This window comes from Gadus macrocephalus, chromosome 8 (genome assembly GCF_031168955.1).
Source record: "Gadus macrocephalus chromosome 8, ASM3116895v1".
In the NCBI taxonomy this organism is placed as follows: domain Eukaryota; kingdom Metazoa; phylum Chordata; class Actinopteri; order Gadiformes; family Gadidae; genus Gadus; species Gadus macrocephalus.
Genome location: NC_082389.1, coordinates 7,587,349 through 7,650,163, shown reverse-complemented (window position 1 = coordinate 7,650,163; position 62,815 = coordinate 7,587,349). Strand labels below are relative to the sequence as shown.

Here is a 62,815-nt window from a genome sequence, read left to right as displayed (position 1 = left end):
CCCAGCCCTCCGACTCCTCGGACACAGAGAACTGAGAGGGCCCCGCGGGCATCCCGCCCAGGCTTGGACTCCAACCAGGAGGGGTCAGATCAGGGGTGGGCGGGGTTTGGTCAGGGGTGGGCGGGGGTTATGGCAGGGGTGGGCGGGGTTAGGTCAGGGGTGGGCGTGGTCAGGTCAGGGGTGGGCGTGGTCAGGGGAGGGCGGGGTTAGGGCCGGGGTGGGCGGGGTTAGGGCCATCGTTTTTCATCGGGGGCCACATGAAAGTTACTGTCATGTCTTCAGCATTAGTTTGGATTATAGAACATATATCGCTTTAACTTATGAAGCCTTTGTATTTAAGTCACTACAAAGGTTATGTAAATAAAATCTTTAATAAAACAGGAATGCAGATAGTTGGTTTTCTAGAAAGTTTTTTGAAACCTATAGATGTACTGAACATGTGTATTGATTAGGTTAGCTAATAAATCCAATGAAATCCAATCGTTATCGAGTAAACTCGAAAGCTTGATATATATTTTGCTATGGAAAAGCACTTTTTCTAGGATTCCTAGACATTACATTTAGTTTAGTCAGAAAACAAGGAGAGGATTCCGAGATATTACATTTAGTTTAGTCAGAGAACAAGGAGAGGATTCCTAGACATTACATAATTAGTTTAGTCAGAAAACAAGGAGAGGATTCCGAGACATTGCATTTAGTTTAGTCAGAAAACACGACACGGATTCCTAGAAGCCGGGGTTTATGGAGAACTCTGAAGTGGCCCATTTGCAAAGAGCGGGGTGGCAACACTGGCTTCCGTTGTTTAACCCTTTGGACTTTCAGCGCCAAATCCGTTTCAATGGACTCTGGTTGTACTGCCCCTTTAGGAAAATAAAGTGTGGCTTACATTAAGTTAGCTGCTGCAAACTAGAAACCAGTGTGATGAAAGAGATGGATTATTGTTTAAAGTGTTTTCTAGGGGTGACACTAAGGTTTCAAAAGCAATTGCCCATCGGGCAAGTACAGATCAGGTTACAACTTGCCCGAATGTAATGTTCACTTGCCCAAATTATAATCAGAATCGTGCTATTTTGGGGGGGCTCAGAAAAATCATCCTACCTCAGACTGAAGCTGAATGTTAGCTTCCACACATGTTGTTTTTAAAAAATAACAAACTTCTCTTTGTTTACTTATTTATCGAGCGGTCACATCGTGCCATGAAGTGATTTCAGTCCACCATTGCAACCTATTAAAGCTATCGCCAAGTTATATGTAGACCTGCATGATTTAAGCAAATGTACATAATGTTTATTTTTACTTTCAAGTTTCTTGTAGCTCTAACTGAATAATCACAATCACGTTTCTAGTAGTGTCAGTCACGATACTGGATTTTCTAACTTCGACACTAAACCTGGAAAAATATCGATGTTCTATACCATTTTCGATATCAGAGGAAAAGGTTTTTTCAGGAAAGAACATACCCAAAGTAAATAGAGTATATCTCCACAACTGCAAGGGCGATAATGTCATCTTTATGCCAAAAGAAAGATTGTTGTGCAAGTGAAATATTCAATGGGTATGATACTTAAAGTAAATAAAGCCATGGAACACAGCATAAGTGGAAGATAACATTTCCACCTGAAATAATAATCAGTTGGTCGCTATCAGTTGGGAGCGCTGTCTTACTATGAGACACAAATAAAGGTAGATATCTTACAATTTTGACACTTCTATTTAAAGTTCAGGGCAAATATAATCGAATGCACCAATACAAGCCAAACACTCGCAAATAAATATATGGCACTAGATTGAAGAAAATGTTTTCTGATTGAAGGCAATTTACTTATTCCCTAAGAATCCTTCTCTTATTCATTGATTGAAAACACCACTTTTAGCTGCAAAATTTGGCCCAGACACTGGATAATCTGTTTATGGTGGTTTTATTCGATCAGAATCAACTTTGTGGACAAACATCACAAAGGTAATACTTCATTTTTGGTTGTTAAAAGAAAAGGGGACGTTTCTTCTTAAGTTGTTATTTGCGAGTTTTAGTCACAGAATGATATGGTTTGGACTGTTGGAATAAGTGGAGGCTCAGCTTTCATGATATAGATACCGTATTTTCCGCACTATAAGGAGCACCGGAGTATAAGCCACAGCAGATAAATTGAATTATGTGTACATATATAAACCGCACTGGACTATAAACCGCAGGTGTTTTAATGTTTAATTACCATTACCCCCTATGTTTTATTCGATACATTTCGACAGTGTTACCCCTTATGTTTTTTTGCCATGATGACTGATGAAAATATTTTATTTGACAAGGACAATTATTATTTTTTTTCAAATATGCTTTTTTTAATGACCAATAAAATACGACAGTGTTACCCCTTATATTTTATTTGACAAAGACAACAGTGATACCCCTTATGTTTTTTTTCATGACGACCAATAAAAAAACAACAGTGTTACCCCTTATGTTTTTTTTCATGAAGACCAAAGAAAAACGACAGTGTCACCCCTCATGTTTCATTTGATAAAAACGAAAATGTTACCCCCTATGTTTTAATTAATAAATATCGGTTTTTTTCATGACGACCAATAAAAAACAACAGTGTTACCCCTTATGTTTTTTTTCATGACGACCAATAAAAAACAACAGTGTTACCCCTTATGTTTTTTTATCATGACGACCAATAAAAAACAACAGTGTTACCCCTTATGTTTTTTTTTATGACGACCAATAAAAAACAACAGTGTTACCCCTTATGTTTTTTTTCATGACGACCAATAAAAAACAACGGTGTTACCCCTTATGTTTTTTTTCATGACGACGAAAGAAAAACGACAGTGTCACCCCTCATGTTTCATTTGATAAAAACTACAGTGTTACCCCTTATGTTTTAATTGATAAATATCGACAGTGTTACCCCTTATGTATCTTTTGGTAAAAACGACAGTGTTACCCCTCATGTTTCATTTGATAAAGATGACAGTGTTACCCCATGTGCTTTTTTTCATGAGGACCAAAGAAAAACAACAGTGTCACCCCCTATGTTTTATTTGATAAGTATCGACAGTGTTACCCCTTATATTTATTTCATGACGGCCGATAAAAAACAACAGAGTTACCCCTTATGTTTTTTCCATGTTGACCAATAAATAACAACAGTGGCACACCTGTCAACCTTTTTGCGGGGATCCGAACATGAGCTGTTTAGAGTGCTAACCTCCGAACTTAACAATGCACCATCAAGACACCGGATAAAGACATCACAAAGGTTATACTTGACTTTATAATTCACATGAAATAGAGATAAGAGTCTTCCAACAGAAGACATCAACCGGACTTGAACCCCGGTCTCCAAGGGGTTAGCTCACGGCTCTCTCCACTTCCCACTGTGATTTCAATTTTAATTATGTCTGAGGTTATACATGACAATATATGCAATATATATGCAATAGACATGATAGCATTACATTTAAAATGAAAGATATTGTGTTTTCCACAGATATTGAGCCACGGTCTCCAGTGGGTTAGGCAGAGTGCACTCCACTGCACCACTGAGACGATGACAATACACAATAATCAATCATCAATAAAGAGGATATACATGACATTAAAATGTATGTGTGTATTTCTATTATTTCCCTTATGTTTTTTTTCATGACGAACAATAAAAAACGACAGTGTTGCCCCTTATATTTTATTTGCAAAGGCAACCGTGTTACCCCTTAAGTTTTTTTTCATGACGACCAATAAAAAACAAGTGTTAACCCTTATGTTTTTTATCATGACGACCAATAAAAAACAACAGTGTTACCCCTTATGTTTTTTTTCATGACGACGAAAGAAAAACGACAGTGTCACCCCTCATGTTTCATTTGATAAAAACGACAGTGTTACCCCTTATGTTTTTTTTAATGACGACCAATAAAAAACAAGTGTTAACCCTTTTGTTTTTTTTCATGACGACCAATAAAAAACAACAGTGTTACCCCTTATGTTTTTTTTCATGACGACCAATAAAAAACAACAGTGTTAACCCTTATGTTTTTTTTCATGACGACCAATAAAAAACAACAGTGTTACCCCTTATGTTTTTTTATCATGACGACCAATAAAAAACAACAGTGTTACCCCTTATGTTTTTTTTCATGACGACCAATAAAAAACAACAGTGTTACCCCTTATGTTTTTTTTCATGACGACCAATAAAAAACAACAGTGTTACCCCTTATGTTTTTTTTCATGACGACCAATAAAAAACAACAGTGTTACCCCTTATGTTTTTTTTCATAACGACCCATAAAAAACAGTGTTAACCCTTATGTTTTTTTTCATGACGACCAATAAAAAACAACAGTGTTACCCCTTATGTTTTTTTTCATGACCAATAAAAAACAAGTGTTACCCCTTATGTTTTTTTTCATGACCAATAAAAAACAACAGTGTTACCCCTTATGTTTTTTTTCATGACGACCCATAAAAAACAGTGTTAACCCTTATGTTTTTTTTCATGACGACCAATAAAAAACAACAGTGTTACCCCTTATGGTTTTTTTCATGACGACCAATAAAAAACGACAGTGTGAACCCTTATGTTTTTTTTCATGACGACCAATAAAAAACAACAGTGTTACCCCTTATGTTTTTTTTCATGACGACCAATAAAAAACAACAGTGTTACCCCTTTGTGGCAACCCGCCACGTTGAGCGCACCAACTCCTCCCAAACCGGACACAATTGCGTTGCGCAAAAGCCAAAATGAGGCATGTTTATTCCCGAACATAAAAGTCTCTCCAAAATACAAATAACATAAACCTTGGGAGGAATCAACGGTCCCCTCCGTCGTGGGTGGAATCCCGTCACCCACGAGGACCGGTCTCTCCGTGCTGGAGCTCCAGGGCTGGGTGAGCCCCGAATGAGTGGAGAAGCGGGCTATTTAAGCCCTGCTTCTCCACTTGTTCCTCAGGTGCTCTGAATATCCTTAATTGGCCTGGGCCGGGTTGCCACACTCCTCCACCCTTTGCTGAAGCCTCGGGTGGCCTTTCGGAGGTGGCAGCGGTCCGGCGCGCAGCATGGCTGCTTCTGCTGCCGGCGTGGCTCGTTTCGCTGCCTAGTCTCCCGCAGTCTCGTCTCAGCGGCCTCGTCTCCCGCGACCTCGTCTCCCGCGGCCTCGTCTCCCGCGGCCTCGTCTCCCGCAGCCTCGTCTCGGCTGCGTCGTCTCTGGCGGCGTCGTCTCTGGCGGCGTTTCGTCTCTGGCGGCATCGTCTCTGGCGGCGTCGTCTCTGCTGCGTCGGCTCCGGCTGCGTCGGCCCCGGCTGCGTCGGCTCCGGTTTGGGGGTGGCTTGAGGTGGGCGCTCCCACCCAAAATGGCCCGTAGCTCGGTCGAGTTGCCCGCATCCTCCACCATATGTGGCAACCCGCCACGTTGAGCGCACCAACTCCTCCCAAACCGGACACAATTGCGTTGCGCAAAAGCCAAAATGAGGCATGTTTATTCCCGAACATAAAAGTCTCTCCAAAATACAAATAACATAAACCTTGGGAGGAATCAACGGTCCCCTCCGTCGTGGGTGGAATCCCGTCACCCACGAGGACCGGTCTCTCCGTGCTGGAGCTCCAGGGCTGGGTGAGCCCCGAATGAGTGGAGAAGCGGGCTATTTAAGCCCTGCTTCTCCACTTGTTCCTCAGGTGCTCTGAATATCCTTAATTGGCCTGGGCCGGGTTGCCACACCTTATGTTTTTTTTCATGACGACCAATAAAAAACAACAGTGTTACCCCTTATGTTTTTTTTCATGACGACCAATAAAAAACAACAGTGTTACCCCTTATGTTTTTTTTCATGACGACCAATAAAAAACAACAGTGTTACCCCTTATGTTTTTTTTCATGACGACCAATAAAAAACAACAGTGTTACCCCTTATGTTTTTTTTCATAACGACCCATAAAAAACAACAGTGTTAACCCTTATGTTTTTTTTCATGACGACCAATAAAAAACAACAGTGTTACCCCTTATGTTTTTTTTCATGACCAATAAAAAACAACAGTGTTACCCCTTATGTTTTTTTTCATGACGACCAATAAAAAACAACAGTGTTACCCCTTATGTTTTTTTTCATGACGACCAATAAAAAACAACAGTGTTACCCCTTATGTTTTTTTCATAACGACCCATAAAAAACAACAGTGTTAACCCTTATGTTTTTTTTCATGACGACCAATAAAAAACAACAGTGTTACCCCTTATGTTTTTTTTCATGACCAATAAAAAACAACAGTGTTACCCCTTATGTTTTTTTTCATGACGACCAATAAAAAACAACAGTGTTACCCCTTATGTTTTTTTTCATGACGACCAATAAAAAACAACAGTGTTACCCCTTATGTTTTTTTTCATGACGACCCATAAAAAACAACAGTGTTAACCCTTATGTTTTTTTTCATGACGACCAATAAAAAACAACAGTGTTACCCCTTATGGTTTTTTTCATGACGACCAATAAAAAACAACAGTGTTACCCCTTATGTTTTTTTATCATGACGACCAATAAAAAACAACAGTGTTACCCCTTATTTATTTTTTCATGACGACCAATAACAAACAACAGTGTTACCCCTTATGTTTTTTTTCATGACGACCAATAAAAAACGACAGTGTGAACCCTTATGTTTTTTTTCATGACGACCAATAAAAAACAACAGTGTTACCCCTTATGTTTTTTTTCATGACGACCAATAAAAAACAACAGTGTTACCCCTTATGTTTTTTTTCATGACGACCAATAAAAAACAACAGTGTTACCCCTTATGTTTTTTTTCATGACGACCAATAAAAAACAACAGTGTTACCCCTTATGTTTTTTTATCATGACGACCAATAAAAAACAACAGTGTTACCCCTTATGTTTTTTTTTCATGACGACGAAAGAAAAACAACAGTGTCACCCCTCATTTTTCATTTGATAAAAACGACAGTGTTACGCCTTATGTTTTTTATCATGACGACCAATAAAAAACAACAGTGTTACCCCTTATGTTTTTTTTCATGACGACCAATAAAAAACAACAGTGTTACCCCTTATGTTTTTTTCATGACGACCCATAAAAAAAACAGTGTTAACCCTTATGTTTTTTTTCATGACGACCAATAAAAAACAACAGTGTTACCCCTTATGGTTTTTTTCATGACGACCAATAAAAAACAACAGTGTTACCCCTTATGTTTTTTTATCATGACGACCAATAAAAAACAACAGTGTTACCCCTTATTTTTTTTTTCATGACGACCAATAAAAAACAACAGTGTTACCCCTTATGTTTTTTTATCATGACGACCAATAAAAAACAACAGTGTTACCCCTTATGTTTTTTTTTCATGACGACGAAAGAAAAACAACAGTGTCACCCCTCATTTTTCATTTGATAAAAACGACAGTGTTACGCCTTATGTTTTTTATCATGACGACCAATAAAAAACAACAGTGTTACCCCTTATGTTTTTTTTCATGACGACCAATAAAAAACAACAGTGTTACCCCTTATGTTTTTTTTCATGACGACCAATAAAAAACAACAGTGTTACCCCTTATGTTTTTTTTCATGACGACCAATAAAAAACAACAGTGTTACCCCTTATGTTTTTTTTCATAACGACCCATAAAAAAAAACAGTGTTAACCCTTATGTCTTTTTTCATGACGACCAATAAAAAACAACAGTGTTACCCCTTATGTTTTTTTTCATGACCAATAAAAAACAACAGTGTTACCCCTTATGTTTTTTTTCATGACGACCAATAAAAAACAACAGTGTTACCCCTTATGTTTTTTTTCATGACGACCAATAAAAAACAACAGTGTTACCCCTTATGTTTTTTTTCATGACGACCCATAAAAAACAACAGTGTTAACCCTTATGTTTTTTTTCATGACGACCAATAAAAAACAACAGTGTTACCCCTTATGTTTTTTTTCATGACGACCAATAAAAAACAACAGTGTTACCCCTTATGTTTTTTTTCCTGACGACCAATAAAAAACAACAGTGTTACCCCTTATGTTTTTTTTCATGACGACCAATAAAAAACAACAGTGTTACCCCTTATGTTTTTTTTTCATGACGACCAATAAAAAACAACAGTGTTACCCCTTATGTTTTTTTTCATGACGACCAATAAAAAACAACAGTGTTACCCCTTATGTTTTTTTTCATGACGAACAATAAAAAACAACAGTGTTACCCCTTATGTTTTTTTTCATGACGACCAATAAAAAACAACAGTGTTACCCCTTATGTTTTTTTATCATGACGACCAATAAAAAACAACAGTGTTACCCCTTATGTTTTTTTTTCATGACGACGAAAGAAAAACAACAGTGTCACCCCTCATTTTTCATTTGATAAAAACGACAGTGTTACGCCTTATGTTTTTTATCATGACGACCAATAAAAAACAACAGTGTTACCCCTTATGTTTTTTTTCATGACGACCAATAAAAAACAACAGTGTTACCCCCTATGTTTTTTTTCATGACGACCAATAAAAAACAACAGTGTTACCCCTTATGTTTTTTTTCATAACGACCCATAAAAAATAACAGTGTTAACCCTTATGTTTTTTTTCATGACGACCAATAAAAAACAACAGTGTTACCCCTTATGTTTTTTTTCATGACCAATAAAAAACAACAGTGTTACCCCTTATGCTTTTTTTCATGACGACCAATAAAAAACAACAGTGTTACCCCTTATGTTTTTTTTTCATGACGACGAAAGAAAAACAACAGTGTCACCCCTCATTTTTCATTTGATAAAAACGACAGTGTTACGCCTTATGTTTTTTATCATGACGACCAATAAAAAACAACTTATGTTTTTTTTCATGACGACCAATAAAAAACAACAGTGTTACCCCTTATGTTTTTTTTCATGACGACCAATAAAAAACAACAGTGTTACCCCTTATGTTTTTTTTCATGACGACCAATAAAAAACAACAGTGTTACCACTTATGTTTTTTTTCATAACGACCCATAAAAAACAACAGTGTTAACCCTTATGTTTTTTTTCATGACGACCAATAAAAAACAACAGTGTTACCCCTTATGTTTTTTTTCATGACCAATAAAAAACAACAGTGTTACCCCTTATGTTTTTTTTCATGACGACCAATAAAAAACAACAGTGTTACCCCTTATGTTTTTTTTCATGACGACCAATAAAAAACAACAGTGTTACCCCTTATGTTTTTTTTCATGACGACCCATAAAAAACAACAGTGTTAACCCTTATGTTTTTTTTCATGACGACCAATAAAAAACAACAGTGTTACCCCTTATGGTTTTTTTCATGACGACCAATAAAAAACAACAGTGTTACCCCTTATGTTTTTTTATCATGACGACCAATAAAAAACAACAGTGTTACCCCTTATTTTTTTTTTCGTGACGACCAATAAAAAACAACAGTGTTACCCCTTATGTTTTTTTTCATGACGACCAATAAAAAACGACAGTGTGAACCCTTATGTTTTTTTTCATGACGACCAATAAAAAACAACAGTGTTACCCCTTATGTTTTTTTTCATGACGACCAATAAAAAACAACAGTGTTACCCCTTATGTTTTTTTTCCTGACGACCAATAAAAAACAACAGTGTTACCCCTTATGTTTTTTTTCATGACGACCAATAAAAAACAACAGTGTTACCCCTTATGTTTTTTTTTCATGACGACCAATAAAAAACAACAGTGTTACCCCTTGTGTTTTTTTTCATGACGACCAATAAAAAACAACAGTGTTACCCCTTATGTTTTTTTTCATGACGACCAATAAAAAACAACAGTGTTACCCCTTATGTTTTTTTTCATGACGACCAATAAAAAACAACAGTGTTACCCCTTATGTTTTTTTATCATGACGACCAATAAAAAACAACAGTGTTACCCCTTATGTTTTTTTTCATGACGACCAATAAAAAACAACAGTGTTACCCCTTATGTTTTTTTTTCATGACGACGAAAGAAAAACAACAGTGTCACCCCTCATGTTTCATTTGATAAAAACAACAGTGTTACGCCTTATGTTTTTTATCATGACGACCAATAAAAAACAACAGTGTTACCCCTTATGTTTTTTTTCATGACGACCAATAAAAAACAACAGTGTTACCACTTATGTTTTTTTTCATGACGACCAATAAAAAACAACAGTGTTACCCCTTATGTTTTTTTTCATGACGACCAATAAAAAACAACAGTGTTACCCCTTTTGTTTTTTTTCATAACGACCCATAAAAAACAACAGTGTTAACCCTTATGTTTTTTTTCATGACGACCAATAAAAAACAACAGTGTTACCCCTTATGTTTTTTTTCATGACCAATAAAAAACAACAGTGTTACCCCTTATGTTTTTTTTCATGACGACCAATAAAAAACAACAGTGTTACCCCTTATGTTTTTTTTCATGACGACCAATAAAAAACAACAGTGTTACCCCTTATTTTTTTTTTCATGACGACCAATAAAAAACAACAGTGTTACCCCTTTTGTTTTTTTTTCATGACGACGAAAGAAAAACGACAGTGTCACCCCTCATGTTTCATTTGATAAAAACGACAGTGTTACGCCTTATGTTTTTTATCATGACGACCAATAAAAAACAACAGTGTTACCCCTTATGTTTTTTTTCATGACGACCAATAAAAAACAACAGTGTTTTTTTTTTCATGTTTTTTTTTCATGTTTTTTTTCATGACGACCCATAAAAAACAACAGTGTTAACCCTTATGTTTTTTTTCATGACGACCAATAAAAAACAACAGTGTTACCCCTTATGGTTTTTTTCATGACGACCAATAAAAAACAACAGTGTTACCCCTTATGTTTTTTTATCATGACGACCAATAAAAAACAACAGTGTTACCCCTTATGTTTTTTTTCATGACGACCAATAAAAAACAACAGTGTTACCCCTTATGGGTTTTTTCATGACGACCAAAGAAAAACGACAGTGTTACCCCTCATGTTTCATTTGATAAAAACGACGGTGTTACCCCCTATGTTTTAATTGATAAATATCGACAGTGTTACCCCTTTTGTTTTTTTCATGACGACCAATATAAAACAACATTGTTACCCAGGGACGCGGGAAGTGGGGGTGCTTAGGGTGCTGCAATATGGCGGCCCCTGGCTGTAACTGCAAGTGAGAAAGTTTTCTGAACAAATCAATACTTTTTTTTATTTTTTGTATAATTTTATCATACAACATGATTTTTCATTAATTTATTGACATCCAACCTTTTTATGATATTTATCATATTATCATTTCATTTTATTTAGAACATTGTCTGTGTAGGCTGACGTAGGCTATGACGCACAACGCAGAACTGTCCATAGCTGAATATGGTACTACGCTGATTTTACCTAAGCATGTTGGGGTTCAACATCTGTTGTAGTGAACATTCTAAAACTGGTGTAAAATGTTGCTGCCATATTAATAGACACGTTGAATGTTATCGTTTTGATTCTGGAATCCCGCACGTAAACTGGTTGGCAAAAAAAGAGCAAAGACGGACGGTTCACTTTCCTTTGTAAACCTTTAGAAATAACCTCCTGAATCCTTGTTATAACGCTGTGTATAATCCCGGACCGCAACAGCTTGTCGGCATGTTGTTTGTGTGAAATTCAGCACAGTATCAGCCGATCTGACTCTAATTTCCACATTGTTTTCTTGCTAACGTTTGTGAATAACAGTGGCTAGTTGGCAGAACTCTTTTTACACACCAGTAGAGTGTTTATCAGAGCGGAGCCCTGAATGTGACGTCACCCGGCATTTCGTCTCTGTAAACAATGGATGTTGCGCAGCATTTATTATGACGTCATTATATAGGCTCTCTCTCAGCACCCCCCCCCCCCCACCTCGGACTGACTTCCCGCGTCCCTGACTAGGGCTTGCCCGAATGCCATTTTTCAGGCTTCGAATACTCGTTGGTTTTTCCGAGCGAATATTCGAATACTCGTTCCAGAAAAAACCACCATCAAAAACAACATTAATAATCCATATATACTCCCTGGAACCGATTTTGACAGTATCTGCATATTTTTTTTTGAAGATTTAATAGCTTTTGAACGTTAATTAGTAGGCCTAAGTAGGTTGAAGTAGGTTGAAGTTTCTTAGTTTTCCCCCGGGAAAGCGAACAGCTGTGAGGGTCCAATTTCGTGAAAAAGATCGCTATTGCTGTGCATGTGCAACGTTATGAAACTCAAAACCGTTTTCTTGCATATGACTTTCCTTGATAATTTGCCTCAATCCAAAGTACTTCCAAACTGCACTCCTCCATCACTACTCCATTTTCCTTCTACCTAAACCGTTCGTGGAGGCGCTGCACTTGAGATGCTCGCTGTATTGGCTAACCTTTAGCTACCACCTACGAATCACTGCCAGAGAACGCACTGCGAGTGACAGAAGGCGGGGCTATATTCGCACTGAAGCGATGCGTGTCTGTTAACTCGCTTTCCGAGAGAAGAGAAGACAGCGCGCTGATATAGGCCTACTTCTATTTTGTGTGATTTTGCGGAACAAAAGGTTGTTCTGCAGTTTCTAAAAACATTTGAATAAATAGCCTTTATATTAACATCCACTCAAAATCCACTTGCCCGTTCGGGCAACCAGAAAAAATCTCAAATTGCCCAAACATTTTTTTTACTTGCCCCGGGCAAGCGGGCAACCGTTAGTGTCATTGGCTGGTTTTGTAAAATATGTTTATTTATTGGAAACATTGGGGCCACCAAACCTCATGTGGGACTTCAGAGCTACCAACACATACCAAAGACAACCTTGCATGACTTCTCATATGCACCTCAACTTAATGTTGTTTTTCACCTACAAATGTGTGCACTGTTACATCTTTGCTATTAGTTTTAAGGTTTTCAGAAATCCTGGGTAAACCTATATCCAATAATGCAAGGGATGAGTAAAAGTTTGGCTGCAGGTTCAGACAATGAATGAAATAAAAAATTACATAAAATGTATTGTCATTCTTATCTCGGGAATTGTTTAATGTCACTGGAATATATTAACGGATTAACCTGTTTTAGTCCAGGTCATGTATTTATCCATATCTCTTCAAACATTTTTGCATACGATATTTAGGATAAAGTAATTAGCGTTTGAAATGGTATGGTTTGTGTCGTTTAGGTACAAGGTTAGTTATGGCTTGATTAAGTATTGACTTGATTCACCGCAATTGAGGTGTTGAATATTACAACTTTAATTGACCAGCAACTTTCCCCAAACTAATTGGGCAGGATATGCCCTGAATGGTCAGCAATTATCGGGCAGCAGTCTGAAAAAACTGGGACCACAACTTTGATGTGTGGGCGTGTCTAACACCTCAGCTTTACAATTAATCAATTATCAGTTAATTGGTGATGGTAAAAACAGTGATAATCTAAATCAACAACTCAACATATCTCCGTCCATCACTCCCAACAGTCAATGATCAGAAGACACTGCTGCTTTCTAGATTTTTATTGCAATGATAAGATATAGATATATTTCAAGACATCCAATTAAATTACTCATAATATTGCATGAGACAGTCTTGGGTGGGAAATTACGTCGATCCAAAACCACTAAGTGGGTGAGAAACTGTTGTTTTCCCGACCAGAGATCCAACAGGAAGGGTCTGTACATGTTCAGAAAGCGACACGATGCGAAGCAGCAGCAGCAGCAGCAGAATAGAGTAATACAACACACAACAGACCGACACTCAGGGACAGATTAGCTTGTGTGTCTATGGAACGCTCCGACACCATCAGAGTGCTGCTACTACTGGCACGGTTCTTCCAGAAGACCGCGACACAGAAAGAAGAGAGACATGAAAACTAAAACGAGAACGAAAAAAAACAAACAAAACAAAGATATAAGAATAAGTGAAGAGCGGAGTGGCTTGAAAAAAGAGGTTCCCGAGCGTTTTGAGAGAAATTTAGGCTGTGGAGGTCCTACAGAGTGTTCCAATGTTCGTTCAAAGTGAGGGAGGAAACAAAGAAAAAAAATGACAAGTCAAGCAAATAAGGGGGTTGATATCACTTCTGGACATTCAAATGATCACAAGTCTGGAGTTTCTACGCTAAGAGTCTAGACACGCACGCGCACATTTTTCATAAGCACTCGCCACGTTATGCAATATTGTCATGGGGGGGAGCTGCAGATGTTGGTCAACATAATGCAAGCGACTGGTTGCCCAATCTGCCCATTAATGATTCACTAGTTCTGCGAGGGAGGCACGCGTAGCATTGCTGTACAGTATCGAACGACGCGACGACTCTGATACCACTGACATTAATGTTTAGTGACATTCAACGTTACAGCATCAGAATAACAGTGACGACAATTCGACAATTAAGCCCCTCGTGAGGATCCCTTCATTGGCCAATTAGCTTGCTACCGGGGAGGAACTCAAACATCAGAAGCAAGTAAACTAAACCAAACCAATTCCTTTTACTGACTATATTACACTGTTCAAAATGAACAAGCTGTTTCACCATGTCTCGGACTGAATGCAGGTATATATATATATATATATACATATATATATATATGATATCAATAAAATCCATTTATAAATGATACAATTCTTTTATATATATATATATATATAATTAAATATTATCCTCGCTGTGAGTAGAAACTAAAACAAATGCAGAAGATCCTCGCCAGAAGATGGCGTCAGCACAGGAAGTGGTGGCAGACCCTGGATCCACAGGTGTAGCCCCGCCTCCTAAACACCACTGGGCGCCTCATTGGTTCTCAAATGGATGACGTGGTCATTTCAGGTGGTTGGTGGCAAGTGGAGACTACAGCCAGGGGGAGGGGCTGAAGAGAAAGCCACGCCTCCTCAGGCCCCGCCCCTCTCCACACCTGAGCTAGAAAGAGGACACTGGACTCATGGATCGGTTGGCGTGGGATAACTCGTGAAATCAGTCCAGACACGTTTGACTTGTGTCTTTCAGATCAAACTGAATATATTAGGACCCTTTGCTGGGCTTAAAAAGAAAAACAAAAAGGTTTAGGATGTGGCATTTTTTAAGTGTTACCAAACGAAAAAGTTTTTCCGAAATGCATCCTTTGAGCTTAAAATGCATAGTAACATTAAACCAAGGTGTACTATGTTCATTTGGCACTAGATTTTGACGGCATAATTCTTGTATTTTCCCCCCGGTTGTAAATCGGAATATTGACAATTATGTAGGACAACAATTAACTGACAACAGAAATCAAAGGAAATCGCGTCTAATCTGCACAGTTTCCAAAAAAAGAAAAAGGGATGGAGCTGCATCAAAAGGTGGACGCCATGTTGGACTGAGTCCCTTACAGAGAGGGCCCGCCGAGTCTCCTCATTCATCTCAGCACCTTCAGAGAGACAAAGGGCCTCCCCCACTCGGTTGGGGGATCGGGTCCTGGTATAGGGGTGGGGGGGGGGTTGGGACCTAGTCCCGGTACGGGGTAGGGAAGCGGTTCAGGTCCTGGTACGTGGGTGGGCGATCGGGTCCCGGTATTGGGCAGGAGATCGGGTGGAGAGGAAAGCAGGCTGATTTGGTCCGGTTCAGATTAGTTTAAACAGACGTTTCTATTGGTCCGCTCTCGGCTCAAGTGTTGCCTGAGGAACACTGGGACTGACCGACAGGAAGGAGGGAGCAGGGAGCAGGCAGCGCGTCTCCGTAGATCAGGAACCGGACGACATGGTTCAAACACACCAGAGGGCACGCCGCTCAAGGCAGCGCCAATCAAAGCGAGGCGGGAACATTAACCGTTTAAAGTGATGTAGGAGGCAGGAAGTGGCCTTTGGGCGGTGGGCGGGGGAGGGGGAGGGGAAGTGATCAGGGAGACAGGTTCATTCCTCAGGCAACAAAAACATGGCAGTTTCCCCCCCCCCCCCCCTCCTCCCTTCCAGAGGCAGAAGACGGTGAAGATTTGGGTTTCTACCAAGAGGCTCCCGTTGTGTGGGCCTTATTCGACTCGTTTTCTTTCATCTTTCATCCCCCCCCCCCCCCCCCCCCCCCCCCCCCCCCATTGTCATCGTCGCTCCACCTTAACACCGTTGTGGTCCTCGCCCCCCCCCCCCCCCCCCCCCCCCGACACCAACCTCGCTCACACCTGGTCTGTATGGTCGCATGTCTAGTGGAAGAAGGTGGTCTTAGAAGGTACCGAGAGACAGAAAGAGAGATACGGAGAGACCGGTAGTGTTCAGCAGGGGGGGGGGCAGGACGGTCCTGGGGATACCGCCCCGAAGGAAGGGACAGAGACAGAGGGACAGAGACAGAGGGACACAGAGAGGTAAAGAGAGAGAGGTCTGGCGATGAAGAGAATAGAGTTTATAGTTTTAACAGCCGAGAGGCTTCGTCTCCGCGCCTCCTCGCTCCTCTGCCTCTTTCTTCTTCTCCTCCTCCTCCTCCTCCTGCTCCTCTTCGTCCTCCTCCTCCTCCTCCTCCTCCGTGTGCTGCTCCAGCTCCTCCCTGGTGATCATCTCAAAGTCGTTCCCGTTGCTGTGCTGCGAGCCGTCCTCCTCGCGCCTCTCGCTCTCCGTGTCCGAGTGGCGCTCCGCCGCCGCCGCTCCCGATACGCCTGCCTCCTTCTTCTCGGGATCATCTTCCTCCCCCTCCCCCGACTCTTCCGGACACTCTGGCTTCACCATCTCATCCTCCTCCTCCTCTTCTTCTTCCTCCTCCTCCTCCTCTTCCTCCTCCTCGCCGTCCTTCTCATCGCTGTCTGACTTGTGTGTCTTGGCGGGGGCGTGGCTGGAGGTGCTGCTGCTGGTGGCGGCGGTGGAGGTCACCGGGGCGCTGGCGTCCGCGACTGCGGCGTCCGCATCGGCATCGCCGTCCCCGTCTCCGTCCCCATCGCCGTCCCCGTCTCCGTCCCCGTCTGCGTCCCCGTCTGCGTCCGTCTTGTCGGAGGCCTTCTTGGAGCGGGGGCCCTTGTACTCGTGTGTGTAGAGCGGCCGGAAGGAGTCGATGAAGCCCACGTCGGCGGTCAGGTTGGGCAGGAACCAGAAGTGGTGGCGGCCGCCCGTCACCAGCCAGATGAGCAGGAAGAGGATACAGCGGGCTGCGGACACACAGAATACGTCAGAGGCCGTCGCCATTCAGAATAAAAATCACCATGCATCGGAATAAGAATCACAATCATCAATTAGCGCATTTCCTCATCCAAAAAAATCATTATGAAAATAATAATCATAAATGATCATCATCCGATTAATTATACATAATATTAAGAAGAAGAATAAATCATAACACAAATAAATCATACATAATAATACAAATTAACATAAATGAGCAGTCTACATTGCTGCTATCCTCTGCATATAAATCACCAAATTTGCATTTTATAATGCAAAAACAAGCTCTTTCTGTATAATCTTTTTACAAACACGCTTGAAGAACGTTTATTCAAAGTAGGAGATTATACAAGAAGGAAGCCTTTTCTGAGTGTTTCTCATTTGCAGACTCATATTCCAAAAAGAATAAAAAAGGAGAAGAAGTGCGTTATGACTGAGCATCATTTTAAAATGTGCATTCATTCAAATAGATATATACAAACACAAACATGTATACTTTATAACATACCTTGGCTTTAACCCCCCCGTTAGATATATACAAACACACAAACATGTATACTGTATAACATAGCTTAGCTTTAACACCCTGTTAGATATACACGAACACAAACATGTACACAGTATACCATAGTTTAGCTTTTACACCCTGTTGTTTCAACAGTTCTCCATTTCTGGGTCTTCCCTGTTCTTGATAGTCGTTCTTCAGTTAGTTTATCAAAGTGCTTTATGCCTGCTCATAACGCGACTCTTCTTAATGCTGTCGACTGCTCTGTTCACTTGAATGGGCCTTCCCAATGTTCGGCGGTCAATTATTTTTGTTGTCAAGCATAATTGACCGAAAAGTGAATTCCTTGCCTCCGATTCACCTCTCTCGTACCACTCCACAAGCAGTCCGGTAACTTATCAACCCCGGCGCATTCGGTTGCCAAGCGACCTCGGCTTATCTGAAGGCCTACCTTCGGGGTGGTCCGCCCTGCCTGGGCATGTTTTCCCCGATCACGCCCCGGCGTTCTATACATCGTCCCGTACGTACGTGTGGCCCAGCGCTACTCACCGACGGCCAGCAGCAGGATGCTAGCCACGAAGCAGCCCGCCGCCACGCTCAGGTAGTACACGCCCACGCGCATCTCAGCCGGCCACAGGGGGAAGAGCGTGGCCGCGATCACCGCGATGACTAGAGAGGGACACACACACACACACACACACACACACACACACACACACACACACACACACACACACACACACACACACGTTGAGGACCCAGCGGTGGGTGGGGGGGGGGCACAGAGACTTTAAAGACCCCACTCCTCTGCACACAGACTCACCGAGGATGAGCCCCATAGCAAAGGTCTTGAAGTGGACCGGGTCGTAAATCCACACAAACACCTGTGGACAGCGGGGAAGAGCGTTACCGAGGCGGGCTGGAGATGAATCATCCACGGCTGCTCCGATGGGCTTTCGGTATTCTCATGCCTTTGTGGTCTTCTCTACAGCGACTGAATGTCCATTCTTAAGCGGTCAACGCGCTGATGGCCTTCAAAAGCGAGGTTTGGCTGGCTGTACAGGGCAACTGACTCACTCATACATATACGTTCAGGGAGGAAATACTCACGCATTGATGCTTAGCGAGGCAGACCACCGTTTATGAAGTCAAAGATAACTCATCTCAAAGAGGTCGGCTTTCCCCGGGTTCAGAGTTCATCTAGAACATTCAGCGCTGAGTCAATGTCGAATGTCGCTTCGACTCTCTACGAGAACGCATTCAGTGCCAACGCTGAAGGTTCACCATGCAATTGAACACTTGAGGTGTGCATTAAATGCACGCGCGCTCTCTCCCTCTATCTCTCTCCCCCTCTCCCTCTCACCCCCTCTCTCCCTCTCACCCCCTCACCCCCTCTCAGTGTCTCTCAGTGTCTCTCAGTGTCTCTCTACCTCGTTTCCGTCCAGGAAGAGTTGGTCCTCGTGGGGCTCCAGTTTAAACTTCTTCTTCGCGTCCTTCTTCTTCTTGGGGGAGCCGGGGCTGTCGTCCTGCAGAGAAAACACAACCCCTGCGCCGTTACACATCATATACACATCATATACACACACATGCATTCAGTGGTGAACCTTCAAAGGCCCGTCAGCAATGGCCCAAGCCAACGGATGACAAAATGGAAACTTCATAAGGCCCATCGCTAGGGGTCATGGTGACAGATGATCTGGATCTGGATCATTTGTCTACTTGACGATGAGATGACAGATACAAGGTAAGATAAGATGACAGACAAAACAATACAGGTATGACTATTTGGCATGCAAGTGTATTTCTTTTAGCATTCCTTTGCCATGTGCGGTGTGCGTTATAGTACGAGAAGCAGCAAGTCGACGATATAGCGTAAAGAGTCTAGAATCAAAATGGCAGCGATGTGTGTACGTACGCCCTTCTCCTTCTTAGCCTCATCAGAGTCCTTCTTCTTCTCTTTGTCTTTTTTCCCCTTTTTCTCCTCCTCCTTGCTGCTGTCCCCCTTGCTCTTCTCCTTCTCCTTCTCTTTCTCCTTCTCCTTCTCTTTTTCCTTCTCTTTCTCTTTCTCTTTCTTGATCTCCTTCTCCGGCTTCTTCTTCATCACTTTGAGAGCGCGGTGGAAGAACTGCTTCTTCAGGAGTCTACCAACAACAACATAAACCACTGATTAAACACGTGTTTTTGAGGCACTTACTATTAAGCAAAAACAAGCATTTCGTAACTAATCACACCACAGAGGACTGAAGGGGCTTTGAGTGCTGGCAGTGTTTTGCATGCAGGCGAATGCGATCACTGATGTACACTAGTTAGGACACGCTCATTAAACCTGTTGGCAGAAACTACAATGACAACCACGGGTTGTTTTGACTGGAAGAGTTGGCAACAGTGCGCAACATCAATTATTGCCAGCATAGTGCCGACATGACGATTGATTGAAAATAAAATAATAATGCTACTGCTTAAGTGTTTTGAAACTGAGAAATACTAGAGAGTGGTTCTAGCCAGGGGTGTGTGGCTAATACAACCACCCCCTCCCCCTCCCCCACCTCTGATAACTCTGGTGGCTCAAGGTCATGTGTTCCCCCACACAGGTGATCAAACAACAACAGACGGCATGCTTCCCGCTATAAATCGAATGTGTGCCAGTTAGATGGCCTTTTGTTTGCTTTGGCCCGTTTTGGCACAGAGGCACCAGACGTACAGCTGGCCTAAGACAACACACTTTGAAAATGTTTACTACGAATCAAACATTAACCTAATTCATTCTAAAAACACATCTCTTTAAGACAGTGGAACTGCCTTAAACTACATGTCTAGGACAGTGTAACCGTCTAAAACAGATCTTAAACTAAATCTCTGTAAAACACATCCAAACACAAAGAAAACCATTCATGCTGGGCACATCCCCAATGTGACATTTCTCCAGTTATTGGGTCTGAAATGAGAGCAAACAGGCCGTACAGAGAGCGGCTGTGTGTCGGCGAGGTCTGTCCACGGCCTACCGGTTGCAGTAGTCGACCACCGACTCTCGGGTGGTGAACAGGGCCTCCTCCCCCTTCTTGGCCTTGGCCCACTTGGAGTCCAGCAGACAGTCCACAGCCTTGGAGGCTGCAGGGCAGATGGAGCGGAGCAGCACATTGTTTTGAGGTTAGACACAGGATCAGGGAAGAAAGGACGCATTCAGACATGCGTATCTAGGGATTCACCGATCATGCACAACCAAAGGTACTAAGAAAGGTAGGACAAAGTTGCCGTGTGCCGTAACCATGGCGATAACACGCCCCCCTCTTTCCTAGACCTCTCAGCCCAAAACGCATTATTTAATGTAAGCACTTGTGCTTGGTCTGAGAAAAAGGGGAATCGGTGCATCCCTATGCATAACGGCGGTTCGGGCTGCTCGATTATGGGAAAAATCATAATCACGATTATTTTGGTCAATATTGAAATCACGATCAAACGATTATTTTTAAGTTTGAAAACATGTTGTATTTATTCAGCGTTTCTCTCCTAAAAAAAACTTTGGAACTGAGAACTATACAACAAAAAATACACAAAATGGTCTAAAAGAAAATGTTCCAATCTAAAATAATATAAAGATATGTATCCAGCTGTTTTGCCCTTTCTATAAAACATAAAATAAAAATAAAATAAAAAATCTCTTCTTTTATTATTGAAAAACTGGATTATGTTAATTTTGTGATTGTTCGACGCTAAAATAGAAATCACGATCAAAATTCGATCAATCGCCCAGCCCTAACGACACTAAAAATAAATATCAGGCACTTTCAGAGTACATTGCACTGAAAAATTGCCATTTGTGTCAACAGCTTTCGGCTCGGGATTTTAGAAATATTTTGCTAGTATTACTTTCAAGTAAAGGTAGTCTGCACTTGAAATGGAAATCAATGCCTCAATCACTACAAACACTGAATTTGGAGCCACAACTTTGTTCTTTAGCATGTTGCCCTCATGTACGTTTTACATAGCTCACCACAATGTAACTGTCCCTTCATGATACAGGTGACCATATAGAGTCTGCTATGCTTATTAAAGGATAGCATTTCCAGACACATGTCCGGATCTGTCACCTGCTATTACTTGGATAGGACTAAAACAAACAGCGGATCCAGAAGCTGTTGATATGATGCGTCACAGCCATGGAGAAGCGATAAAAGAAAGAATCTATAACAATCTACATAAAATGGACACTGACCCCCCAAAACAGAAGGTTTGCCCTAAAGACCAAAATAAAGCAGCGCAGCACATTAAAGACAGTCATCCTCCACTTCAGCTGTTCAACTTAGGTTTTGTCCTACTTAGATTTGTGGCAGTTCATCTGACTCAATTCATCTAACACTTCTTCTGCTCTTCAACCACTAGGATTAAACTGTGGCAGTCAAGTGGGGCCTGTAACACCAGATTATACGTTTGAAACATAATTTTGTGGTAACTCCTGATTGCACAGACTACGGCCATTATCACAGCATGTATATGGTCTGGTGTTAAATATTTATATAGTGGGGCTCCCCCCCCCCCATACACTGATGTAGTATGGTATCAGACTGCAATACCAGGCTCGGTGAGGCCTGTCACGATAACAATTTTTTCTGGGCGATTGATTACCCTAAAATTATTGCGATAATATTGCAGTTTTTCAACTAATATAATGATAATGGCATAATAATGCAAGTACACCCTCTCCAAGATCAATAAACTTTTATTTTTAACAAAAAATGCTTGAGGGGGTTTACTTGTTGTGCCCTGTTATTATGAGCCCGAGCCCGATTTCAACCCGACATTTGGCCTACTCTGCTAAATTAATATAATATCATAAATATAATGCATAGAACGCCGGTCATTATCGGGAAAATAAGCCCCGACAGGACCTCCGCTGCGCGTCGGTGTCCTGTTCGCCCTGAAGAGGCTTATTTTCGAAAGTGACCGGCGACGTTCTATACATTATCCCGCTTATTACACGGCTACGTGCCAAAACAAAAAAATAACGCCTAACATTCGTAGTGTTGATCAGCAGAGAAAAAGTCGTGCGTGCGTGCGCGACAAAGAGAGAGATGAAGAGGTGACGAGAGGACTGACCGACAAAGTAGTCCACCCGGTGGCCGATCATGCTGGTGGACTTGGTGGGGCAGTTGAACCGGACATACTTGGCCACCGCCTTCTCCTCCTTGGTGGGCTCACTCGCCTCCTGCAGGAGCACATGTGTACACACACACACACACACAACAATGTATCCGTGTCCGTTCACATACCCACTGACGACTCAGTGTTTCCCCCTATAGGCATTCAGCGGCGGCGCACTGCCTCTGCACATTCTTTTTTTTTTTTGCAAATAACTAAATATGTTTCTGTCAAGTTTGAGGCACATTTGCACAGTGATCCGGTCTCATCAGATACCGCGACTCTGTTGGTTGTTGTGTCATAACTGGAAGCTCAATCTGTCCATTTTTCTCAAAAGTTCTCACCAGAAGTTACCATTTAAAGGGTTATTTTTCAATAGATTTGCATGCCCCCAGACCCCCCCTAGCGTTGCTAGGTTACCAACTCACAGCACCACTGCTACAAAAGGAATCTAGGGGAAACACTGAATATGATTAGATGTACAATTGCCCTCTTTAATCCTTCATGCTAGGTTGGGGCGGTATCAAGGAATTTAGAAGTACAGAAGGTATGAAATTTAATACAGTCAAAAATACAAACGCACCTCTTTCTGTTAAACTTTTTCCCGACATCTTATGAATAAATGTTTTATCATGTTGATATGTATTTTGGCAATGTTTTGAAGCAGGATATATAATTCAATAGTTCAAAGTACAGTCTTCACATTTGCATCAGTGTTTCCCACACATTGACGAGACTATGGCGCCCCGCCATAGTCTAATTTCGGCCGCCATAGTCTCTGCGTGCACATGAATTATTATTATTATTATTATTTATTTTTTTTATATATATTTTTTTTTGCTCAGACGAAGTTCGTGTCGCTCTCATTGGGATTGCATGAGAGCAGAGGCGCTGCATCCCATTAGGCATACCAGGCAATTGCCTGGGGCCCCGCAATTGCTTGGGGCCCCGGGCCTCTACTAGGGGGCCCCCTAGAGCCAAAAAAAATAAATAAAAAAAAATCGCTACATACAGCCCCCCCCCCCCCCCCCCCCAACAATCGCTACATACACCCCCCCCCCCCCCCTCAACAATCGCTACATACCCCCCCCCACCATAGTCTCCAAAATTTCTGTGGGAAACACTGTTGCATGATTGTTTTTCAGACTGAGATGCCTGGGAAACTGAAAGTGACAGTTATAGCAGCACACTGCCTTGTGGTGGTGTATCAAAATAATCACATCTCATGTTTGAAAGTATATAATTGTTTAAGTTCTAACGATATTGGATATTCAACCGATATAGACGCTACGAAATACAGCGTTTTGACGCAGGGAACTGAAGACGCCATCACTGGTAGGAGGCCAAGGTGTCTAGAGAACTATATCAGGCATGGAGACGGTCAGCTAGCAGCACTGGTCATCGTTCGGTTAATGTTTCTAGTATACACAAGAGGCTAATGACAAAGTACACTGCCCTAAACAGTAGCCTAACTCAAACACCATTAATGTGGATACATCTCATGTTACAAAAAATCCCCAATGGATTAAATTGCTCTTTAGAAGTGCATCCTACTAGCTCTACAACAGTAAAAAGATGGTGAAAAACAGCGTTGCCAGTGGAGCTCCGCTCTGGTTGTAACGTATAGGCTGCTGTATATAATACAGGTTAAACAAACTTTCCATGTGTACATTAGTGGAACTTGCTGACTCCAAAAAAAAGACGATTGCACAAGTAGGTCCGGCTTATTGCGATTTGGGCCAAATCTATGGAAGAAGGGCGCTTATGTCCTATTCATAATTCTATAGGCCAGATGTATTTAAAAGCAAGCAAGACTTGTCGATGTTGGTGTATTGCATATTAGAGTCAATGTCATACATAAGACTTTTTTCACTAGTAGCTCAGAATTGTTTACACAAATACCGTCATAAACCCCGGTGAAAAAAGATACCACCCAAGCCTACAATCTGCTATACTATTCGACCTACAAGCACCTAAGAAATGTTAGGGAGGGACTCAGAATAGTGGCATCACTGTACGGTTTCATACTATTACTAGGGTTTCCAACCCTCTCTTCTTTCAAATCTGCCCTCAAAACATACCTTTTCACACTAGCCTTCCCCACCTAACTCCCACCTTATTCTTCATGTTTAACCTCTGTTTTTCCTTTATTCCTAGTCTGTCTTACATAGTTTGTTAGGGCAATATGTAAAGCGTCTTAGAGTACCATATTAAGCGCTATATAAATTTCATTTATTATTATTATTACTATACCAACCACTTCTATCAAAGATCACTTCTATCCTCTTGGAAATAAACTAGAATCTCGTGGGTTTATATTTAAGTGAGGACATTTAACTGACAGGCCACTTTACAGCAGAAACCCTATGGCCATTAAAGACACAGTAATCTATACAATTTGGGACATGTCACATCTTAATTTTGCTCACATGGGAAAAACAAGCGGGCGCTAACAGACAGCTGCTGATCAGGGCAAATGCAGGGATGTGGGGTTCTCTCTGTGGATGTACCAAGACCAGCATCCGCCTGCCAACCTGAAGTGGTGCTCTGCATGTCAACACACAGGCATCAGAGAGAGAGCGGGAGAGCGAGACAGAGAGAGAGAGCGAGAGCGACAGGGGGAGAGGGAGCGAGACAGAAGCCGTTAGGGCCCCTGTGACTACGGCTATATATTCTACCTGGAAAGAACGCACAGATATCATCTTGAATCTACTCCCTTATGTCAAAGACCAGTCACACACCAACACACACAGCCCTCTCAGGGGGCCCACAAAGCAAGCTCAGCTTGCCAGCACTTGGCCATTTCCCCAGAATGCAAAGCTAGTTGGCTAGTATTACACAGGAGAAACTATGTACAACAGTTGATTGAAACTGCTGCACCGTGCAAAAAATGTATCAGGACCAAACACAACATATCTTAATGTGGACACATTTTAGTGCAAAGCAGCACGCAAACATGTCAAAATAACACAGCAGCCACAATGTAAACAAGAAAACCAACCACCTCAAAATGTAAATTAATAGCAATGCTTCATTTCGTGAAGACCTCTTCCCCTGTATCAGACCATGCGATAGAGAGACGAGGAGAGGCTGTACTGTTGTGCAACCCAACACATGTTAACTATTGTATAATGCCGGTCACAAAAGCAGCAGCAACAAACGACATGCCGCCCTCGTTATGATGCAGGCATGTCATGCAATGGCCTCTTTCCGATATCCTGACTTAAGTATTTTACAGAGTAACACGTTTTGCGTCCTCTAATGAAGATCATTATCTGCCATGATCTGTGAGACGCAGGCCTTGTCTTTCCTTCTGTGCGGTTGGCACTGCAGCTGTAGTCAGTGTTTACTGAAGAGTTGTTTATTTGCGGTGTGATTAACGTGTGTAGCGCAGAGAGGGAAGGATCTGACGCAGATTACCGGGCTAACGTTCTCCAACCAGTTGAAATGGATGCACTTGTCTTGTGTTTGGACAGTCCGCCCGCCTGCTAGCGAGCTTGAAGCGGCGGCTGTCGCATTTTGAACCCCAGGGCGTTTTCAAGGCTCTTTGTGGGAACCTAAACGTGCTTCAACAAGTTTTCAAAAATAAAAACATTGGCACAGTTTGTCCAAACAGCTAAAGCTAGCGTAGTTAGCTATACTGTGCGCTCATCTATTCGCCTGAGAAGGTAAACACTTGGACTGGTTGTGGTCGTGATATGTCATGAGAACGTTTGTAAAGTCGTGTATGTTTCTATAAATTGTCGCTTGGTTCGCCCGCAAGAGGCTTTAGGGGAAAGATGTTACCTGGATCCGCTTCTTGTGCCTCCTGCGCTCCGCCATGATCCTCCAACTCAGCTCTTCTTCTGACGTGTACGCGCATGCGCATTGAGAGTACTATCCCGAGTTGCAGACTCAACTAATTTACATTTACATTTAGGGCATTTAGCAGACGCTTTTATCCAAAGCGACTTACAATAAGTAATAATTATTGGTATTTGTGGTCACCGAATTAGTTGGTAATTATTAACAACTAATTATTGAATATAGGTTATAAATTCCCCTCCACAAGCCACATTAACAAGGTTATTTCATGATATTGCATTTTTTTTTTTATTATTTAAAGGCATGCATTTATTCTTGGGGTATATATCAGAATATGAACAATGAGGCTGACTCAGGATGCTAAATAGAAAAAGTCTTTATTTACATGCAAACATCGGAAACCAATTGAATTGATTGATTTAATTGATTTTCACTTCCAAACAGTAAAAATCCTTTTCATCATCCTAAACAAAGACTTAAAAAATATGTAATCATTTCAAATTCTGTACAAACGCTGAGAAAAGAGCAATAGCAGCCTCAATAAAGAGTTAAACACAGAATAGTATATATGGTACAATAATTCACGGTTTTGTGAACACCAATATTACGGATATATAAAAAGCTTTTCCCATTGTATCTAAAAATAGCATACATGTCATTTTACCTCACTTTTAGTACTGTGGCAAACAAAATAGACATATGATGTTTGTTGTGAGTTATCCCTGATAGCAAGATGTGCAGTCTATTACAAGTAAAACCGATAAAAGCAGATTATAAACAGGTATGTAAAAAACATCCACCAGCCTCATGAACCAATCAGCGAACAGGCCTACCATTCAGGCCTACAACAGCATACAGAACTCATCGCAAATCGGGCTCTCCTACGCTATCTACGCGGTCTCGCTGCTCGCAGAAGGAGGGGAGTGGTTCTCCGTCTCGTTGAGGTGCTCCGGTTTGAGGAGGTCCGCTTCTCTCGGGCTTCCCATGATCTCCTCGCTGTTGCACGCGACGGGCGACCCGACCTCCGACGACCTGTCGCCGGGCTTGTCGGACGCGGCCTGGATGGCGGCGGCGGCGGTGGCGGCGGCGGCGGGAAGCGGGAGGTTCATCATGTAGAACATGCTGCCCAGGCGCCGCGACACCTGAGGGAGAGCGAGCGTTGCGTCCGTTAGAAACCGTGTTCTATCAATAATCAATGAACAACGGCGCTCTCTTTCGTGCACGTCAGCAACGTGGCAGTTCTAGGATATTTTAACTGAAGGGGGAGGGGGGGTTGTTCTAACAAAGGAGACCGTGTTAAAGGCACCCAGTGCAACTTTCGAGGCTTAAAAATAAACATTCAATTTCTAGTCTTTTTTACACGTAGTAAGTTTCAATAACTCCATACCATTACATACCGACATTTAAGCAGCAAAGATGAGACGTCGTTGTGTGGCGAGAACTGATACAAAATCGATAACAACAACAATGCCGCCATTTTCTTTATTTTTTGTAACCTACAATAAATAAAGCAGGCTTCCAGTCAATGGAAAAATGGCTTCTCCCCACCGGCGATTGTTGTTGTTTACGATTTTCTATCAGTTCTCACCACACAACGACGTCTCATCTTTGCTCCTTGAATGTCGATATGTAATGGTATGGAGTTATTGAAACTTACTACGTGTAAAAAAGACTAGAAATTGAATGTTTGTTTTTCATTGAATGTTTACATAAAGTTGCACTGGGTGCCTTTAAATACCACTCAATGTCGGTGGTTCTTTAGCCAGAGGTTTTAGACCACAACAAGGCCAACATTTTTTGCCAATGCACACCTTTTCCAAAATAATAATAAAAGGTTCCACAATACCAAATGCTCAAGCCAATAGAGAGACGGCATCAAAGGTAAGTGGACAGTTTGTTCCATCAACTTGCACCCATTTGAGCCAATCAGTGCTTCGTCATTGTAATGTAAAAGTAAAAGTGTCCTTGTGGTGCACTTCAGCGTTTGGTGACTGTTTGATCCCTAACCAGATCACAGTAAAAACGCAGTTGTCTCCTATCATGAGTCTCTTTCTCCATACCTGGGAGCGGACCTTGAGGGCGGGTCCTAGCTTGAGGCCCAACGTGTCCAGGAGATGCTCTTCAGAGAGCAGAGGCAGCGTCTCCCCATCAATCATGTGGTCCTTGAAGACCTGAAGCATGAAAGCACTTTGCTTTAATACAACTCAATAAAGAGGTTTATGTGTATCAGAAGGCCACAAAACACAAAAAAAACAAGTGACCGCACACTAAACCGACCTGGGCGTATTCAGCGCAAGTTGGTATGCTGTGGATGAAATTAGAAACATCATCCACAGTCCATTTCCTCATGTTTTCGGAGGCCTCTTCCCCATTGAGATAGAGATTGGGCTGACCTGTTGAAAGCAACAATTGGACATGGACTCGTTGAATCGGTGTGCTATAATACAATGGCATACATGAAAACAGAGTTAACGGATGCGTACCAGGTTGGATGAGACCAGGCACTGGGAACATGTGCGGTACCCCTGTGAGGTTCCCAGCCGCGGCGGGGAACATGAATTTGTCCTGAAAAGCCGAGCACTGGCCGGCCATGTCTTTGTCCGCACTGCTGGCCGCGTCCGGGCAGCCGTCTTGGCCGTTGCCGCAGGCTTTCCTCAGGCCTTGCTCTGCGTCCTTGTAGTTCTTCCTCGCCGCCGCCGACAGCTCTGACTCCATCTTGATGGGCAGGTGCGTCTTGTGGGCGGCGGCCTCCTCGCCCGCGTCACCCTTTGCCTCCGCGTCCTTCTCCTCGCCGGACGCCGTCCCCGGGCTCCGCTCCACGCCCTTATCCTCGACGTGGCCCTTCAGGCTGGCCATGTGGCTCTCCGTGCTCTTGTGGCTGGCGGGCCGCCTCCCCACCCGACGCCCTCGCTCCCGATGCACGGTGCCAATGGGCGGGTAGGGGCTGGAAGACATGACCATGCTGTTGGAGTGCAGGTCTTCCAGGGAGGGCCGGTCCACGAAGACGTCGTGGCCGTCGGGCATGCGCTGGCGGCCCCTGAAGGCCATGGCGTTGGCTTGGTACATGAGAGGGTTCTCCATTCCCATCAGCCCCTTCTGGTGGGCGTTCTCCAGCTCCTTCTGGTGCAGGATGGCGTTCATCTCCATCCTGGACACACGCAAGGGCGGCGATATGCAGTGGGTGAGCCGTAGGGTGTTTCTTAGCTATTCATAGAGGTTCATAGAGTTCATAGAGGTTCATAGAGTTCATAGAGGTTCATAGAGTTTGTTAGAATTTGACATTTGTTTCGGATTGACAGTCACTTGGATTACATTTGGACTCAAGTCAAGTTGTGGAAAGCTGGTTTGACTTTATGAAGAATATTGAGTTATGCTGCTGCACAATACCTGGCTATGTTCTGCTTATGAATGAGCTCCTGTCGCCGGGCAACAGTTTCCATGGGTTCGGAGGGCAAGAAGCCATAGCCTGCTGAGACGGACAAGACATGGAGGAGGCGACCCAAGGGATTGGCAGGGGATTGATGGGGATTATTAACACTTCATAACGATTTTTTCCCATGCTTGAGGGTCTATATTTGACGAGGCAAAGTGTGTGTGCGGAGTCACCATTACCTGCTCCTGAATAGTTTCTTCCAGGATGAACGTTGGCATGTGGCATGAGTGGCTGGCCGAGGTGGTTTCCCATGTGCATTTGTCTGGCTTCAGAAGATACCATCTCTGTGGGGGGCACCATCTCCCTGTAGAGATAGAGTGACATGAGAGTTGTCAACCAAAGGCGAGAAATATTAATATAATAGTAACATAGTAACCAGGGTTACCAAACAGTAGAAAGCAGCATGGAGGCCAATTGCAATGTTCTGGTGGTTACTTTATTCTATAGTCCACTTCGGTCTTTTCAAACTCAGCGCCGACTGAACGTTGTTTGAGCGCTGCTTGAACGGATTGAACATGTGGCTGACATTACAAAGAGTCGCAGAAGTTACCGACGGAGCAGACAAGCCTTCAGTGGCATTGCACTTAAGTCTCCACTGGCACCAATGTTGCGTGTACAGCATTTGCGAATTCTTGCAGTATTTGCCGGAACTGACCTCTCCATGAAGCGGGGCTCAAACTGTGTGGGGACCCCGTGCATTCTCTGCTGCCCCTGGCTGAGTATCTGTGGAGCCATGGCCATCTGGTTCCTCATGATCATCTCCTGCCTCTGCCTCAGCTCTGGAGAACAAGCAGAGATCCCCCCCCCCCTATGATGTAGCTCAGCGAGTAGGCAACTATAGCTACAGTGCAGTAAAAGCAGAACAGCTTCAGAACAGCCCGAAGCCAGAAGGTGTAGAAAAATCTCTGCTGCCCTACGTGCCCTCAGAGACAAACAATGCGTGGCTCAATTTATAAACAGCCTTCAAGCAAAATTTGTACACAAAAGTTGTTGCACAAACACATGTTGACTGAACAGACAGATTCTTGGATCTGAGGTATTAACATTTGTTAGACAACATTTGTAAGCATTTGCAAGGTAATTTGTAAGGCAATTATCTCACCTCCGGCGGACATGCCGTTCACCAGGCGGTACCAGTGCTTCTCATCCAGCGCCCCCTGCTCACCCAGCGCTGTCATCTTCCTCAGCTGCTCCCGCGGTGTCATGACGGCCCCCTCCGTCAAACAGTGGTCGAAGCCTGGGGAGGTGAAGGGGAGACACAAACAGATCAAATATTGATCTTGTTTAGCAGATGTAGGCAGCCATTTGCAACTCGTATGTCTCTAATGCCTTAAGGCCTACTTCAGCCTGTTTCAATCAGGCTACGTTACACAGCACAGCTCTACAGTAACTATATATATATATTTTTTTTTTCCCTGTGTGAGTTCCTATTTCTAACACTAGGGTGCAGCAGAGATTAAAACATTAAATAGCTGGAGGCGCATGTTATGCTTGAGAGAGCTATTCGAATGTGGCCTATTCATATCGACGAACCGAATTGAATCCAGTAGGATCCGAGTAAAGTCCTACTGAAAAAAACAGCTGGTGACTTTAATTGTCTTTATTTCTCACTTCACTCTTGTCAAGCAGAAGGCAGAAATTCATAGCAGAATTTCAAAACAATATTCAGGCAAAGAACCTGAGAATTTTTTGAATTGTGTCATACTTCCTGCTTGTTTATTTTATGAAACCGTTTGCAGCAAATTAGAAACAATTAAATCCTTGTGAATAAAACAGCTTGGGAAATCGTGTCACTTTTTTTCACAAAGCTGTTGGCCCATTCACACACACACACACACACACACATACACACACACACACACACACACACACACGCACACGCACACATACACACGCACACATACATACACACACACACACACACCTCATTGTTCTTGGCTGAGCCAGCAGCTTGTGTACACCGGCACAATCTTCTTAGACACCTCCAATTAGCTCCCAACACTGCGTAAATCCCATTAGCCAATATGATACTGTAAACGACAGCCGAATAATGCAGCTCTGCCTAATCCCAGGCCACTGAGTGTCTGGCTTCCCCGAGAGGAGATTCAGGGTGGCACAAAATGCATTTGGCTCCTATTTCAATAGAGCTCTTTATTAATTTCATGATGTATGCATCAATACTGTAGTGGGAAACACTACGGACGTCGTATAGTCCGGGCCTTGTTTATGTAAAGCAATGCAAAGTTGGCATAACGGTGTTATCCACAAACGCACTTGGAAGATTTTACCCCCATGGCCCTCGTGGAAATCCCCCCCAGAAAACCGTCTAATCTGGGCCCTGTAATCCCCCAGTTAGCCCAGGAGCCGTCTGCCCGTACATCTGTTGCCCATGGGCTGGCCAGCCAGCTCCCCACCCTGTCCCACCCCAGGATCCTATTAGCTAAATCCTGGCTATACAGCACTTTAAAGGGATGTGTGGGAGGTAATCCACACGTTTAGCGTTTTACCCTCAGCAAACCTGGCCTGTAAGCATGGCGGACAATACACCTGAAGTGCTAAGCTTATTAGCCCCCATCAGACCCAGAGATGCCCTCAAAACACCTTGGGGATAAATCTGGCCACGCAATCGGTTTATGTCTTGTTATGTCTTTCTTTCTCTCTCTCTCTCTCTCTCTCTCTCTCTCTCTCTCTCTCTCTCTCTCTCTCTCTCTCTCTCTCTCTCTCTCTCTACCCCCCCCCCCCAACACACACATTAGGGTTATTAGCTAGCATCAGCAAATGAGGCGGGAAAGAGCGAGAAAGAGAGGGAAACTTAATTTGAGGCTTTATATCTTGGCCTTTTTCTGAGGTTACTGAACCTCCTATTTTATGTCATGACAAACTGTTGGTGTAGGGCTCCGGTCCTGAGACAGTCACATTAATATGGGATTTTAGCATTCATTTAAGGACTAAGCACATCATTATCCTCAGTCCTCGGTATCTTGGAGAGTTCTTAAAGTTAAATTATTTAACATCACCACAATCACAGTATTTACAATTAACATTTGAAATGATTGTAGTGTGTTGAAGTATAAACTGGCTATGGTCTTAAGCATCAATATCAAATTTGTGAAATACGAAGGCTGCGCCGCAGTGACCAACTGTCTTGTGATTGGGCGGTTGGATTATTTGTAATTGCTAGGCTAATCTCATTATGGGAATGAATTGAAAGGAAAAATTGCTGACGATTTACATGAAGCCCTGAGGAGGTCATATCAGACAAGACAGAGGCATTGTCTAGTCGTCCTAATCCCCGACAAGACATACAGACACGCAGACCTGCGCACGCATGTTTGCACACACACAAACACACGCACGCACGCACGCACGCACGCACGCACGCACGCACACACGCACGCACGCACGCACACACACACACACACACACACACACACACACACACACACACACACACACACACACACACACACACACACACAGTCACACAAAACACACGCACACACACACACACAAACTCACACATACACACACATGCCCCCACACACACACACACACTGCAGCAACGACCCATCTTGGGTGGTTGAATGTGTTTCGATTTCATGGCATTCTTAAACAACAGTGATCCGTAGTGAAACTTATTTATCACGACAAGTATTGATCCAAGATCTGGCTCAACAATTCTGAAATAAGCCATAACTCTGTCCCTCCCGCCAAGATATGTTGGATTATGAAATAGATTGCAAACAATACATTAAAAGGAATAGAACTTTCACAATGAACTAAAATTATGGAATTCATATATATTTGCCATAAAATTATGATATCCTTGTAATGATCTTTTTTTTCGACAGAACGCATTGCAACCTGCCCTCAAAAATACATCATTTTTTTAAATGATTATGTATTTTTGGAAATAATGTCTTAATAAGGAGGCAAATCAAAATCAATTGTCTACATTCTCCACATTATAGCACCCAACATCCATTTTCTTACTTTTTCCACACAAATGGCAAATCAACCAACGTATGATTGCCATCAATGCTTGCATTCAGGTTCAGACAAGAAGTAAGCATTTGTAATGCATTCATAGGCCCAAAGAATGTCCTATGTTTTTTGTATTTATGGTAAAGGCAAATATTGTTGATGCATACAAAAATTGTTGTCTTGTGTAAAAATGGTTGTGTTAAGAGGTCAAAGGTCAAAAGGAACCAAGCAGGTAAGCGCCTAATGCTAATAAAGAAAAAGGTACATTTTAAAGTACCGTGTATTCTCTTTTTACATTTGACTTTGAGAATAATTCAAGGAATAATTAGAAATAATATATCTTAAATAACTTCAATTGATTACATAGTTTAATTTTACGTAAACTTTAAGATAAGTTTAAAAATGTTCTTTAGCTCTTTGAATAATTGATTCTGATCAATGATGTTCCAAGGATGTGCATTATCTTTCAATAACGTCAGTGTTGGTAAGGAATTTCAGCTTTGCCTATGCCACATAACCACCCTCATCCTACTTTATTCTCATAGTTTATTCATTACATCAACTCTTCTTACAGTTTGCTTGCAGTTATGAGAAAGTAAGACTCATGGATGCATTACTACAGTGCAATTCTATTTTCAATGTAGGAACATTCTATGATGAATTGAAAAAACTAAATGGTCATTTATCATACGGCTTTTTCCTTTTGCCGTTATCGCGAAGTACCTGAGGATAACTGTTGAACTCAGCTTGAATAGAGATCGGATATTTTACATTCACAAATATGATTTGTCTGTGTAAATAAATATATATTTTTAATATGTCAAGGTTGAACATTTCCCATGGCAAATTACCAAAGAGCATCCTGTTAGACAATTCACTATCTATTTTGCAGAAAATGTAAAATCACACAAAACATTACTGGAATTGGCCTTCACAGTGCAAAAAATGCGAACGCAGAGTAAACAAACTAACCATTCACGTCACAGAAAACGAGAAAAATGTGGGAAGAACAGAAGGAGAAACACTCTGAGAAGATTCTTTTAGTTGACTCACCTCAAATTCACACCAGTTAGCAGCAGCACAAATGTGGTCAATCTCGCTCCAAAAACCCAAAAGCTAAAGCAATTGAAAATATGCTGCTCAGGAATCAGGTGCTGGTTTCCCGGCCACACTCTTATCACAGGTTTCCCTCAAGGAAGTTAAAACGTCCTACACTTCACCTCGCTCACTTCACCGACTGATCAGGGCCTTGCCTCGCTTACAACTACCCCAGTGGCCCCTTTACCGTTCTCGCGGGCCAGCTAACTGCCTTAACTTAAAAAAATACTTTTTAAATACAGATTTATTTCATCTCCATTAGCTGGCCTTATCTCCTGCGGTAAGCCGTCCCTGCACTGACATCACATGTGATCTGCCGGCCAACTGCTCGGCTCTGCATCTCGCCTCTCATGTGTAATTACTGGAGCAACGCTGCTGGCCCCCTTAAGCATGGAGCTGCTAAACCCTTTTTAACATTTACCTCACTAATCCCTTGTTAGCACTTTAGGCCCGCGGTTAAGACACCTAAACACTTAGCTTCCTCCTCCGATGGGGCCCGGTATGGTCGACGTCCATCCGTCCGCCCCCTCTGCGTCGTCCTAGCACACACACACACACAGACGCTCGTACGTGCACACAACAAACGCACACACACATGCACAAGGACGCACGCACAGTCCAACTGAAATTGTGTGGCCACATGCTGGTTATTAAGAAGAAGATGAATGGGAGGGGGGGGGGGGGGGGGGGGGGGGGAATGAGGATAGCCTTTGTTTTGGTTTTCCTTCAGATGTCCAGAATGGGGGTCAGAGGTACTGCATACCCCTGGGGGTAAGCTTTGGGATTTGAACCAAACATGGGGGGGGGGGGGGGGTGGGGGGGGGTGGGGAGATCAGCCTATGTATGTGTGGATCCTCCTCCGTCTCAGACCGCCATATCTGACCGTTGGTGCTCACCACCCGCCCACAGCCTGGCCCTGCATTTCCCTCCATCATGCTTTGTAGCACTGGCTCTCAAACGGTTTTCTATAAAGTATCCCCTCCGAGATGTTGTTTGAAGGCAAGTAGCTCTTTCAACACCTTTTGGAATTGGAAGAAAATGCAAATAATCAATCTGAATAATCTGTTAATCTTATTTGGTGTAAACATGACCATTGATTGCTTTAAAGAAATAGTAAAAAACATTGGCTTGAACTGCATTTTGTATTTTGTTTTGCATTTAGTATGTAATGACATTAAAGTTAAGTTGCATTGTTGAATATTGTCCAGAATCAATCCTAAAATATATTTAAATGTATGTTATTATCTAATATATTTTATCACAATAATATTCTAATATTTGTATATATTAACGACAGAAATAAGAGTATGTAACAAAAACATTTCACTTCTGTATGAGTATGTGACAATAAAAAACCTTTGAATCTTTAAATCTTAAAAACTATCAATAGATTTCTCCAAAGTGCCCCCTGCATTCTTCAAAGTATCCGCAGGTGTATTACGTACAGGGAGAAGCACGTCTATTAAGTAAGGGAAGGGGGAGTAGAGGATAACGTCCAGCTATCAGCGAGGCGGGCATAGCTGTTGGCCGCAGCGGTTCCTGTTGGCTGAGCCGCAGACTCGGTGGTAGTGGTTTAGTGTGCCCTCCTCCCGATCCTCAGGGGAGTGAGGGCTAAGCAGGCTCAGGTGTCATTACTTTGCTGCGTGCTTATCCTACATACGCACACGTACAGGTGGCGAGCGGGGAAAAGTTCACACAGGCACGGACAGGTATGTGCATGCAGACACGTGCACACATGCAAGTGCGTGGATCACACACACACACACACACACACACGCACGCACGCACGCACACACACACACACACACACACACACACACACACACACACACACACACACACACACACACACACACACACACACACACACACACACACACAGACAAAAACGCACATACACACACACATACACATACACTTTGCCTCACTGCAAAACAGGAGTCTCGGTGAGGCAAAGTGAGGCAAAGTTAAATAATTGATTGATACATGCGTCTACAGGTACCCATGCACACACATGTATGTGCATGTGTGTGTTTGTGCGTGTATGTGTTGAAAAATGTACATACACACATACACATAAGTTTATGTCCACAGACTGTTTGTTTGTCTGTCAACCTGTATCTATCTGTGTCTAGTCCTCTGCCTTCCCGCCTACATGACATGTATACCTGTCTGTCTGTCCATATGCCTGTCTGTTGTTCCCTTCCAGACAACATATTTGCCCCAAGACGTTCTGATCATCTCTTTTCTGAGAAAAACAGAATCACACAGAAATGGCTTAGGAATTAGGGGAGTATTAGTAATAGGTGTAAACCACTCATTTAAGAATCTGCTAGGTGTAAGCCTTTTAGCAGGGATTTCTTCAGCTTGTGGGCAAGCGAGCATTACAGGAGTCACGGTGAGGCGAAGGTTTTAACCTCGAAAGAGGTTAAAACCTGGTTTGTGCGCGGTCACGCACCATCTTGTGATCACAGCACCAATCTGTTGTCCGGACAAACTGGCAACGTTGTGGTGTCTCCCGCCCCGGTGGCCACCCCGCCAAAGCCTAATCCGGTAAGGTGCAGCACTAACCCTGTTGGCAATCTCATTTAGGCCTTGATAACAGTCAAGGATCCTCAAGGATCAGGAATCCCTGGAATAAAGTCAGGGGAGGTAAAACCTTAACTACATTCCCTCCAAAAGAAAGGATCTTTGATCCACTGATCCGTGTTACATGGCGTTCACTCTGTTGCCCCAGTGAAGACTTGCTCCATCTCTTACCACCATATCCCATCTTTGATATGTTTCAATACACACTATGGGGGTTCTCTCTCTCTCTCTCTCTCTCTCTCTCTCTCTCTCTCTCTCTCTCTCTCTCTCTCTCTCTCTCTCTCTCTCTCTCTCTCTCTCTCTCTCTCTCTCTCTCTCTCTCTCTCTCTCTCTCACAATAATGAACTATTCACTTTCAATACTACTATACCTTACAAATCATGAATCAGTTCGTATAAGTTATGACAGGGATTTAGCCACAAAGACATTACACATTAAAGTGCATTTAGAGGTGTACTTCTGGATTCAGAAGTAAATGAAAAAAGGGTTAAATAGTCAGCACAGCTAAATATAGATGCAACAACATCACACTCTGTTATCTGATATGCAAACAGAGATAATGAACCAAGATAATGGTCAGAGTTTAAACAACCACAAATATTGATTTATGCAGGTGCCAACTCAAACACTATCTCTCATGGAGTACCATGAGAGATAGGGGGAGAGAGAGAGGGAGAGGTTTATATCTTGATAAGGGTATATTCTGCCGTTTAGGACGCTTTTGTACATGAATTTCAAGGATGAAGACATCGAGACTTCATCCGGGGACCTTTTCAATTGATTAATTATTCTATTAATAATTCCAAAGCATTTTCCTTCCTGTGTTTCCTCTATTTCAAGACCCCCCGGTATCACTCCTTCCTCTTCTCCTTCCTTCCCTCACTTCCTTCCTCCCCACTAAAATCACCAAATTGTCACTGAGCTGACTTTTGAGTGACACTGTGTTATTATCACTGACCCTCCTCAGATCCCCATTGATCCATACTCTGCCCCAGTGTATTGAATGAATGGCAGGTCAGGAAGCCTGTAGTATATATTTTAGTATATATTGTCTGTACTGTTCTCCCCCCAGTGAATAAAGATGATTGCCACATGGGTGATCTCTCTGACCCTGCTCTCTATCCTGCCAGCCAGCCTAAAGGCCGCATTGCCCGGGAGATGTTCTCCAGTCTGCCGTGCAGGCAAACGTACCCTTTGTGAGGATGCATTCATGCTGCTGCATCACTCCATGACGCGCATACACTCGACTGAACACACTGGTATTAATCAACTTCAATCAACTTCACTTTCAGAAATCGGCATCTATCTTTACGCAAAGGGTCAATCCAATAGCAGAGGGAAAAACTACTTACTACAACCTACTAAAGTAGGTTGATTAGAGAGGAACTAGGATCCACTGAAATGCAGAACTACAAGAAAGATCTCCTCACACAAACTCTGCACAGGCAGACACAAGCAGGCAGTTGGTACACCATTTCAGGTGAGAAGAACCATGAAATAGTACCACTATTGCTCACCATTGCTCCAAACCTGCGTCAAAACTGTTTTTTAAATAAAAGAACAGAAACATGTGACGATTACAGCATGACTCAAACCTCTGCCCACTTGTTTGAGGAGTATCTTGGGAACTGGCGGGGCAGCATGAAGCTTGTGGAAGTCTTTGAGTGGGGGAGTGTGTTGTCACGCACGGCCTCCCGAGTCCTCACCGGAGAGCTGGTGCAAGAAAACACTGGGGGTCCACTCCAAAGGAGGAAACCAGTAAGTCATCCAGTGTGGAGCTGCTGGTGGCGGTAATAGGTTGTAAAGGGACCTTTTCATGTTGTCCCCTGTCTGTTTATCATGTTTAGTGTGGACCCCTTTAAGGCTGTCTCCGTCTCCGCCCAGAACCCTGCAGAGAGTAGGGACGTCACACACGCACACACGCACACACACTCACACACACGCACACACGCACGCACACATGCAACTCAAAACAAATGGCCAATTGATTTTCTATTCTCTTTAATAATTGTACGTGACAAAATAGGCTGTATTCATGTACTTGCAAATCCCATTCCTTTCTACATCTGGTCCTTAAGTTTTTATTATTATATATTTCATTCTTATATTCTTATATATTCTTCTGGAACTTTGAGTTATAAAAAGTGACTCCCAAACATGGGCTTTGTTTAGACAGTTTGGAATTGTGTCGACTGCACTGATATTGGATGACTTCAGGAGAGAGGTATTGAAGAACCCCCCAAAAATTTAACTTTTTTATGCGGCCAAAAGCTTCAGGGTTCTCGATCCAATGGAGATGGATAGACTGAGTTTAACTTATTGATGCATCAGCCTGTATGAGAATACTTTTCACCTGTACACTTGTCACTCTGAATTGTACACTTTTATTTACTTACCAATAAATGTAGCCCACGTTATTTCTCCATCCCTTGCAGTTATCCTCACCTAAACCGTTCCCGTACTGAAGAAAAATTGTGACTTTTAAGACACTCTTGATTGCAAAGTATTTGGTTAAGAGTCATGGTCATTGAAAGACAGCTGGGAACATAAAACAATGGGTGAAAGACGGTGACCTTGCTCATCCAGACTGGTATGAACGGTAAGGATAAGACAATGCTGGACAACCCATGAAATATTTTCAATGCACAATGAATTAGGGGAAGGGGAGGTAGTCATGTTTTAGGTGACCAAAGGCATTTACAAAAGACAAGAAAGGAGTTGCCCTGCTAAAAGAAACAAAGGGATTTCAAAAAACAAAAGCCTGAGCGAATGGATTGGGTAGAGGATGGTGAGGCCAGGCTGCTAAACACTCCCCGTTCAAGAAGGCTGCTATCTCTAGATGCAGACAACATTTACACAATTGGCTTATAACATTTGATGAAAAGTCAGGAAGACCATACCGTTTATGTGACAACATAAAATACTTTTTTCCAAGACAGCGACATAATCTCTCAAACGGAACCGAGAGCTAAACCTAAATATCTCAGCCATCTTCCCCGGGGGCCAGCTGCCGCCGCCAACAATCCGACCTGCTGCCTGCACGACCCACCAACGCAAAGGACAATGAAAGGACCACCAAGCCAACATAGTGTGTTTTTTTTATCCAGGTTTAATTGCATTTATTTTTGCACAACAATTTAAACACTTTCCATGGGATAACCGAGCAAGCAAGCCAATCAAAGGAAACACCTTACACGTGATAAGAAGTGGTCGCGTACCATCAACGTGGGAGATGATCTGAGCCAGGACGAGCAGGCTGAGAGCAGAGCGGGCGTCCGGGGCCGTGGGTCAGTGCCTACCGGGGGGGGAGCTTACTGCTCCATGGCGGCACACAGGGCCAGGTCCTGGTCGGTGGCCACCATCTTGTCGACCTTGACCCCGGCGGAGGCCAGGATGCCTTGGAGGTCGGCGAGGGTCTCCTCGGGCATGGTGGGCTCCCTGCTCAGGATCCAGGAGAACTGGGCGCTCACGGGACCGAACTGGCTGCAGCCGAACACCAGGGCGTGGCCGGTGTAGTCGGTGGACAGCACCCAGTAGTCGCCAGGGGGAGAGCCTGGAGGAGGGGGGGGGGACGGCATTACAATCAAACGTCAACCAAGACAGCATTGGCGTAGGGGAGGGTCTATAGTAGTGTGGACTACGTTTGCTAAAAAATGTTATGCCTTGGTGCCGTTGATTTCTACAATATGAATTGGAATATTTTGTGCATTGATTGTGATATTTAGACAGAATATGTTGGAACTTGGATTGCGAAATGAAAACAAAGAGGGGATTGGACATGAATCTGTGCGTGTGGGTTGGTGTTTGAGCTTATGTTTGTGTTTCTGTGCATGTGTGCGTGTTTGTGTGTGAGCGTGTGTGTGTGTGCGCGTGTGATTGTGTGATGTCCTTACCCTCGAAGAAGGAAACCTCAAGCTTGGCGGGCACAGTCGGGTCCGTCGCCTTGGCAGATCCAACAATGGCGTTGATGGTTCCGTTGGCGCTGAGAAAGAGGCAAAATAAACCATTCATACACAGAAACACTCGGTACATATGCATCCACATTGTAAGGAGCCAGTTGGTCCCTGGAGGCCCACTTACAGCAGCTCTCTGTTGAGGACTCCCACCACTCCGGGGCTCTTATCGCTGTAGGTGGCTGTGCCGCACTCCCCCTTCTGGAAAATGGTCGGCAGCTTCGTGATCTCGTACCACGTTCCCAAGTACTGCGAGGTGGGAGAACATGAAGAGTGAGTTTTGGAAGAGTCGGAATTGGAACAGGAACGTCGGTGAACAACAGATTAAACATTCATTTTACATATTGTAGGTTGTCTAGAGCGTTATGGTTTTGCCCGCTTTTGTCACATTGGGGCCTCAATGTTGATTGTTATATACACGAGAAGATCATCAGACCGTAGGTAAAACCGAACCAAGCCATGCAATTTAGCATTTGTTTACAATTCAGTGAGTGTTTTCACCGGTTTGGCAATCTGCGCATTGTGGCCCTTCAGCTCTCAAAACCTGCAGCTCATCGATTCTGTTAACGAAGCTGGTTGATTTGAATTGAGAGAGAGAACAGAAATGACTGTTGCTGTCCCCTCCCAAGGAAAAAAGGAAAAAAGATGCACTAACAAATAAGAGAAAAAGGCGCGCAGAAGTAACGAGAGCAGGGAGTTTGGGGTTCACCTGAGTGGCATCAAAGTTCTCCTGGACGGCGGGCTTGGGACACTTCCCCCACACAAACACCTGAGCGTTGGCTGCCATGACGGACAGCAGCGTCAGAGAGAGCACCTGGAAAACCTGCATCTTCGTTATAAAACCTGCAGTCAGAGAGAGGAGGACAAAGAACAAAATGGACGAGTTCTTCTGAACACACTGGGAATATATTGAGCACTAGCTTACATGCTTGAGAGCTTTACACCACATTATAAAAGACGATGTTGCCAAGAGAGAGTGCAGCTCAGGGCTGCTTCTTACCTGTTAGTATTCTGAAGAATTACCTGTTTGCAATGAATTGTAATGGATTGGCTTCATATTTATAGTGCTTGAGAGCCTCAGCTGCACTAACGACGGTGTAAGATGGCCCCTCCCACCTGTTTACATAGGGGCGGCTACAGAAGAGGCCTACTGTAAGGAGGTGGGAGACCTGGCACCTGTTCAGCTGATTATGTCGCTCCATGGCTAAATACACATCGATGCATCGAGCTGTCCCGCTTTTGTTGCATCACAAATGAAATTGTTGAAGTTAAGGGAATAGCATGGCATGTTCAGATCGTCCTTGGTTGACCACATACCCATTCACATTCCTCTTGAGTATTCTTAGAAAGTTAATATGTGAAGGTGCCCCGGTTTAAAAGATTCATTCTTCTCAATCATTACCGATGACCTCACAGCCTGTATTGATTATTTCAAACTTTAAACCTCTGACCACATTTCTCCGTTCACTTGACTCCAATGCTTAACGTAAAGCCCACACAAAGGTCTGGGATGGTTTTGTTTTGAACAAGAATCAGGTATCTGAACATTTATGATTATTACTTTGCCAGCTGAACATGGCATGCTCTTTAGCCAAAAGCTAACCTTGCCTGACTTGCATGTAGCACTTATATGAGAGGGGAAGGTAAAGGAGATTGATAAAAAAAAAAATCTGGTGCCTTTGATGTAGGTCTTCTCTGTTTACAGAACAAGAAAAATCCATACAATTTATCCCATAGCACGTTTCCACAAAAAGTCATCGTCCTAAATTCACATTGCAGTGAATTGTATTTCCTCCTTTATGTTGAACTAATTAACTGTAACAATTAATTATTCTGTTAGATCACCTTCAGGTCCATTTAGAAAAATAGAAAAATATATTCCTGACACACATGAACATTTTATAGCATTTTTTTAATGACTACGGATGACAATTCAAAATGGATTCATTAGTCTTTTGTATGGAGCTATTCGTTTTGTTTCACCACTTTTTAGTACCACTTTTGAAAACAAATTTAAAAAGGCCAATATTCGGGTACGAGTCGAACTGGGCCTATATTAATATTAATGAATAATCCGGAACCATCCTTCACTGAGCTAGCTGAGGGACGTAGCGTGTCCTTGCAGTCTCTCCTGAGATGAGGAGCTTGTCAAAGTAGTGATCGTCACAGATAACGACGCCCCCACCCTTAAAGGAGGGCGTCTAGGCGTTGGGAGGTGCTGCTGTTAATGCCCGTGGTAAGCAAAGATACTTCCAGACAAATGGACATGATACTTGCTTGTGTGATATGCAATTAGTGCTTGGATTTAAAGGGTCCATGAATCCCGAAATTGCCATTTGTACCTCGGAAGCTCAAGTCCTCTAAAACAGACGAGTTTGGAGTCTGAGGGAGCCGCAGATAACCTCACAACCACCTCCCTTCTGAACTGAAGCCCACACACACACACACACACACACACACACACACACACACACACACACACACACACACACACACACACACGTACATACATGCATGAACATATACGATACACACACACACACAAACACACACACAAACAAAACACGCACACACTTGCAGACAAACACACACAAACACAAACACACACACACACACACACACACACATAAGTACATATACACGTACACAAACACACACACAAACACACATACACACACGCAAACATACACACACACAAACACACACACACACACACACACACACACACACACACACACACACACACACACACACACACACACACACACACACACACACACACACACACACACACACACACAAACACGCTAATTACGTTATTATATTATGCCTCTCTCTACGCCAAAGTTCCTGGGACATTCTTGTATATTTAGGTTAAATGTCATTCCCCTCGTTTTCCTTTGACAGCTAGCTATGTTCACAAGAGCCAAATATAGGTGTTTATGTGTGCATGGACGTGTGTGTTCATAAAAACATACAAACATAACTATGAGCATCTTTGGGACCACATACTATAGGCAGATAACAAACACGAGACCCCCAGTGTGTTTAAACAGGTGTCCTAGTGTGGGTTTCACCAGGAGATGTTTGCTAATGTAAAACATGGACACATTCCTGCTTTAATTTCACCCCAGAGATGATCCTTGTTTACTTTTTGAATACAATCTGGAGGTTGCAGTAGAAACACATCAGAATGTGTCAATAATAATGCATTGATTTGTATAAAAAATATAAACAACACCATACAGAAAAAGGCTAAGGAGCTGTTTTTGGTCATTTAAAAAAAAAAAAAGGAACCTAACCCATAATTATAGTTCTCCCATGTCTATACACGTTGCATGGGCAGAATAGACCACATCTTTAGAGGTTTAAGAGAGGTTATTGAAATAAATAAACAAAGGAGATTTGTAGGTGGTAAATAATACAGAGGAAACAAGACCCACGTCTTTTTTAGTACAATTTTGAGCGACCACTACAGGCCATTGCAGACAAATATTGTTATGGGTTATCTACTCAGGTACTACTGGTCTTATCTTTGTGATGCTGCAGTATGTATCGACCAATCAGACAAAGTTGAAAGGTATGCCGCCCTTCTGTACCCAGTGGCTTTAATGTCGGCCATTACATTTATTTACCTGTTTTAATTGTTATACTTTAGTTTTTTTGTTAATTCATTGACACTGCTTTCGGACATTAAACACAATGCCAAACCATTCCACTCCAATAAAACTACCTAGAAATCCTAGTGCTATAAATACCTGAGCACTACAGAGCCAAACCTTAGAGTTTTTAGGACAACATCACATCATTATTACAACAGCAACAGGAATAGTTGCTGTGAACATCTGTCCAAGTTCTTGTTCCTGTGTTGTTGTGTGCAGTCTCCCAACAGAGGAAGTATGGGAGAAAGTCTAGCAAAAAAAAAGCAAACTGAAATCACAAAATTGCAATGCATCTACTTCCTCCAGTCCTATATAGCAGTGACCCCATACCACATCAGAAACCCTCTCACCAAAGACATTAACGGCAACATCGCCTCCAAAGATGGAACTGCAAACCATGATCTGCTACAAATAATGACAGTACCTAACAACATGTATTTTAAAGATGACCTTACAGAGTCCAAAAGGGTTGTCTGTTTCTATGTTAGAGGGATCCTCAACCCGATTGCTTTATAACACGCATGCTGGTGTGTACCCCATGACTACCATTAGCTAATGGTCTACTTTATGTCCAAAATAAGGCCGGTCCCAGACAAAGAGCCCCATTGATCAAATGGGGCTGGGATGTGGCAAAAGTCAGCGGAGAGCATCGTGTCTATGACATACACAAGGATTACTCCAAGGGACGCCACTCTCTTCACCAGCAGGTAGGCCTTCTGATACTTAAGATTCAGCATAGAGCAAATACTTACAAAATGTATTAGAACAGAAAATTAAGTTATTTATTATACACGGCATCTTTAAACTGATTTTCGGTTCGCTCAACAACGATCTAGGAAATCAAAAAGGTTATTTGTTTTTAGAATGATCTGCAATCATCCTCTACTTGATTGTAAGATGCACTCTAACAGCATTTACACTCCGACTCTAACACGATGGAACTGTTCAGAAGACCATTAAAAAACGGTGCCAATCTCCTTGCTATTCCATAGGCGTAATAGCTTGTTTGCTGTTTCATTTTTCAACTCACAGGCTAACCCTTCCCTTGTTCAGATTACACCGGCACCACCCACTATGACTGGATCCATCGCTTTGGTTCTGCTGGTTCTCCTACCCCTCGTGAGGGGCCAGGTTCCCCATTGGGGGCCCTGTCCTGAGCCTATCACCCAGGCCGACTTCAGCATCAAGCAGGTACCTCCACCACCACCACCACCTCCATCACCCATGAAAGATCTGTTCAAAATGGAACGCATGCTCCACATTAATAACGAATAGATGGCTGTAGTCCATTCGTTTTTATGCAGCATGTTAAAAATATGTATTATATCCATTTTTTATTGATGATGTTTTTGCTGATTCTCTATACTCACAGGACCTATGCGCATGCATTTTTGATAACCCTTGATGTTTCGTGTTTACTTTGCCCTAACAGTTTGCTGGGAGATGGTATGAAATCGCCAAACTGCCAGCCCAGTTTGAAAAGGGACGATGCATCGAGACCAACTTCACCGTAAAGGCGGATAACTCCGTCCGAGTCGTCAGCTCAGAGATACTGTGAGATTAAGGAGAAAAATGTCGAAATTAGAATAGTGTGGTATATTACTTGTGTGGTATGAATAACAGATAACTTCTAAAAACTTGCTAAAAACTTCTTTGACCCAACAGAAGGGGTGAATTGAGAAAAATCGAAGGCTTTGGAATAACAGAGGATCCGAAGAACCCTGCCAAACTGGGAATAACCTTTTCCTACGGTAAGAAGCCAAGAGCCCCTGTTTTGTTAGCGAGTGTGGGTGCGTGAACCTCCCCAGTGTGTGTATATCCACACAGTGTTCTTGTATATGTGTGTACCTACCTAGTGTGTATGGGACAATTAAAATGTATTATAAACAATTTATGTATTTATTTAAATTATATATAATGTATAAAGTCAGATACACATTACATAGAACCCAAACAAACTTTGTTTTAATCACGTATGTATGTGTGAATATACACCTATGTGTGTGTGTGTGTGTGTGTGTGTGTGTGTGTGTGTGTGTGTGTGTGTGTGTGTGTGTGTGTGTGTGTGTGTGTGTGTGTGTGTGTGTGTGTGTGTGTGTGTGCTCGTATCTCTCTCCCTCCTGATCCCGACAGTGCTGCCCTACACCCCGTACTGGATCCTGTCCACCGACTACGTGAACACGGCCGTGGTGTACTCGTGCACCGACATCCTGCGTCTGTTCCACGTGGAGTTCGCCTGGGTGCTGAGCCGCGTTCGCGCGCCGCCCGCCGGCACGCTGGAGAAGGCCGACGAGGTGTTCGCCAAGAACAGCATCGACGTCACCCAGATGATCAACACCCGGCAGCAGGGATGTTGATGGAAAGGAGATCCAACATGTCCTCGTCGCTCTTGATTACTAATAGTATTCTGTGTTTGTGTTCGGAATTTGAGGCCACAGTTAAGGATACAATCTGGTGTTTGTGTATTTTTGGGGGTTTGGCTTGAATTGTGAAATCTATTCCACCCTGAATTTGTAATATGTGAGACTATGTTGCATGCTTGCCTTTGATTTTGCCTTTAAGTATTTAAGAATAATACATATTATTTTCTGCACTTTTTGAGACTTTTTTTTTATACATTTGGGGTAAGCTGTATTTTTTCTTTATTAAAAAATATTCTCTTGATATAGGAAGTTCATCACTAGGTACCTGTACAGAACACTTAGAGAAGCAGTCCCCTTTATAAAAAGTAGGCCTACCTGAAAGTGGGTGAAAAGTTACAAATAAAGAACCACTTTACTTAAAAGTTTAATGGAATATTCCTTGATCAATAAATTGACCCTGACCCTAACCCTTACACTTTATCATTAAATATCAAAATATTTTTCGATTTCAATATGTTGTAGGCTAAAGCGTGGCCCATGGTACAGGAAACACAAGATGGCGCTGTTGAGGAATGATGAGCGTTTCTAACGTTGGCTTTCTAGAGATCGGGTGGTTATTATGCTGCATGTTATTATAATTGGCTAACTTCTATCGTACACACTATTCATTTTGAAAATTAGTGACCATTTAAGCTGTGTAATAGCCTCTTGTTTGAATGTTGTTGATGTCCCAAATTACAGCCATAGAGTGTCTCATTAGAGTCAATAAAAGCCTACACAATCATGTGAGAGTGATTCATTAAAAACGAATTATCCTCAGGTTTGCGACTTCCATGACACAAAACATGACACAAGGTTGTGAAAACAGTCTGATGCCTGATAATTGGGCCGGATAATAGCCTAGTCAGTGGCTAAGGTGTTTGACTCCCAGCTGAAAGGTATGGATCTATCAGCGTTCTAAATGCCAAGCCTCTCCTTAGGACATGTATCTCAGTTCAATGCAAGAAAAAAAATCCATGGTCAATCATCTTTTTAATAATATTTGGCGCACGATTGGTGCGGTCTGTTACATCTTTTTTATAATTTCGAGCAAGATAGGGCCTACTTAACTCCTATTGGTAATGTCTCAAGGTTTGCTGTTCTCTTTTTGGGAGCCGCAGTTTCTAGGCCTATAGGCCTACCCTAGATTACCCTGGTTAGGCTGCCAAACAGCATATTACTGGATGTTTTTCTCCGAATTATTTTCATGCGGAACCACTCGTAGGCTAATGGCTCTGTAGCCTACTTGAAATCATAAAGTAGGCTACCGCTGAAGGGTCAGGCTCATTATCAGCAGCAACCGTACTTCCTGCAGGTGACATCTTCTAGCAGGAGTCTGAGGTATAATGCTGCGTTCGAGTATTCTCTGCGAACCGACTCGGATCTCGGATCTGACGCCACGCCCACACGCGTTTTATTATTTCGCTCGGTCGTTGGAGGAAAACATGGACGCCACCCGGAAAGCTGTTATCGCGGTAGCACCCACAGTCAAAACCTTTATATCCACAGATTCACTGGAGTCAGTTGCATCTTTTGGCATAGGCCAAGCCCATTTGTTTTGAACACATGCTTCGCGTTGTGCCGGCGAAATGCACATTTCTTGTTTATATAGCACATTTAAAACAACAGTACCAAAGTGCTGTACACAAATACAATATATTTGTGTACATAGGCAGAGATACGGACGCAGTAAGGTATTGCAGTAATACGAGTGATTGAAATTACCATTTAAACCACCAAAGTGGTCCAAGCACAAGGCTTCAAGTCACAATAGGCGCAGCCATCTTGAATTCTGTCTCGGAATTTCGCTCGGTCACCACTGAGTTCAACCGAGATGGCGAGATCGCCGTCCGAGGAAAAGGGGCGTGTTTGTGCGTGTCGCTAGGCAACGACCTCCGAGACGGATGGATAATAAAACGCACCAACTCGTTAATTCGGAAAAGGAGAACAGAATGGTTATTTTCCAACTTTTCTCAGAATTCTGAGATAATCAGCTTGTTTCTTTCATGACTTTCTCGCCAATCTGCTGTAATTGTCGATAATTCAGAAAAAACGGGCAATTTATTTCGTAAAAATAAAAATACTTCATTGTATATGTGCTTCCGTAGTTAACCATCTAGCTAGTCAATTATGTCTGGATGATGGATGAGGATTGAAGAAGCACGGACTCTTGATTGACCAGGACCAGGCAGCCAATGAAAGGTTTGTTTATTACAGCCCAACATATATCCTAAATACAGAGTAATATATACATTAAGTTTGTTATTGTTTCTTTTACTAACATTAGGCCTATATAAAGGTTTGTTTTCCTTATTTTTTGGGATTCCAACTAAAGGCTTGTGGCTTATTTATGTATTTATTCTTTTGATTTGTTTCTGTCGATTTTATTTTTTTAAACCAGAGTGAATAACCAGAGGCGGTCTTTGATCCTTAGGGGTTTGTGTTGATTTGGAAACAGCAGGAAAGTTTGAGAATATTCCTCATGCCTTGCCTACCTCTTTTTTCCCCCGTACAAAAGTGTGTTTCATAATATAGTGTGATCTCTGTCCCGGGGGCCAACGGTACATCAAACAGCTCTGACTTCTCGCCATATGCCACACAGCTTCAGTGAGGACCATCGCTGCGGGATCACCGAAGGGCTTGGATTACAAGAGGCCAAGTTGGGAAGACGGAAGTGGAAAATAGGAGGAGACTGGTTTAACTTCCTCTCGGAAGAGACGTGTAGCTTTTTGTTGTGTTAAGTGGAAAGACCCCCATTCCCTCGGCTTTTGTTTACTTTATTGATCCTTGAAAACTAAAATGTAATAAGGAAACAGGAAATATTTGAATCAGACACAATAAATGTATGCCGAAGAATACAGCCAAACTATTTGTATAACTTTTCCATAAGTAACAAACCTACTCAAAATAATGTTTTTTATTTGTTAGTTTGTGTTAATTGTTCTAGTATGCAAGACGCTCTCTTAGCAGAGAGTGGCTTGCATAGATCAAACAGAAGATTAGTACAAGGTAAATCCTTAGGTCAAATAACTAGTACCATTCTTTACTTTAAAACAAGCTGTGTTGTTGCTGCTTTTGTACAAATGGGGGACCATCAATGTCACATTGGAATATGGTGAAATTATAGCAATGTGCCAATTTGAACAGACAGCTTGTCTAGACAGCTTATTCCATAAGCAACGTGTTTCAGAAGCATAATATAATTCTACTGCCAGTCCGAGGAGTCCTAAAAACGGTCTCTTAAAGCAAAAGTATTGAGCCTGCTGTTGCATGCAACGAAAAATAACTAAAACCACATCAAACATGTGTCATCTTTTTCTGCTTTTCTTTCATGGCAGGTCAGGTTTTTGTTTGCGAAAATGCTTTAAATCATCTGAAAAGGGTTTTTCTGGGTCTGTGATTTCCATGAGCCACACCTATATGGGCCTGTACTAAAAACTGTGATAGAAAAACAAAAACGGGAATGCCTGAGAAAGCAAAACAAACCAGGATAATACTAACCCTGAGAAAGACCTCGAACCAATCATAAAAACACAGATGGAAAGCCCCTTTAAACCAACAGTGAGACAGTTAACACCTTTCACCTTTGTTTGTTCAATGTCAACCTCAAAGTTTGAATACCCTTACTGTGTTTCTTTCTCCTGAAGGCCGTCCCTTGTCTCTGTTCTACAATTATACCCTATTTAAACAATAATGGAGACCCATTATCATTAAATATGGGCGGCATGACAGCTGGTATGTTGTGATGTGTGAATAATGCACCCATGTAAAAATAGCCCTCGTAATGTTGCATGGATTGAACTAACTGGCACAATAGATAAATAAATAAATTGCTCTTCTTCGTTATGTCCTGGCAGTGTGAGGGTCTGAAGGTGACGATGTGGCATTCATTCATGTGCATGCTGCTACAGTTCCTCTTGTTAACCTTTGACCTCGCAAAACAGAAAGGGCATACAATGAAAGAGAGGGCAGTCCTGTTCTCTTGTATATATCCCCTTGGACCTGCCAACCTATCAGACCACTTTATGGCAAAGTCAGTGTTGTTTGAACCTTGCACACTGATGTCAATCTACCCTAAGGACGAAAGATGATAGATGATAAATGTACGAATATGTCATGGATTTTTAATGTAATTTTTTGCTTTTGCCGCTGCAGATTTGAAGGCCCTGTTGGATGGTGACGACATGCAGTGAGGGAGGTTAACATGTTTCCTATAGGGGCTGAGATGACTTTCAGAAGGGAAGGAAAATAAAAAAAAACTCTGGCACAGTGCATCTTTTTCCGCCGTTGTCATTTATTCTCTTTTTGTTGGGAAGGGGAGACAAACTGCCAATTTAGCCAATAATGATATACAATTCCACGTTCATTGGTGTGCTAGTTAAACCAAAAAAAAATAAAAAACACATTCTGAAAAATGTAACCGCTGGCTCCAGATGTCGTGAAATTCTTCGGATCCCAAGGATTCTCCCCCCCCCCCCCCCATCCCCCAGCCCCCCTCCTCCTCCACCTGTATGGTTTGTTAAAATTATTAGGCTGGATCGTGCTCAAGTCAGGCACATGTCAGCCTCTTCCAAACTGAATTGTAGGTTTCAGTGAGTCAGAGAACACCTGTTCAGGGCATATTTTAAACATAATTATATATCTGGTGGGTGTTGCTCCTATGCTGTGGGTGCTATAGCGTCTATAGCAGCAACAGCATTATCATACTCATATATCATTCATTGTCGGACTGTACCATATTAATTAATTAATGAACTGTGTTTCATTTGGATGTATGTATAAATGTTAACAGTTGTCAACAAGCAATTATTGATTCAATCCAAAATGAGTGGGTTAAGAATTATGTTATTATGGGTGTGTGAGAGGGCATTCAAGGGGAAAAATAGTAAATAAAACATCAGAGAAATATTGGTTAAATTGGGCAGAATAAATAAACACACAATCTCACCAATAAATGTGTACAAAAGTGAAACAGTATTTATGAGCTCTTACAAACATTGCATCATATTAAACATTGAAATACATTTAAATATAGTTAAGTCCACTCGTTGTACCACATCATGTTTTGATGACGTCATAAATGTTTAATTTATTTCAGCTTCCCATTAGCATGTGGCTATCGTTTTAGCGCCAGAGAGAGGTGCTTTTGAAGTATTTTTCAAGCACGGCTCCGGCACACAAAGAGGAGAGCGAGTGAAAAAGTGCTTACATGGAAGTATGCGGTCTGGGCTTCTTATCTTTACGAGTTGCTCTCTTTATGAGCGAGAGACATTTTATGAGTTTGAGACATTCATTCACTCACCATGAGTTTTCCATGCATGGGGAAGTCCTAAAATCTCTCTTGTTGTTGGTTCTCCCTGTGTAACATGGTGGTGGCACGATTGTGTGTGTGTGTGTGTGTGTGTGAGAATTACACGTTATCTGGCAGAGAGAGGCTGTGTCACCATTTCGAACACCAGTGATGGTGATGACATATTTTTGGAAAACATTTTCTTTTTTTCCATACTTTTGGGAGCAGGATATCACATTGAGGTAATAGGGTGTCACAGAAGAAAGAACAGGACAGTGATGAGAATGAAAACAACGTGGCAAAGTATATATAATTAGACACATAAGAGTAGATTGCTCTGCAAACATTTGTTGACCCTGTTGATCTATTTGGTATCTATTTGTGTAAGATGAATGTGGAAAAGTAATATTTTTTCTATGTAATAATAGAGAGAGAGAGAGAGAGAGAGAGAGAGAGAGAGAGAGAGAGAGAGAGAGAGAGAGAGAGAGAGAGAGTTAACAGGTTACACAACACAAAAACATGTCCAAAATAATTCCACAATGCAAACTACAGACTCCTGAAGTCTGTGTTTGCAGAGTTTGCGGGGAGAGGCTACGTGGCATGTTTGAGCGAAAGGTGGGGACCCACCGGGGGTTTTCACTGAGGGGGGGGGGGGGGGGGGCGTTGCTGTAGCTCTCTTCATTAGCCCCCAAACTCTGTTCCCTAACCAGAGCCTTGCATCCATAATCCACCCAGCTCCCCAACCCACCATAATTGTTTCAATGCATCCAGGCAGGCACCTGCAAGAAATATATAGGTTTAATGGACCAAAACACGTTTTTCCCCTTAACGCTTGCTTTTCTCCTCTCTTACAGGCAGTTGTGAAACTCAAATAAAAGTCTTGTGGAAAAAAGAGAACTGGAACAAATTGAGGTGCGTCTGTGGGCTCGTGCAAGGAACCGGATGGACCGGGTCCACTGGCCAGTGGCCACTGAACTGGTTCTGCCCACTCTGGACTCTGCTGTCCACTGTTGCTAATACACCAATGATGCAAGACAGCAGGAGTTACAGCAAAAGGATAACCCCTACTTACCTTATTTACAATTTAAACTATTTTCTGATTGATATTTTTTGTATTTATATGAGGATTGGATCCACATTTTTAAGAGCTATACATCAAATCAGCTCATTGAGATGTTCTCTTGACCCCCCCCCCCCTGCTGCTCATCACCGCTAATTACAGGATCCCCATTGGCTGCTGGGCCGCCCGGTCACAGGAGCCAATCCCGGAGCACCTAACAGCATGTCTGGGGTCCGAGTGACGTATGCGTTTTGTTTTTAATGATCACAGGCCTCCGCTTAAAAACGTTTCTCCACCCCATCGGTCCGACACAGGGGAGCAGGTAGGCGATAGGTGTGTGTGTGTGTGTGTTGCTCTCGACGACTCCTTTGCCTCCCCCATCCCAGAGAAGTTGGATCCAGAGGGCCGTTGGCTCCCAGTCAGAGATACAGCACCTGGAACAGGTAAGCTGGGCGCCCACATGTTTAGAGTACCAAACAGTGGATAAATGAACCTATCCCAAGCAGCAGCCCTTTTGCTGGTAGCCTACTTGATGACTTTGTTGTTCGTAGTGGGAATCTGGAATGAAAAAAAACATTGAAAACAATTTTTATTTTTTTGTCCAATCATGAACAACATGTGAGCATAGGATTCATAAGCATATTTGTAATCTCAGTCCACTAACTAGCTCGGGTTTTAATTAGGACCCCGGCACTGGGATTTAACTGCTGCTGATTGCTGATTGCTGTTTGGTATTCAGATATGTTGATGGCCTGTATATAATGACATTAAAAAAGTATCGCCAAATTATATAGGAGCTGCTCATATCATTTATAGATATTTTTTAATTGCTTCTAATGTTCACTTAGTTCAAGTATTTGTTTTTCTTCCTTTGCAAGAATATATTAAACACATGCATTCGAAGACCATGCAGCAACAATTTAAAAGACAATTATAGTGGTGCATATTGTTAATGTCTCTGATGTGTCTCTTACAGGAAGAAACTCAGAACAGAAATGGCTCAAGACAGAAGCCGATCTCTTTCCCTGGTCCACACTGGACTGCTGATAGCAGTGGTCCTGCTACCAGGTGAGGGACTTCTGCTGGGTTTGATTATGGACCTGAGCTGTTGGGTTTGATTATGGACCTGAGCTGTTGGGTTTGATTATGGACCTGAGCTGTTGGGTTTGATTATGGACCCGAGTGTTCTGCTCAACTAAGCTGCTTTTCTGAACTGGCTTTGATTGACACAAATGAAATTGAACAAATCTGGACAGGCAACACTTTACAATAAGGATATATTAATTAACAATTAATTACAATTATATAATTCAGTAATAAGCATTATTATATAGCTGTAGGTTAGGGTAACTGGATAATGTTTACAAGATGGTGTGCCAATGCAATCAGAGTTACTTTAACAACCAGAGTTACTTTAACAGAGTTACTTTAACTACCACACAAAAACCTAACCCTATTTGATAATGTTAGTGAACAAAGCCCTCATAACCTTAGTTAAACTGAATCCCATTAGTAAACATGAACACCCTTAGCAACTACACAATCAGTTAAGTATAAATGAACTTAGTTAATGCTTATTGCATTAACACCAAGTGTTACCAGCGGAAACCAATTTGAATCCCTAACTGGACGAATGCATTATTGTTGACAGCTTATGTAAGTAAAGAACAATATAATAAGTTCAACATAAACCATCTTAAATCACAGCATAATAATGATGATGATGATAACAAAGATGAAGACTAGGATGATACTAATAATAATCATCAAAATGTCAAAAATAATAACAACAATCATCATTTCGTCATTAAGTCCGTTCAACAGTACGTTTTTGAGTTCACACATTCATATTCCCCTGTTAACGAGGGCTCAAACGCCATAAAGCACATCAAAGCTCTCCCCCAGAGCAGCACGGTCCCCTTGTCTCCACGTCGGGGCTCAGCGGCGGCTCTGACCAATAAACTCGGAGGGGGGGGGGGGGGGGGGGGGGCGTGGGGGGGAGGGGGGCAGCAGAGGGTCTTCCATAATCAGCTGACTGGGCGCTTTCCCCGGAGTCGTTAACTTCTGAGGGTTATGCCACGGACGGAACCGGGGTAACACACCGCCCCCCCCCACCGCCCCGCCCCCCCCCACCGCCCCCCCCCCCCCCCACCCTCCGACCCCCTGTTTTTACAATGCTGAGCTAACGAGTGCGGTCCACTGTACCAACGTTTCATGAGTGCGTGTGTGTGCAGGTGTGTGTGTGTGTGTGTGTGTGTGTGTGGACCTGCAAAGTGTGGGTCTTTTTGCGAGCGTGTGCAAGCCTACACACATGTGAAGGTATGCACACATGTGTTAAGTGCACTAGAGAGAGTGAGGAAGGCAGAAGGAAAAAGAGAGAGAAAGAGAGAGAAAGAGTCGAGAGAGCGAGTGAGCGAGTGAGCGAGCGAGCGAGTGAGCGAGTGAGCGAGTGAGTGAGCGAGTGAGTGAGTGAGCGAGTGAGTGAGTGAGTGAGCGAGTGAGTGAGTGCGCTTCGTGGACGTTCCTGGGGCTCTTTGTAGTTTTACAGGTTAGCTCCATGAAGAGCAGGGGCGGCCGCCTAATAAACCAGCCACAGCCAGTCCAACTGCGTGTCCTTTGGTGTGTACGTGTGTGTTTAATGTATAGGTTTGAGGGTAGGGTCCTGGGGTTTGAGGGGAGGGAGGGGGGGGGGCTTGTATAGCCACAGGACGTTGCCTGGGCCGGGGCGCCAGAGAGCCGGAGCCCCTCCGTCGACTCCTGGGGGCGCAGTGCTAGGGGCTCAGCATTTTTTTATTGGAGGCCTCAGACATCTGGGCCTCATAGTGTCCCGGCTACTGTTTTATGTTTACGTGTGTGTGTGTGGGTTTCTTGTTTTACAGACTTTCTGGGGGCGGTGCCAGTAGATCAGCATAAGGAGGACGGTGAGGAGTTTTGTGCTACACTAGACATTTTTTTCGGAAATGGTTAAGCAGGCGATGAAGCCGAACATCTATTGAGGATGTTTTGACGTTGACACATGGACTCATCGGATCATATCGCGTATCGTTCAAATGTTTACTATTTTATTTGGTGGTCACGATCCGATAGTCAGTTCATGCATAAACAAGGGCTACATTTATGCGTTCATCCATCCCTCCATCGTCTATTTATCTATCGCTCTACTTGTCCAATGGGACATGCATGCATGGATGCCTTCCTCGGGCACGCTTATACACACGCACTCGTGCACGCACAAATGCACACACACACACACACACACACACACACACACACACACACACACACACACACACACACACACACACACACACACACACACACACACACACACACACACACACACACACACACGGGATTTAAATAGCTTTATACCATCTGAATGGCATTCCCTGTTGTTTCAGTATCTGCAGTGTCAAGCGATGCAGAGAGCGGAGATCAGAAGCTGGTGCGCAACAGAAGAAACCTTGCTTTCATGGCCCTGCCGCAGTTCCAGCGTGTCCCTGACTTCTGGGCATGGTACAAGCTCTTCACTGAGACTCACAACCAGGAAGGAGTGAGTTGCCTTCATTCATCGTCAATCCTTTTGTGCAAATGGTGCCACAGGGACTGAAGGCACCAAACAGGAGTTTAAATCAGAACACTTTAACGGATATTTGTAGTATGGGGGTCGATTCTCCACCATATTGAGAGTACTCGAGAGAGCTGAAGTAATGCTTAAACTTCAATCAAATGTACATGTACTGTAATTAAGCTAAGGAAAGTTGACTTTTCCACGTATTGCATGAGAAATGCTGCGGCAGTTTCAAACACGACCATGTCTCCCCATATGGAGACATTTTTCATGATTAATTACTAGACAATGAGCAAAAAACATTACTAGCTTCATGATGATGTTGCAATGTACAAGCCCTACACAAAATAAATAACAAATCAAATCAGCTTCTCTGGTTCTGAACTGAAAACCCAGAAGCTCTCCCTTAAACATGAGGTTGTTTGGCCTCTGGCATTGCATGCAGTTTTCATGAGCAGCACTCGTACAAACTCAAAATCATAGTCGGCACAGCATTCCCTTTGGTCCTCAACAAAAGACAATTTGAGCAGGTCCTCAACAAAAGAAAATTTGAGCAGAGACATGCCTACAGAGACCTCTAATTATAGTTAGATATTTTCGTTGCAGACTTTAACCAAAGGTAGTTGATTTAGTTAAACTATTTTGGATTTTATTATGGTTTAAAGGTGACACATTAAACGACCAAGTGTGATTAGTGATTAGCCGTTAGAAGCCATTTTGAAAATGTGCCTCTTCTGACATCACAAGTGGGCGTATCCACCTAGATGTGTGCTGAATAGATCCGTCTAGTATCCTACCCAGTGTGGTGGACAGGCCCACTTGTGATGTCAGAAGAGGTTGATTTCCAAAACTGCTCGTAACGGCTAATCAAAAGTCACACCTGGTGGTATAATATGTCACCCATAAGTCTTCAGAATTAAATAAATGTTGGTGTGTGCGTGTGCGTGTGCGTGTGTGTGTGTGTGTGTGTGTGTGCGTCAGGTCGAGGACCTGGACCGCCTCTACCTGACCTGGCTGCAGAACAAGCACCGCTCCGAGGAAGGTCCGGCCTTCAACCACTACCTCAACCACCTCAGCGAGATCTACAAGACCTGCGCCAACTCCGACGACCCCGAGTGCATCGCCGAGCACACCAGCAAGCCCAAGGCCGCCATGGTGATGCCCGCCCAGTTCAGGGCGGCCGCCGTGCACACGTGCAACCCGTACACCGACCCCTACTGCATGTTCCCCATGCTCGCCAAGGGAGTGCCCGTGGAGGCCGCGCCCGCCCCGGCCCCGGCCCAGCTCCCCGTCCCCATCTTCAGCCCCATGCTGCCCTCCCCCATGAAGACCCCCACGGGCTACTACTACTACGCCCCCGTGCTGGAGCCCTTCCTCAGCCACGAGCAGAGGGTGGAGCTCATGAGGATCTGCAAGCCCGAGGATGTGGAGTGCCTGCAGTACCACCTGAGAGCGGCCTACGGCTACCGCCCCGTGGCCGGCCCCGCACCCTCCTACTCCGCCCTCAACTGCAACCCCAAGGACCCCTACTGCAAGCCCGTGCTGGTGCAGCAGGCGCCCACCGGCTTCTACCACACGCTGTACCCTGGCTGCGACCCGGCCGTCGACCCCCTGTGCGCGTCCGAGGCCGGCCCCGCCCCGCTGTCCGCCGACGGGGCCCCCAAGGAGCAGCACTGCAACCCGCTGTTCGACGGCGGCTGCAACCCCCTGACCGCCACCAAGCTGTCGGGCCTCACCAAGCCCGTGCTGGAGTACCTCCAGAAGGATGGGCCCGCCGCACCCGCCGCCGCCGCGTCCGTCCCCGCCCCTCTGACCTGCGACCCCCGCACCAACCCCTTCTGCATCCTGGCCGCGGCGCACTACCTGCGGAGGCCCCAGCCGCAGCTGCCTGAGCACCAGGTCTGAGTCCCCCCACACTGCGTGGCTGTGCTTCAGGATGAATGGTTCCGGTCTCATGTAGAGCCCTCCAGTCCGTTGACATGGTTGTGTGTGTCTGTCTTTTTTTTTGCTTTTCTTCTGTTAGCCGTATAAAAACACATGTAGTGAAACGTGTTCAGAAACATGTAGTGAAAGGGTGCATCATGAGTGTCTATTGTGGTATCTTACTGTTGATCTGATTTTCCAAGACAAGTGGTAGAAACTTTTAACAAAAAACAAGTTAATCAGTCAGTCCATCCATGAATCTATCAATCAATCAATCAATCAATCAATCAGGTCCGCTACAGGCTCGGGGTCCACGGCAAGACCAGGGACGGCCACGACTGCTACGTGCACTATGATAAGGACTGCATCGCCGTGGGAGACCAGCCCAAGGCCCCGGCCGCCGTCAAGGCCCCGGCCACGCCCTACTGCCACCCCTTTGACCCCAGCTGCGGGAAGTTCGCCTCGCCCGCCGCCGCCGCCGTAGCGGCGCCCGCCAAGGCGGCCGGCCCCGACGACATCATCCTGCCCCACCCCGACTGCGATCCTGAGGTCGATTACAACTGCCGCCTGCGTCGCGGCAAGCCCGCCGCGGCCATCACCGCCGCCGCAGATGAGCCCGCCGCCGCCGCCGCCATCACCGCCGCCGCAGAAGAGCCCGCTCGCATGACCCGCTCCCAGGCCGCTCCGAGTTTCGAGGACTTCCTGAGCGGCTACCTGAGCCAGTACCAGCAGAAGTGAGCGGTTGATGACCGGCAACAAGAACATTATCATCGTCGGCTACACAGCCGACTGGCGGCCAGAGGAGAGGAGTTTGTCCTTGCCTCCCGTCACGGACACCAAACGCCATTATAGTCGCGAGGCGTTCAAGCTCGTAGCATCATTCCTGAATTATGATAGTGATAGTTATTAATAGTGTTACAAGTGTTTGAAGAGTTGTTGTCATTTGATCCACAGATGGGGACATTTAAAAAGGGGGTTGAGCAGGTTTTCAGTGTACCATGAAAAAACAATGTTAATTGTGTGCATCCATTACTATGTGTGTTTGCAAGAAACATCCTCTTGTATAGTTGTGCGTTAGAATCTAAACAAGTTTGAATTTGTGTCCGTGTATTCTTTCTCTGTTGTACATTCTGTTCCCATTAAAATTAGACAATAATCTCAAGGTTTCCTCTTCCATTTCTACAATATTTAATGTTTTTCTTTAGATTTATTTTATGAAAACAAAAGGTTACTGAGAAGACAAAACAGTGTTTTCTCTTTTAGCCTTTATAAAGATAAACGTTGAAAAAGATTAGCTGAAAAATATTTTGGATTTCTGATGACACACATAAGCACACATAGCATACCAACCTTAACTAACGAAAAAGCAAAACCTTACCAAACCAATGGAAAAATTAAGCTTTAAAGAACACAGGCCTACTCAGTACGTATAGTCCTATAGCGAGTAATCATACATATAGAGGAATTGACTAACTCTATCTAGGTAGTAAATGCCTAGTAGGCCTACGTTCATCTCATCTGGCCTATGTCTAATTGATTTCGAAATAAAATAATGATCGGGATAAAATAAAAGAGCCTCTAAAAAAGGCATCATAGTAGTAGCAGAAGGAGGTCTAACAGTAGAAAAAAACTAAAAGCTAACATACCTATACATTTAGCCTGCCATGTAGCTGGGCTATATGGACTCATAAAACCACCCTGGGTGATAAAATGAGTCAGAAAGAGCGGGAGCGGAGGTTAGAACGGTATTGTGCATAGCCTAGCGAGGCGCTAATGAGAATGGTAAAGCAGCACCTACCCTAGCGGGGAGCTAATGAGAACAGTATAGCACCAAGCCTAGCGGGGAGCTAATGAGAACAGTATAGCACCAAGCCTAGCGGGGAGCTAATGAGAACGGAGGAGTGCCTAGCCTAGCGGGGAGCTAATGAGAACGCTATAGTGCCTAGCCTAGTGAGGCGCTAATGAGAATGGTGTAGCGCCTAGCCTAGTGAGGCACTAATGAGAATGGTATAGCGCCTAGCATAGTGAGGCGCTAATTAGAACGGTATAGCGCCTAGCCTAGTGAGGCGTTAAGGAGAACTGTATAGCGCCTAGCCTAGCGAGGCGCTAATGAGCTTGGTATAGCGCCTACCTTAGCGGAGCACTAATGAGAATGGTGTAGCGCCTAGCCTAGCGAGGCGCTAATGAGCTGGGTATAGCGCCTACCTTAGCGGAGCACTAATGAGAATGGTGTAGCGCCTAGCCTAGCGAGGCGCTAATGAGCTGGGTATAGCGCCTACCTTAGCGGAGCACTAATGAGAATGGTGTAGCGCCTAGCCTAGCGAGGCGCTAATGAGCTTGGTATAGCGCCTACCTTAGCGGAGCACTAATGAGAATGGTGTAGCGCCTAGCCTAGCGAGGCGCTAATGAGCTTGGTATAGCGCCTACCTTAGCGGAGCACTAATGAGAATGGTGTAGCGCCTAGCCTAGCGAGGCGCTAATGAGCTTGGTATAACGCCTACCTTAGCGGAGCACTAATGAGAACGGTATAGCAGCACCTAGCCTAGCGGGGCACTAATGAAAACCTTCACAAACGTGGTATAGAAAAACTGACAGTTATACGCACCTTGTCCTTTTTCCCGCCCGAGGACATGTGGAGATCCAGCATTGAAGCCAACTTCATGAAAAAGTTAGCCACGTTTTAAGTTTAACAAGCCTCAACCGTCAGCCCATGTTGTCAGGTGTTTGAGGTCTATGGTCAGAAGTCCTCAAGTGATGCAACAGCAATGCAATCGGTTGCTGAAACTTCGAAAAGGGAATGTAATGGTTGGCCTTTCTTTGTGTGAAAGCAGTCTTATATGTTTCAAAATAATATAGTTCAAAAGAATATGGAATGAACATGGAATAGAAAGTCAAATATTATCTTGAGAAAAGAGACACGACTACTTATTTTTGGTTCTATGCTAATCAGTTTGTTTCAGTAGCACCTGTGTGACATTCAGCCATTTTTTCCCCAGCAGTCACTTGTAATCACCAGCAGGTGGCGCCGATTTTCAAGAGCAAGGAGGCGATCGAATTGTCAAACAGATTCATGTTTTTTCTATTGATTTATTGTGTCAGAGGCTTTAGGTAATTAGTCATTTGTCTAATTGGTCAGAAATGTATCTTATATTGATTCATAAGCGTGAATTTTGGTCCTCTTAAATTGTGACGAGGAATGTAGTTACATTTCTTAAAACGTGTAATAGAAAGAGCACAACTGTGGCTGAAGGACAATTAGTTCAAAAGTGTTTTTGAAAAAGATTAATT

The 62,815-nt window shown here is 43.4% G+C and overlaps 6 protein-coding genes and 1 long non-coding RNA gene across 11 annotated transcripts in view; 4 read left to right on the top strand and 3 right to left on the bottom strand.

Annotated features, from left to right (window-relative positions):
* nadkb (NAD kinase b) overlaps positions 1-35 on the top strand; it is a 17,266-nt gene extending 17,231 nt beyond the window's left edge. Inside the window, exon 11 of the mRNA XM_060058582.1 lies at positions 6-35. Within this exon, the coding sequence (XP_059914565.1) occupies positions 6-35 (30 nt within the window). The remainder of the gene's footprint in view (positions 1-5) is intronic.
* A 13,475-nt stretch (positions 36-13,510) lies between these two features.
* sec62 (SEC62 homolog, preprotein translocation factor) lies at positions 13,511-26,627 on the bottom strand. Its single transcript, XM_060058536.1, has 8 exons — positions 26,545-26,627; positions 22,717-22,825; positions 20,625-20,730; positions 19,538-19,763; positions 19,053-19,148; positions 18,446-18,506; positions 18,172-18,291; positions 13,511-17,104 (listed from the first exon to the last, which is right to left on the bottom strand). The coding sequence occupies exons 1-8, from the start codon at positions 26,578-26,580 to the stop codon at positions 16,380-16,382; spliced, it is 1,479 nt and encodes a 492-aa protein (XP_059914519.1). The 5' UTR covers positions 26,581-26,627; the 3' UTR covers positions 13,511-16,379.
* A 293-nt stretch (positions 26,628-26,920) lies between these two features.
* Positions 26,921-35,694, bottom strand: samd7 (sterile alpha motif domain containing 7). 2 transcript variants are annotated; one of them, XM_060058534.1, is made up of 9 exons: positions 35,033-35,694; positions 31,098-31,232; positions 30,651-30,774; positions 30,175-30,299; positions 29,950-30,031; positions 29,046-29,710; positions 28,840-28,955; positions 28,623-28,733; positions 26,921-27,704 (listed from the first exon to the last, which is right to left on the bottom strand). In XM_060058534.1, the coding sequence occupies exons 2-9, from the start codon at positions 31,198-31,200 to the stop codon at positions 27,453-27,455; spliced, it is 1,578 nt and encodes a 525-aa protein (XP_059914517.1). In that variant the 5' UTR covers positions 31,201-31,232; positions 35,033-35,694; the 3' UTR covers positions 26,921-27,452. The 2 variants fall into 2 exon arrangements, with proteins under 2 accessions (XP_059914517.1, XP_059914518.1); XM_060058535.1 differs by having other exon boundaries at positions 29,950-30,028.
* Positions 35,695-40,757: 5,063 nt separating this feature from the next.
* apoda.2 (apolipoprotein Da, duplicate 2) lies at positions 40,758-42,767 on the bottom strand. The gene is made up of 5 exons (XM_060058532.1): positions 42,620-42,767; positions 42,329-42,462; positions 41,747-41,868; positions 41,560-41,648; positions 40,758-41,219 (listed from the first exon to the last, which is right to left on the bottom strand). Exons 2-5 carry the CDS (start codon positions 42,446-42,448, stop codon positions 40,978-40,980), a joined length of 573 nt encoding a protein of 190 aa, XP_059914515.1. The 5' UTR covers positions 42,449-42,462; positions 42,620-42,767; the 3' UTR covers positions 40,758-40,977.
* A 3,098-nt stretch (positions 42,768-45,865) lies between these two features.
* Positions 45,866-48,428, top strand: apoda.1 (apolipoprotein Da, duplicate 1). Of its 4 annotated transcripts, none has more exons than XM_060058529.1 (5): positions 45,866-45,988; positions 46,335-46,472; positions 46,714-46,835; positions 46,947-47,032; positions 47,415-48,428. In XM_060058529.1, exons 2-5 carry the CDS (start codon positions 46,356-46,358, stop codon positions 47,636-47,638), a joined length of 549 nt encoding a protein of 182 aa, XP_059914512.1. In that variant the 5' UTR covers positions 45,866-45,988; positions 46,335-46,355; the 3' UTR covers positions 47,639-48,428. The 4 variants fall into 4 exon arrangements, with proteins under 4 accessions (XP_059914512.1, XP_059914511.1, XP_059914513.1 ...); XM_060058528.1 differs by having other exon boundaries at positions 45,892-45,988; positions 46,314-46,472; XM_060058530.1 differs by lacking the exon at positions 45,866-45,988 and adding an exon at positions 45,995-46,129.
* Positions 48,429-49,807: 1,379 nt separating this feature from the next.
* LOC132462313 (uncharacterized) lies at positions 49,808-51,431 on the top strand. Its single transcript, XR_009526798.1, has 2 exons — positions 49,808-49,885; positions 50,258-51,431. It is a non-coding gene; the product is annotated as an uncharacterized LOC132462313 (long non-coding RNA).
* A 2,878-nt stretch (positions 51,432-54,309) lies between these two features.
* Positions 54,310-60,685, top strand: and2 (actinodin2). Its single transcript, XM_060058527.1, has 6 exons — positions 54,310-54,476; positions 55,010-55,101; positions 56,913-56,954; positions 57,435-57,586; positions 58,586-59,503; positions 59,819-60,685. The coding sequence occupies exons 2-6, from the start codon at positions 55,029-55,031 to the stop codon at positions 60,263-60,265; spliced, it is 1,632 nt and encodes a 543-aa protein (XP_059914510.1). The 5' UTR covers positions 54,310-54,476; positions 55,010-55,028; the 3' UTR covers positions 60,266-60,685.
* The last annotated feature ends 2,130 nt before the right edge of the window (positions 60,686-62,815 follow it).

Coding starts and splice junctions, on each gene's coding strand:
- sec62 (XM_060058536.1), bottom strand. CDS start 26,580: ATGGCGGAGCGCAGGAGGCACAAGAAGCGGATCCAG. Junction 19,149..19,537: donor AGGCTAAGAAGGAGAAGGGC/GTACGTACACAC, acceptor TTTTCTCTGCAG/GACGACAGCCCCGGCTCCCC. Junction 17,105..18,171: donor CATCCTGCTGCTGGCCGTCG/GTGAGTAGCGCT, acceptor GTGTGTCCGCAG/CCCGCTGTATCCTCTTCCTG.
- samd7 (XM_060058534.1), bottom strand. CDS start 31,200: ATGACACCGCGGGAGCAGCTGAGGAAGATGACAGCGCTGGGTGAGCAG. Junction 30,300..30,650: donor GAGCCCCGCTTCATGGAGAG/GTCAGTTCCGGC, acceptor CTATCTCTACAG/GGAGATGGTGCCCCCCACAG. Junction 28,956..29,045: donor GCCTGGTCTCATCCAACCTG/GTACGCATCCGT, acceptor TGCTTTCAACAG/GTCAGCCCAATCTCTATCTC.
- apoda.2 (XM_060058532.1), bottom strand. CDS start 42,448: ATGCAGGTTTTCCAGGTGCTCTCTCTGACGCTGCTGTCCGTCATGGCA. Junction 41,869..42,328: donor AGAACTTTGATGCCACTCAG/GTGAACCCCAAA, acceptor CCCACCTCGCAG/TACTTGGGAACGTGGTACGA. Junction 41,220..41,559: donor TGAGGTTTCCTTCTTCGAGG/GTAAGGACATCA, acceptor CCCCTCCTCCAG/GCTCTCCCCCTGGCGACTAC.
- apoda.1 (XM_060058529.1), top strand. CDS start 46,356: ATGACTGGATCCATCGCTTTGGTTCTGCTGGTTCTCCTACCCCTCGTG. Junction 46,473..46,713: donor CCGACTTCAGCATCAAGCAG/GTACCTCCACCA, acceptor TTGCCCTAACAG/TTTGCTGGGAGATGGTATGA. Junction 46,836..46,946: donor GTCGTCAGCTCAGAGATACT/GTGAGATTAAGG, acceptor TTGACCCAACAG/AAGGGGTGAATTGAGAAAAA.
- and2 (XM_060058527.1), top strand. CDS start 55,029: ATGGCTCAAGACAGAAGCCGATCTCTTTCCCTGGTCCACACTGGACTG. Junction 55,102..56,912: donor AGCAGTGGTCCTGCTACCAG/GTGAGGGACTTC, acceptor CTTGTTTTACAG/ACTTTCTGGGGGCGGTGCCA. Junction 56,955..57,434: donor AGATCAGCATAAGGAGGACG/GTGAGGAGTTTT, acceptor CTGTTGTTTCAG/TATCTGCAGTGTCAAGCGAT.